Raw genomic sequence first — 56735 nt, forward strand, 5'->3', positions numbered from 1 at the left:
TGGTTTATACAAGTATAAGACACTTCCGAACTCTAGCCGTGACCGTACGAGAGTGAGTCTTACAATCTTTTTACTTTCGGTCATCTGTTCTCTCATTATCCCCACTACCCTGTAGGCGTACGTGACCGTTGCTACGCTTCTGGAACATTTGGTGGAAGGGCCGTTAGGCCATAAATGAATCCTCAGGTACTCCGCCAATATACATTGTCGCCAAGGTCGCCATGTGTTCCTCTCGTCGGTCCATCGGGTTCGAAGTATGCCGACCGGGACACCATCCTGCCCGAGGTGTGTGTGTGTCCTGGTCTCTGATGTGATTTACGTTACAAGTACGTGGGAAACCCGTGATGAATGAGTTTTTAAACCTTTCGAGAATGGAAATTAACCGGCCCTTATCGTTACCAAGTACCTCGGTGTCTACTTCACCGAGATCGATCTCGTTTTCGACGGTCCTATTACAGGCGTTAACTATTTTCGTTTTGCAAATATTGAGACTGTCGCGCGTAATATGTACGTCGAAGCCTTGGCTCAAAATTTCGCGACCAATCATGATATCGTATTTTAAGTGGCTATCGGGGAGGACGTGAAAAGTTATCTCGAGCGCAAAACCGTTGATGCATACGGTGGACAAAATCTGCGACGTACTCTTAACGCATGCATTCCCTATCCCTCGCATTACTACTACGTCGGCCGTTCGTATGCCGGGAAATTTCGGGGCAACGGACTCCTTAATTAACGAGCATTCGGCCCCAGAATCGAAGCAAAATGGGAACGACTCACCCTGGAGGCTTAATTTACCGGTTGGGGCCTCCACCACGCAGGATTCGACTCGACGTTCCTGGCCGTTGCTGTCTCCTCTCTCCTTCCGCAGCGGGTAGTCAGAGGCGATGTGTCCTTCCGCTTGACACTTGAAGCAAACCGGCTTGGACGATGTAGCTTGTCGGCCTCCTTCTGGACGTCGTATCTTCCGTTTCTCGGCCCGCATCTTCTTGCGGCACTCCGTCATTTTATGTCCAAAGGCACCGCAGTAGAGGCACTTGTTCTGGGGGTCGGACAGCTTGTGTCGTTTGGTTTCGGGGCTAGTTGGTGTATTGCTTGTCGCCGGCCTCTTCTCGTGAGCGAAGACTCTTATTTCGCTTAAAAATTGGTCCTCGGTCCGGATATCCTTCTCGAGTGCCACTCGTTCGATACGCCGGTCGACTGACTTCACTCGATAAAAGGCGATAGCATTGAATAATTCCGGCAAGGTTATATGTTGCTTCATCTTTATGAGGGAACGGACGCGAGCGGCGAAAGCCGCCGTGTTTTCGCCCTTCTGTGGTTGTTCGTTAAGTATCTTTATTAGTGTCGAGGTTGCTGTATCCTTGCCACCAAAACGCGTCCGTAAAAAGTTCCGTAAACGCTGGCCAAGTGAGGCCTTCTTCGAACACTCCCTGCGTAAACCAATTTGCTGCGGAACCCTTCAGAGCACTGCTCAAAGCGGTGGCTAGCGAACGGTCTTGTAGGGGGTGGTCCCTTCATAATCAGACCAGCAGTGGTACACCATGCGACTGGATCGGCGCCCGGGATGTCGGGGTTAAAATCCGGTAGCACAGTTTTGGTAGGTTCCGCACTCGGCTTCAAATTCAGCTCCTCCACTAGGCCACGCAAAATGGCCCTCATTCCGTTCACCGTCATAACCGATTCGAATCCCACTTCTGATGTCGGACGCACGTCAGGATTGGGGGTGGGGGTGTTCGGTGAATCTTCGTTGGAATTAGCCATAGGTGCGGTGTAACAATGGTTGAGTTTATTGACACAAATTAGGGAGATTTACAGCGTCGATAGATAATCGCAAGGTTTCGATATTCGCGGCACTATGACAATGGTCTCGCTCCGGCAACGTTTCCGCGGTCAACGGATACTGGACTTTACCCTTCGTTTGCGTCTAAGTTACACTATATGTTAGAGCACGGGGCAATTATTTCGTATACGAAAGACAGGTCGATTACTGATGAGATCGCACTAGAGAGTGACTCTCCGTCGCGGTGACGCTGTCGAAGAAAACTATGATGGGTGTGCCTAAGGGCACGAGATCATCGGATTCGCGGAGAAAAGTCTTCGCTCGAAGGGTGAGGGAAATTGACGTTGCTGTTAATTGGTCAATTTCCATGTTGGTGGTTAGAGAAAGATATTAGCTGTCCTTGGGGAAAGTTGCTAGCGAGAAGCGTCGTTCGTGGAAGGATAGATTTCTCTTATCTTCCCGTAGTCGGGGCACAGGCCATTTGTCTATTTGAGAGACTTTGTGTAATTGAAATTTAATATTCGTAGCGGGTCCTCGCCCAGCTAAACATATACTGTGAAGATGCGTTGGCATCTGGCAATCGTCTTACCCGAAGGACAAAGTCTGCGTGTGGGCGAGCCACGGGACAGAAATCGTTGAAATGTTTACCGTCGTGCCCCGTCCCAAGTATTTCTTTTAAGGAAAGCTATAGAGTTACTTCATGCCTCTGTTAGATAAAACGTTCATCCCTTGACCGCGACTACGTTCGGCGACGGTTGTCACCTCGAGCCCGAGCTCACTATCATAAATTTCGAATAAGTACAGTCGATCGAATTACAACAGTTTCTTAGTGCGGCTATGATGAAATCTGGATTACAGCGCTAAGGGGGTCCTCCCACCGCTCCAAAGGGGAGGCTCCGGTGTTCTTTCATCTCCGACCATATCTATTACATTCCCACCATAAGCAGCGGCCGTGCCAGTGACTTACAAAAGTTTTCGAACTCGCGGACGTTTAATCACGTTCCCTACTCCGAAAGGGTAAGTACAAAGTTGCTCGTCTCAGTACTCTTGTTAGAAGTTTTATCATATTTTTCATTTCGTGGCTACAAGTTTTTCCAGGAAATTCTTATCGTTTTACAAGGGGCTGTGGGGCACAATGACGTCAGCTATCGATCATATACGCGAATTTGTTGTAAATTAATTAGGAGAATATCTGGAGTTCTTTATCGTTGTCAGCTGTAAAATATTAGAATTTTCATTTATAATTGTCATATTTTCGACTCTTCCGTTGCCAAGACCATCTTGAAAGATTTTTGGTATGTTCCATCACCCTTGTTAAAAGTGTGCCCATTGGTTAGATATATTGATTTTAAAAACCAATACGTATATCAAGTTTATTATCTCACAGAAACAAAGAAATTCGTTTTATTAACGAATTTTCGATGTTTCTTCTCAATTTCCTTTAGTATCGAACGAAGAACATTATCTGATCAAACGTTTCATCGTTCAAGTAAGGTTCACCTTCTTTAATGTCAATGATTTTGAGATATGTTATTAAGCTCCAAATTCTAAGCAATCTTCTATATATGTACATATAATTGTGTATTATATATATATGTCGGAGATGAAAGAATACTGGAACCTTCCCTTCGGAACTTTGGGAAGACCCCTAGTATTGTAATTTGGTTTTCACCATAGCCGAATTAAGAAACTGTTGTCATTCGATTCGACTGTACTTATTTGAGATTTATGATAGTGAGCTCGGGCTCGAGGCGACAACCAGTCGCCGAACGTAGTCGCGGTCAAGGGATGAACGTTTTGTCTAACAAAGGCATGAAGTAACCCTATAGCTCTCCTTAAAAGAAATACTTAGGACGGGGCACGACGGTAAGCATTTCAACGATTTCTGTCCCGTGGCTCGCCACACGCAGACTCTATTCTTTGAGTAAGATGATTACCAGATGTCGACGCGTCTCCACAGTACATGTTCAGCTAGCCCGAGGACCTGCTATAAATCTTAAGGTCTGTTTAACTAAAGTCCTTCAAACCGACAAACAGTCCTCGTCCCAACTACGAGAAAATAGGAGAAATCTATTTTTCTCACCAACGACGCTTCCTCTTCTCGAACTTTCTCTTAAGGGCGGCTAGCACCCTTTCCTAACCACCAACATGGAAATTGACCAATTAACAGTAACGCCAATTTCCCTCACTTTCCGAATGAAGGCTTTTCTCCACGAATCCGATGATTTCGTGCCCTTGGGCACACCCATCATAGTTTTCCTCGACAGCGTTACCGTGATGGAGAACCACTCTCCGGTACGATCTCAAAGACGATTCAAGTAACTCTCAGATACGTAGTGATTGCCTCGTGCATTAATATTGAGTACAACTTAGACGCTGAGGAAAAGTAGAGTCCGTCATCCCCTTGACCGCGGATTCGTTAGTGAGCCTAGGATCATTGTCATTAGCTTCTCGAGTACCTAATTATCCGATTACTTGTCCAATTCCATCATAGTCATATTTGCACTAGTAAATATCTCCTTTATTGCATAATGATCACGTCTAGCGCCAATAGGGATTCGTTTCACGCCCTCAACCCTAACTCAAATGTTAACGCCGACCCGACATATATAACATACGTATAATAGCCAAAGTTCAACTCCCAAGTATACGCAAAGCTTTTATTTTCAATTTATGCGATACCACTATGTTTCATGAATTTATTTGTTAACGGTATTGAAACAAATACCAAGCAGAGGACGAACTATCCGTGAACTGTTTTGCCAACGAGTACGCTTCCAATATTTTCTGTTTGAGAAAACACGATCTAAGGGGGGGGGGGGCAAAGCTTGATAATCTCGAAAGAATACAAGCATCAATTTCAAGCGCTTATAGGGAATCAAGCGGGCTTGTTAAGGTCGTAAGTTGGACAATTATCCCGTGTTAGGTTCAGTCAGCTTAGTCCTACACAAAATTGATCCAATCATGTGAAAACAAATGCATTCTGATTTTTGTCGCAGATATTTCTGGTCTACGCACTCCAGTGCCCACACAACAGTTATTTAAACAGCTGATTTTCCCCTATTCTAGAGCGACAACATCCCCTGATCTTTTACAACCATGAAGAACTCGTACTCGAAAATACTTGCAATGCTCATCTGCTTGCAGGTTATTTTTGTCACTTTCTTCCCGTCAGGGGCTGGTAAGTTGATACTGATTAATTATACCATCGAAATTCTATATAATGGCTACAAAAAATATTTGCATCATTACCCTCATTTCCTAACGAAGCGCGTCTTTTTACCAAGTTTTATATTTCATTTCATAGTATCAAATCTCTGTAGTTACACGAAAGTATTAAATGATAGGAAACTTGATATACACGAATTTAATTAATTAATAAGTTAGTCGTTATACAGCCATTATTATTTCATGTGAAATATTACAACGTCAAAAACTTAACGTTCTTGTACGTACAGTATTAATCACAAATTGTAAGAATGTTTACTGATAAGCAAAATATTTAATATGGGAAACGCAGATCTATGGAAAGAGAATTCCTGACATTAGACAGGAATACGCGATTGCACGAAATATTTTATGGTATGTCTAACATGGAGAATATATGAGGCGAAGTACGAAAAATTGTCGAGTGGCAAAGATATTGACGCTGGTAATCGTTTTCAGTGGCTTTAGGAGAAAACTGTATTGATTTCGAAGGAGAAGTTATCTCACATGGACTGATGTATGTGCCGGGACCTTCGGTTTGCAGCCTCTGCGTCTGCTACCATTCGGAGCCAAAATGGTGCCAGGCTATCTTCTGTTCACCTCCTTTTGTAAGTATATGCTCATTCTAAGAGCAACCAGCTTAACACAACCATGAGAAACTAAAGTACACCGTTAACGCTTGCATGCTGGTCGTTAAAACACATGCTGCGCGAATAGGGTACACAGCGATTCATTTAACTCGCCTTGAATTAGTTTTAGAAAAACAAACATGGACAGGGATAATTTTTGTCACGAGCCGTTTAATTTATTCGTTCATTAGAACGAATTAATTTACACCTGCTGAGATCGCGATTGATGCGACAAATTCGAAATCTTGTTCCATATAAATATTTTTAAACAAGCACGTCGTAAGCTTTGTATATTTTTTAATCGCAACGAAACTGTTCAGAGAAATGCTGAAATTATTAATTAGAAAAGGAGATTTCTACGCATCGTTGTAAAAGTGTCAGGGAAAATATTCGTGAAACAGTTACGTTGTTACAAGTTCTACAAGAAGAAATATTGAAAATCACGTTCCACTTATTCAGTTGCACGTGTAAAAGGTATCTTGCGTTCGCGCAAAAAATCTCTGAAGGGTACATGCTTTATAATAATTGGAGTGTCGAAGTTGTTACGCGGATCGGCGTACACGTACCTTTTAATGAAACTAGGTTACTCATTCGTTATTCGTTCCTAATTTTCAGCTTCACGATTTTTACGCAATAAAATTTTATACACCTGTTCGGTTTATAAATGATTCAATTCAAATTTAACAGAATTAAAGTTGAAATAATCATTTGTACTTCGTTAAAAGGTTCTTTCAGCATCTCGTTTTAATATTTTTATTGGTAATATTTTGTTAATCGTTATATTTAAATGGAGTTTTTCAAAGGAGAGACATTTTAAGGTAGGAAATGGACATACATTTATAATAAGAATTCAGAAGAAAGAATATTTCATACAGAAAGAAATATTCCGTATGTATAAATAACTACGCTATGAATTTTATATGTATCGGATATTCCTTCTGGTTAATGTATCTGATGTTTTTTCACACGAGGTAGCGTATATTTGCATCTATATGTCTCTTCGTTTCTCAGTAGTAAAACTTAGCATTCATGCGGCTGATAAGTAGTTACGCACTGACAACGAGAAACATAAAATGAGTAAGAAGCATGAGACATTCTATAAGAAAAATAAAGTTGTTTTTATCTTTCATTGCATATTCGTCAGAATATTGTTAATAAATATTTAAGTTAAGAATTCAGTTGAAATAAATACATAGGATTATACATTTATTTATATATGTATCTATGAACGCATTTGACATAAAATTTTGATAACGACTAAAATTATATATTCTGATATTAAATTAATTTAATGAGAATAAAAAACTAATTTTTTTAAACAAGATTTTGTATAAAGTTATATTTATTAGGAAAAGTTCGTTCATCCCTTTATAACATGATAGGATTAGACTCATAGCTGTGTAAATCATTTCATGGAATAGTATATGTGTGCGTATGTGTTCTAAGTTTTTATTATAACAATGCTAAATGTACTAGGAGACGTTTTTAAAAATTCATAAATTTTTCTTCATCAAACATATCAATCGTTATATTGAAAAGTTAATTATCTTTTATTTGTTTCGAGCTGCACATTGATTGAGACATTCGTGTTGGTTATAATTGCGAATTTAACGCAACGAAGTTGTTTGAATCCCTTGCAAGCATGTAAATATATCGTCGAATTAATAGGTCAATTACTTGAGGTTGGAATTGAAAGAAAGGGAAAGGTGGAGGAGAAGTCTTGCGTTTGAATGCGGGACACTTTTAAAGCCCACAGTTCGCTGAAATTGCCAGAGAATTCAATTAAATGGCAAATTAAACCATTGAACTGAATCTGTTTCCAATCGCGAGATTAGAAGTTCTATCCTTTGAATTTTTATATCAGTCAACTTTCTTTTTGTACGTACGGTAACGAATATAATTCATGAATTAATGAAGTATGTAATTGGATGAAAGTTCTTCCTCCTGGATTCAGTTTAGACTAAGAAAAATTATATAATAACGAAATTATTAACTTAAAATTGATAGAGTGTATAGTTTTTTTTTTTTTTTTTTTTTTTTTTTTGCGTGAGGAGGGGAAAATGCTGTTACGCATACCCAGTGATCCGCATCACTGGGTTATGTGGGACTCGGGCGGATGTTGTTGCCATACCCACTAAAAACCCCTCCTCCTTTTTCCTTTGCTTTGAGGACAGACAACCCCGGTAAAACCTGTCGGCAGTCATCAGGGTTGTCCTTTCATGCCCCGTTGTATCTTCTTCGTCGGGCAGTTATTCTGTATATTCAGTATACTGTATATTCAGTATTGCTCTCGTCATCTTCTCAGCTAGTTCAGAATACTGGGCTGATCTCCTTCTGTGGTTCTTTGTTGTCTTGTATCTCTGCCTTCACTGCTCCGCGTAGTTGTTGTTGCTCTCGTTCTCCTCCTTACCTCCTTCAAGGCCTTCGCTGTCACCCTCCTGTGAGACATGACGGTCTTGCGAAATTGCCTGAATTTATCCCAGCTCTCGTTCTTGGCGGTCACCGTGGCGATCAGATTGTCCACGTCGCCAAGAGCGTTCTCCAGCTCAATCCTTCTGTCCGTTCACTTCGGGCACGTGAAGAGGGCGTGCTCTGCATCGTCGTTAGGGTGTGCACAGTCGAGACAGTTGCTGTCGCTGCTCTTGCCAATCCTCTTCCTATAGAAACCAAAACTCCTGTAGAGGTGAGCGTGTGTGCGTTATATATTTATTGGACGTGCGTGATAGTTGTAGTAGTTGGGCCTGGTCCGCTGTAATTGTCACTGGGAGCTGTAGATGTCGCTGCCGTCGTCCGACAGTATTTAGTGTCGAGTGGTGGTATTTGGCTTGTCGAGTGCCGTCACACTCCCATGCCCGGTTAACAGCTGCACGGTGTGATGATCGATGTCCATCTTCTTTTTGGTAAATAGCAGCGCACTCGGTATTAATTTCCTTGCGCCTCCAGTTCCTCCTTCAGCTCGTTGCCGTCATCCGCGCCGATCCTGGTCTTATGGATCTTGTTCCTCTCGTAAGTCTCTCCGAGCATCTTTATCTTTATGTAGATCGGGAGATTCCCGGTCAACACGCAAAGTGCAGCGTGGGAGACGGTACGGTATGCACAGGGCCGTTCGCTGTGTCCGTTTCAGCTTCTTCCTGTTCTTATCGGTATTCGCTAAGCTAATTCTTCTTTCTGAACCCATACTGCCTCCGATGGAACGGGTCCGTTCCGATGCATCTCTCGATGATCTTGTTAAAGCATTTTTCCCAGATCCTGCTCATGGCTGGGAGTATGCTTTTCGGCCGGTACGCGTTAGGGAGACCGGGATCCTCTCCCGGCTTCCTTAGCAGTATTACTCTGACCGTCTTCCAGCAGTCTGGTTCCAGCTTGCTTCCAGCTCCTGCTTCCAGCAGTCCAGGAGTCTTCCATCGACTCCTGCAGCCTTCTTGGTGTTCATTCTTCCGGCGGCATCGACGACATCGCCTTCGCCGATGACGACGCTGAAGCTGATGTCTTCCTCTTCTTCGGTCTCTGCCTCTTCGCGGCCCTCGTAATGGGAGAGTCCGTGTCCCATGGTGAATAGCCTCTGTAGGACTGCTTCCACCATGTCGATCGGCATGTCGTTGGTTGGTTTCTTGCTTTTGCATCTCTTCATGACTGTGCGATAGGGTTTGCCTTCTTGCTTTTTTGTATGGATGGAAACGCGTTCCAAATGTAAAAGTAACGGAGTAATTAGCGATGCACGATCCCAGGCTGGTGAATATTTTTCCATCGGGAGAAGTCATGTCGAGCGATACAAGATTTATATGCTCGTTCTGCCAGTTATTTCAACGTCTGTTACGCGATAGAAAATGAACATAAATGAATAATAAATGTATTACAGCCATAAAGATTGCTTGATGTACGCCACCGTTTTTCCCCTATTTCTCCGATACAATTTTCCTTTTTTTTTCTTTGCCAAACACTTTACTAATCGGTACGTATTCGAATTATCCTCAATTATTCTCGGTTGTTTCCGTTTCCTTTGGATTTACATAAGTACTCGTTTGATGTACGTGCAGAGAGAGATAATAACTATTAACAGCTATAAAATAAGAAGCGAAGATACGTTGAAACTCGACTTCTAGATTCGCGAGACTTTGCAGAGCTTCGAAACTCTCGTGTTTCAAACCTAATAAAAAGTTGTAGAGGGAGAATTACATTGCGAGATCAGTTAAGGAAAATCGTATCGTTGTAATAGGATTATTTCAGCGAGGGAAATTCCGTGTTGCGAGTAACGCGTTGCAAAGCCATGAGCTTTTTTTCGGGTTAATATACATAATCGCCTTATCGAACTTTCCATCTAAACCGTTGCGCTCACACGTGAATTTTGCATTTCAATCTTCTTACTTGCAGTCCAGTCCAGTTTAGTGCGACTAAGCTAAATGTTTCAGCCCTTCCAAGTAGAATATGTTTTATAGAGAGACGTACAACTCTATGAAGGAGAGATCAATAAATTGGGTTATCTTTAAATCACTGACAATTATTTCATCGACACGATTTCACCGACAGCGAATTCATCGGCAATGTCTATCAAAGTTTATTTACCGATACACCGAGTGAAATCATCCACAATCATTTCACCAATATTCTCCTTTGTCGATAATTATAATGCTTGCCACTACATGTTATCGTTGATTATATGTCTTTATTTACACATTCGTTTACGCGCATAACGAGATAAACGAAGAAACGAAAATGATATGTTGTCATGATGTATTGTTAAATTACTAATTAACACGAGTTATATATCTACCTACATGAAAGCTTCTAAATATCAAATATAATTCATGAAAGCACACAAGCTATTTTGCTATACACAAATAGAATTATAAGGAAATGTTACGTGCTAATGATTTAACGAAATCTATTCCTCTGTACATTCGACATTTCTGTATTATTACTTGTGTACTTTCTGCTCTTGTTTACGTCATGGGAAGTAAAAATACGTTAAGCGAATCAGCTAATCTATTTGAGCGATTCAATGGCTCGGTCTTCTCTTATTCGACTACCAAGTAGAAGATAAGTTCTTGGTTATATAACATTTTATAACATCCAAATTAACTTTTTTTTCATTTTCTTTTTCTTTTTCTTTTTTTTCCTTTCTCTTTTTCTTTTTTTTCCTTTTTCTTTTTTTTCCCATTTTCTTTTTCTTTTTTTATCCTTTCTCTTTTTCTTTTTCTTTCCTTTTTCTTTTTCTTTTTTTTTTTACGTGGGGAAAATTCGCTCGGACACGAAGCCACTTCTTAAGTGGCGTTGTAGTGAACATCCAAATTAACTGTTTTTTTTTCTTTTTCTTTTTTTTCCTTTCTCTTTTTCTTTTTTTTTACGTGGAGGAAATCCGCATGGACACCAAGCCACTTTTGGGAGGGGGGGGGAGTGGCGTTGTAGTGAACATCCAAATCAACTGGGGCACTAATTAACTGAAGCTTCTAGTCAAACCAGGTATCAGTCTTTGTACGCAAAGGCATTCATTACAATCGTTTAAAGTTTGAAGATACACCGTTACAAATTCGTGATATGAGAGAAAGCGATTCAGAACTCGGATTCATTTGTTGGAACGACGCCGTGGGCAAAAGTACATAATGGAAAACTTTTTTCCAAGACCAATTGATATTCCTGGAACTCGATAATTCACTAGGTGATTGCTTTAACCGTGCAGAATACATGCATAAATAATTAATCGCTATTAATATTCCATCGACTTTTGAAAATCCCTGATGTGACCTATTTCACGAGATGAGAATACGTGTAAAGTAAGGTTATTGCTTGATTATCTTTAGCCGAATAAATCGAGTGATTGAAATTATAATGCGGAAGAAAGTCAAAACTATGTATATTATTTTTTTCAATTTTTATGTATCATTTGGCGGAAGGAAATTTGGTAAGTGAGGTTCACCTTCTTTAATGTCAATGATTTTGAGATATGTTATTAAGCTCCAAATTCTAAGCAATCTTCTATATATGTACATATAATTGTGTATTATATATATATAACACACGTATAATAGCCAAAGTTCAACTCCCAAGTATACGCAAAGCTTTTATTTTCAATTTATGCGATACCACTATGTTTCATGAATTTATTTGTTAACGGTATTGTAACAAATAACAAGCAGAGGACGAACTATCCGTGAACTGTTTTGCCAACGAGTACGCTTAAAATATTTTCTGTTTGAGAAAACACGATCTAAGGGGGGGGGGGCAAAGCTTGTTAATCTGGAAAGAATACAAGCATCAATTTCAAGCGCTTATAGGGAATCAAGCGGGCTTGTTAAGGTCGTAAGTTGGACAATTATCCCGTGTTAGGTTCAGTCAGCTTAGTCCTACACAAAATTGATCCAATCATGTGAAAACAAATGTATTCTGATTTTTGTCGCAGATATTTCTGGTCTACGCACTCCAGTGCCCGCACAACTGATATTGAAACGCCTGATTTTCCCATATTCTACAGCGACAACATTACCTGATTTTTTACAACCATGAAGGACTCGAAAATACTTGCAATCCTCATCTGTTTGCAAATTATTTTCGTCACTTTCGTCCCGTCAGGGGCTGGTAAGTTGATACTGATTAATTATACCATCGAAATTCTATATAATGGCTACAAAAAATATTTGCATCATTACCCTCATTTCTTTTTTTTCCCTTTTTCTTTTTCTTTTTTTCCTTTCTCTTTTTCTTTTTTTTTCCTTTTTCTTTTTCTTTTTTTTTTACGTGGGGAAAATTCGCTCGGACACGAAGACACTTCATTAGTGACGTGGTAGTGAACATCCAAATTAATTATTTTTTTTCTTTTTCTTTTTTTATCCTTTCTCTTTTTCTTTTTTTTTCTTTTTCTTTTTCTTTTTTCTTTTTTACGTGGGGAAAATTCGCTCGGACACGAAGCCACTTCTTAAGTGGCGTGGTAGTGAACATCCAAATTAACTGTTTTTTTTCTTTTTCTTTTTTTTCCTTTCTCTTTTTCTATTTTTTTTCCTTTTTCTTTTTCTTCTTTTCCTATCTCTTTTTCTTTTTTTTTCCTTTTCTTTTTCTTGTTTTTTTTACGTGGGGGAAATCCGCTCGGACACGAAGCCACTTCTTAAGTGGCGTGGTAGTGAACATCCAAATTAACTGTTTTTTTTCTTTTTCTTTTTTTTCCTTTCTCTTTTTCTATTTTTTTTTCCTTTTTCTTTTTCTTTTTTTTTCCTTTTTCTTTTTCTTTTTTTTTTACGTGGGGGAAATCCGCTCGGACACGAAGCCACTTCATAAGTGGCGTGGTAGTGAACATCCAAATTAACTGGGGCACTAATTAGCTGAAGCTTCTAGTCAAACCAGGTATCAGTCTTTGTACGCAAAGGCATTCATTACAATCGTTTAAAGTTTGAAGAAACACCGTTACAAATTCGTGATATGAGAGAAAGCGATTCAGAACTCGGATTCATTTGTTGGAACGACGCCGTGGGCAAAAGTACATAATGGAAAACTTTTTTCCAAGACTAATTGATATTCCTGGAACTCGATAATTCACTAGGTGATTGCTTTAACCGTGCAGAATACATGCATAAATAATTAATCGCTATTAATATTCCATCGACTTTTGAAAATCCCTGATGTGACCTATTTCACGTGATGAGAATACGTGTAAAGTAAGGTTATTGCTTGATTATCTTTAGTCGAATAAATCGAGTGATTCAAATTATAATGCGGAAGAAAGTCAAAACTATGTATATTATTTTTTTCAATTTTTATGTATCATTTGGCGGAAGGAAATTTGGTAAGTAAGGTTCACCTTCTTTAAAGTCAATGATTTTGAGATATGTTATTAAGCTCCAAATTCTAAGCAATCTTCTATATATGTACATATAATTGTGTATTATATATATATAACACACGTATAATAGCCAAAGTTCAACTCCCAAGTATACGCAAAGCTTTTATTTTCAATTTATGCGATACCACTATGTTTCATGAATTTATTTGTTAACGGTATTGTAACAAATAACAAGCAGAGGACGAACTATCCGTGAACTGTTTTGCCAACGAGTACGCTTCCAATATTTTCTGTTTGAGAAAACACGATCTAAGGGGGGGGGGGCAAAGCTTGATAATCTCGAAAGAATACAAGCATCAATTTCAAGCGCTTATAGGGAATCAAGCGGGCTTGTTAAGGTCGTAAGTTGGACAATTATCCCGTGTTAGGTTCAGTCAGCTTAGTCCTACACAAAATTGATCCAATCATGTGAAAACAAATGCATTCTGATTTTTGTCGCAGATATTTCTGGTCTACGCACTCCAGTGCCCACACAACAGTTATTTAAACAGCTGATTTTCCCCTATTCTAGAGCGACAACATCCCCTGATCTTTTACAACCATGAAGAACTCGTACTCGAAAATACTTGCAATGCTCATCTGCTTGCAGGTTATTTTTGTCACTTTCTTCCCGTCAGGGGCTGGTAAGTTGATACTGATTAATTATACCATCGAAATTCTATATAATGGCTACAAAAAATATTTGCATCATTACCCTCATTTCTTTTTTTTCCCTTTTTCTTTTTCTTTTTTTTCCTTTCTCTTTTTCTTTTTTTTCCTTTTTCTTTTTCTTTTTTTTTTACGTGGGGAAAATTCGCTCGGACACGAAGACACTTCATTAGTGGCGTGGTAGTGAACATCCAAATTAATTATTTTTTTTCTTTTTCTTTTTTTATCCTTTCTCTTTTTCTTTTTTTTCTTTTTCTTTTTCTTTTTTCTTTTTTACGTGGGGAAAATTCGCTCGGACACGAAGCCACTTCTTAAGTGGCGTGGTAGTGAACATCCAAATTAACTGTTTTTTTTTCTTTTTCTTTTTTTCCTTTCTCTTTTTCTATTTTTTTTCCTTTTTCTTTTTCTTCTTTTCCTATCTCTTTTTCTTTTTTTTTCCTTTTTCTTTTTCTTTTTTTTTTACGTGGAGGAAATCCGCTCGGACACGAAGCCACTTCATAAGTGGCGTGGTAGTGAACATCCAAATTAACTGGGGCACTAATTAGCTGAAGCTTCTAGTCAAACCAGGTATCAGTCTTTGTACGCAAAGGCATTCATTACAATCGTTTAAAGTTTGAAGAAGCACCGTTACAAATTCGTGATATAAGAGAAAGCGATTCAAAACTCGGACTCATTTGTTGGAACGACGCCGTGGGCAAATGTACATAATGGAAAACTTTCTTCCAAGACCAATTGATAGCGCTGACGTAATTAAAATGTGACGATATTGCCAGCGACGTTTCTCCAAATAGACGACTAACTTATTTACGAATCGCCGTTACACGATTGTCGCTGGTAATACGGTTAGTAATCACTTTATTGAATTTTCGCTTTATTACGTGTAATAGATTCTTCTTTTTAAGTTTTAAATTACATTGGTAATTTTCTATAATTTATTACTCGAATATGGTAATTTTTTCTTAAAAAGTTTGCTTTTTCTACAATTATTTTACTACAAAACCCATCAAAAACATGATGTATGTATATATACCCTCAAATATTATCGGTTTATTCTCAAGCTATAGTTCAATTTCGGAAATTGCCAATTAAAATCATAAAAAAAAAACACAGAAAGTTCGTTAAAATATGCGATTTTCCAATCAAGATATAGAATTTATTCGAGTAATATAGATTACAGTAGCGATGGTGGCGGCAACGATGAATGGACTGATTCTTCGTGCGAAAATAAATTGGTAGCGGAGAACGATGCATTGTTTCAGGGAATATCGATTTTCAAGCATGGTTTTGAAGTACGTGTGCGCGTGACTAGGTTTGTTAATTAATGCCGCTCCCAGGTTTTCAATATATAAATGTGACACCTACGTATCTTTAAGCTTAAAACAATTGGACTAACAATTTCATTAAATTTAAATCAATATTTATCTTTTTAAACGCAACAATATTTTTAATGACAACTTCACGTGTAAATCAAGTGCATACATATTCGATCGTTCTTGAAAACCTGATTCTCTGCGAAGAGAAAAATCCTTTGAGGTGGCCGTGTTGTGAGTTATAGTTGTGGTAGATAGTAGGCCTGTTCCGCTGTAAGTGTCACTGGGGGCTGTAGATGTCGCTGCCGGGGTACTGCTGATTTTTCGGCTTGTCGAGTGCCGCCACACCTTGAATAAAGATTTGATCTACGTTTTATACGCTACGTTTTACATCCACCTCTTTTCAGATATACCTCTCTATTTAAAATCATAGATCGTCACAATCTATAGGTATTTCCTTGAAAAGGTTAAAGTCGTTCTGTATAAAAGCCAATTCAAAGGGGAAGGAAATTCTGCGAAAAATTCTTTCAGATTACCCTATGTTTTTTATCGTTATATTACTTCTAAATTTTAAAGGACCAAATCACATGGCTGAAATTTTTAAAGTCTTTCTATATCTTCGAGGAAGTAAGATAAGGTTGATAGATAGTCGTTGTTGGTACTTAACCGAGTATGGTCATATAGTCGATTAAATGAAATTTCTATTCTTTCAGATATATATCGTCAAATATATATTATATATCAATGTTAATTGTTATCTGTGTTGGCGTAGTGAATAAACACATTGATGTTCGGTGTTTCAATTATCAGAATTATAATCGATGTTAAATGTATAGAGTGTCAAAAAATTATTTGTTATAGCTGTGGAAGATGGAGATCTGTTAGAGAAAATGGATCATGAAATTGATCTTGAGTATAATTTTCAGATAAAATTTTTTATTGCATCATAAAGTACTCATCACGAGAAACGAAAGTTTCAGAAAACCCCTGGATCGTAAATGATTCGTTCTTTTGAAAAAAGCTGTTTAAAATTTCTTATACTAATCCCTATACTAATTGTGTATACTAATTGTATTTAGTATATTATGTTATAAATAATGGTTAATATAAGTATCAAAACAAATAGACAACAATTAATTAGATAACATCGTAATAACATAATATAATATAATGGGCGTAATCATATACAGTAAAACTTAGAAAATGTGCTCTGGATGAATTCGGTGATAATTATCCTTTGTTCCGTGGTATGTATAGGCAAAAACGAATGGTAGATCGCAGCATAATAGTTTCCAACCATCCACAATTGTTCTAATTCCTCACTCGACGTCTTTCATGTTCATTCATGTAGGAAAAAGTATGTTATCGTTTAATAATAAGCTTTTAAGCGTTTAATAACATCTCGTCGAGTAGAAATTCCACACGAAGCAGTGAAAAAAATAATATTTGAAGAAGATCTATGTTCTCAGCTTCGTCGTGTGCAAGAACTTTGTAGGATAGATTGTATCATGCGATGAAAATTTTATACTTGTAAGTTAAGAAAATTGGAACGAAAATTCACGTTGTCTCAAAGATATCTTGTTTTTGGATAGAAATAGTTACTTTACTAACAACATTCTCAATATTAAGGATATCAACATCTTAGATTTAATTAAAGCCGCTGGAATACGCCAGATATTTCATATCTGACTTAAACATGTACTGCGACGAGCGAAAAAAGTAAACACATAAATATAAAAAACTAATTTTTCAAGTGATCGGTAAAGATTAGGTAACAGTAACTACAAGTTATTATTAACGAAATGTAATAGTTAATTTTCATTAACATTAATAATGTACAAAACATTTTACAAAAATGGACATCTCAAACCACGTTTACAGTTTTACACATTAATTATACTCGTCGAATCAAGGTTTCAACATAGTATTTCGTCCACTAGTACTACTTCACGTTTATTATATCCAATAGAATTAACTACTATTTAGGTAAATTATTTTGTGGAATGGTCAAATAATGCTCTTTTCTCATTATACCTTCGACATTCGCTTTCTACATAAAATCAACGGGCTGTGTTTACACTTTTGCTTGTCACTGCATATCAAGGAAGATTGAAATATAAAGTAATTCGCACAAAAAAGTAGATATTAGTATTGATGTTATTGTATTCCATATTTGACCTTAAAATATGAATAAAATCAGTCTAAGTATTAATGAAATTGCAAACATTTTTTCTAAAAGAACGGAACTTTCCTTTCTAATGAGCACTATATGATGCAATAGAAAAACAATTTGACACTGAAAATTGTGGTCAAGATCAATTTTGCGCTACACTTATTTAACCAATTTTCATCAAATCGAAGGTGTAGAATGGCTTGAAAAAAAAACCGCGATAAATACTTTTTTGACACTTTGTACAAAGGTGTATATCAATGTGTATATCGATACACATACTCTGTATGTGCATATCCGTGGAACATATATCCGTTTTTCGAAGCAAAATGTCATCTACCTGTTCAAAAGAGCAAAGCAAAAACTCTACATAGAGGGTTTGTTACTGTTCACACTCTGTATTTCCGTGCGTAAAGTATCCAACCAGATATCCAGGAACAGCTTTCAGGGAACGAGATTGAATATTTGATCGAATATATTTAATATGGCAATGTTACGTATAACAATATACGTATGGAATTTTAAAAGTCACGAGGGTTGCAGCGGACTCAATTTTAATGTACATTAAACATTTTGCTCATTGATGACCTTACCTTAATTTTTTTCTCCTTCCTCACTTTCTTCTCCTATGCGAGTGACACAGCAAGATTGATAGTAACAAGCGATTTCATTAAAACACAATCTCCTTTTCCATTTGATGAACACGATACGAGACGAGGGAATGATTTAGGAACACGACTTTCGAGCGGTTTCAACAACTATTAAGTTTCATTTATAGCAACGAACACTGCCAAAGACGTAATCAATAAGATTCGCGTAGGTGCCGTAGATGACGTAGATGAAAAAACGTAGATCAAACGTAAATGACGAAATTATACATTAATTTATTTTAACGCGTTAAAATTACGCTAATGACAGTTGCTCCATTCTATTTGTTCACATATTTGAGCCCTATATGGAACAAAGTGAACGGAGCATCTGCAAGCGTGTTAACCGGACAACGACGAATTTTCACATCTACTCCACGAAGCTTCACATATATCAATGACCACTGCCGTAGTCATGGTCAAGCGTAGATGGCGAAGTTATGTATTGATTCACTTTAACACGTTAAGATTACGCTAGTGAGACTTGCGCAGTACTATTTGTTCATATATTTAAGCCCTATATGCAACAAAGTGAACGTAGCATCAGCAAGCGTGTTAATTGGACAACCACGAATTTTCACATATATTGCACGAAGATTCGTATATAACAATGATCACTGCCATAATCATGGTCAAACGTAGATGACGAGATTATGCATTAATTCACTTTAAAAATTACGCTAGTGACAGTTGCGCCGTTCTATTTGTTCATATATTTAAGCCCTATATGCAACAAAGCGAACGTAGCATCTGCAAGCGTGTTAGTTGGACAACGACGAATTTCGTTTCGCAAACACGGACACGTGAAACATTTTGAAGTTACGTGGACGCGAGAGTAATTCGTTCCCTTAAATTGCTCAATTTCCATTTCTTTCGCCATGTATATTCGAGTATTGCATTTGAATTGCAGAGCAGTCGGAAGTAACGGCGCACGTCGTTGATATATCGACAGGAACATGAATTCTTTTTTCATAGGATGAATACTTTTTTCATCGAATTATTAAACCGAATCAAGTTTTCAAATCCAATCATTTAATTTCATCGTTTTACATCGAACGTTTCAATCTTTTTTCTTTTAAATACCTTACCTATATTTCATCTCGTTGAATATTCCATATTTTTAATGCTACTACCACTTATTGGTAATTTCAAATATGTAATTATCGTTCTGAAGTTAGAAATTCGAAATAGCATTCGTCAGTATATGATTCTACGTTTTATATAGAGTAATAAAAATGATACAATGAGTTTCGGTAAATAACCAATAAAAATTTTTGTTCCTTTTTCTTTTTCTTTTTTTTTTTTTTTTTGTTTTATGTATCCCAGGTCGAGAATAAACTATGTGCACGTTTTCTCTCGTTTCTTGTATTTTTATGAGGAATTCAGTCTTTTTACGCCACAAGAGTCTCAACGTTTTCGTTTTCACGCCTACGTTACGCTCGTTAAACACGTTCCAACAAGACCATGAATAAGGATAACAGCTTTAATGTTTTCACATGTGTTTATTTATTATTTTAGACCTTAAATATTTTATTTATAATATCTTTATTTAAACAAGTTACCATTGTCGCTACAATAAATCAATGAATGAAATCAGTTTAAATTTAAAATATCATTTCATAATTTCTCGTCACTTGTATCTAAAAACAACAAAAAAAAACGGTGTACCCACATCGTGCGTAGACGGGAAATTAAAACAGTGGAGCTTAATTGAAACACTGATCATATTCCGCGATTGTAAAACAATAATAGAAAATCGTGTTTCTTTTGAAGGGTATGAAATTGTCAGGAGATTATGCCATAAATGAAATTGGAAACTGGCTGGTCAAAGGGATTAAATTCAATTAAACCGAACTGTGTTATATTGTACAAAGGCTAGAGAACTGCTACCAAATATCTGCTAGTTTAAAGGTGTCCCTTATAAATTATAATTATATTTCAAATTCAATCTCCTAGTAATAAGTAAATTAATATTTTACCTAAAATCTGTGATATAGATAACAAAAATAAATTCTTTACATTATTCGTTAGTTTGCAATATAATTAGAATATTATCTTTATTTTCTGGTGTCTTTGTTATTCTTAAAAGATAAACTGCTTATTTACAAATTTAACACTGCATATGCTATTAATAAATCATTTTATATTTAATTTTGCAACCTTCAGTCATTGTTAAAACTTGTTGACAATACTGTCGGTTAATAGAAATTTCTAAAATCCCCTTATTTCTACTCGATTAAAGGGTATATTGCAGAAACTATGTTAGCTACAGTGTTAGCTACAAATCACCTGTGTCACTCCATTAAAGTTATACACAATAGTATTGATTCTTGTTTTAATTTAAAATAAAATATGTTATTGTAGGAATGAAGCAGAATGTTCAAATAATTGAAACAACTTTTTGTCCTATAATATGTGCCTTTCATTTTAAAAATTAAAAAATTTTTAATCAACGATATTTGGAAGTTTCGATCTAAAATGACCAGGAATTGAAATAGAAAATATTTTTATGCCAATAAATACGTATTCTTCACACATAAAACAAATATGAAAACAAAAATCGATGTATATTAATGAATTTTGAAATGGGGAGGAATTATATGATTATACCCATTCTCTGTTGCGTTTAATTGTTTCAATTGATGTCTCATGAGAATTTTCATCGAATTTTTTAGAGATTTTTTTTTTATTAGAATATTTACGATCAATTCTCGTTGAGAATTTTCAGTAATTAATTTAATTTGGCGTGATACAATGACATGGATCATAATAGTTTTATATTGTTGGTTCTAGTAGAAACTAAGGATTTAATCTAGAGGGTATTTTCTTTTTAGTCTGCGGATCTGGTCCGTCGTGTCCAGTAGTTGGGTGACTAGTGGGTTGTGGTGGTTGTTGACTCTTGTGTTATATCTGCTTCTGGACTTGTGTATTTCATCTTTGACTGTAGGTATCTTGAGGTCACGGTGGATTGTTTCGTTGGTAAGATACCAGGGTGCATTTGATAGGGATCTTAGCGTTTTCGATTGGAAGCGTTGGAGTATTTCAATGTTGGAATTACTTGCTGTTCCCCATAGTTGGATTCCGTAGGTCCAGACAGGTTTTATTACGGCCTTGTAGAGGGTTATTTTGTTCTGTATGTTTAGCTTGGAGCGTCGGCCCGTGAGCCAATAGAATTTTCTTAGTTTTTCCTTTAGTTGCTTTGTTTTTTCTGAGATATGTTTTTTCCAAGTTAGCCTCCTGTCCAGGGTCATGCCCAGGTATCTTACGGAGTCCTTGCTTGGGATTATTGTGTTGTTAATGGTGACCTGGGGGCAGGTTTGTTTTCGGAGCGTGAAGGTTACATGAGAGGATTTTTTTCGTTTATTTTGAAGCCTCATTTTTCGAACCACTTTTCCATGGAGTCGAGACTTCGCTGGAGAGTGGATGAGGCAATTGCCGGGTCTGCGTGAGTAGCTAATAGTGCTGTGTCGTCGGCAAATGTTGCTATTGTTACCTCGTTTGATATAGGTAAGTCGGCAGTGTAGATGGAGAACAGTAGGGGTCCGAGGACACTACCTTGGGGTATGTCGGATTCTATTGGGAATGTTGCGGAAGTGGCGCCTAGGCATTTAACTATGAATTGTCTGTTGGTTAGGTAGGATTTTAATATGGTGTAGTATGGGTGGGGTAGGATCTTTTTAAGCTTGTAGAGCAGCCCTTCATGCCATACTTTGTCGAATGCCTGTTGGATGTCTAGGAATACCGCTGAGCAGTGTTTTTTCTTTTCAAGGGTTTGGCTGATCATGTGGGTTATGCGGTGGATTTGCTCTACTGTTGAGTGTTGTTTTCGGAAGCCGAATTGGTGATCTGGGAGTGTTTTCAATTCTTCTAGGAGTGGAAGGAGACGATTCGTGAGCATCCTCTCGAATAGTTTAGACAGTGTAGGTAAAAGACTGATTGGGCGATAGGAGCTGGTTTCATATATTGGTTTACCGGGTTTAGGGATGAGGGTGATCAGTGAGATTTTCCACGCCTGAGGAAAGTATTCAAGGCGGAAGATAGCGTTAAAGATTGATGCTATGAGTGCAATCCCTTTTATGGGAAGTTCCTTGATTGCTTTATTGTCTATTAGGTCGTGACCTGCTGCTTTCTTGGGGTTTAGGCGACTGATTGCTTCTATGATCTCTGAAGAAGTGAAGGGTTCAATAGGAGGGGACATTTGGAAGGGAGTGTGCAGATATTCGGTAACGTCCGCTGCAGCTATGGAGGAATGGGGTTGGAATACTTCAGTCAAGTGTTTGGCAAATAGGTTGGCTTTTTCTATAGGGCTACGCGCCCATCCACCCTGCGGACGGCAGATTGGAGGTATTATTTGTGGGAGGCGCGTGAGTTTCCTGGAGGCCTTCCATAGTGAGTAGTTGGAGTCGGCTGTGGGGGACAAGCTGACGAGATATTTGTGAAAACGGTCATAATTGTAGATTTTTATAGTTTTGGATAATTTTCTAGTTGCGTTGTTTAGTTTGCGTTTGTCCTCCGGTGTTCTATGGGTCTGCCATATCCTTCTTAGTCTACGTTTTTCTGCTATTTTTTTTAATATGTACTGGGGGTATTCGTGATTGCCGATGGACGTTTTTGCCGGTGTGGAGAAGCGGATAGCGTTTATTATGCTCGTGTTTAAGTATTCCGTGGCTGCTTCGATTTCTTCATTGGTTTTTAGTGAAGTTGAGACTGAAGTTGTCTGTGTAAAGACTTCTCTAAAGAGCTGCCAGTTGGTGTGTTGGTTATGTATGGAGCCATTAGGTGTATTCTCGATGATAGTTGAACTGACTGTTACTATCACGGGGGAATGATCAGAGGAGAGATCAGCCGAGGAATTGATTTGGACGTGTCTTGACGAGATATTTTTAGTTATGAGGAAATCAAGGAGATCGGGTATTTTGTTTGTGTCGGTGGGCCAGTGTGTAGGTTCGTATGTGGTAAGGTAGTTGAGGTTGTTGGTTATTACGCTGTTGAGGAGGTTTTTGCTTCTTACTGTAACCAGTCTGCTGCCCCATTGGGTGTGTTTGGCGTTGTAGTCTCCTCCAGCTATGAATCTATTGCCCAGGGTGTCCAGGAAGTCGTCAAAGTCTTCTTTGGCGATGGAGCGTCTGGGAGGGCAGTATACAGCTGAAGTGGTGATTGTACCATGACAGTCTTCTATTGCTACGTTTGTTGCTTGGAGGTAGTCTTTCTGGAATGGTGGAAGTTCGTAGTGCTTAATGTTTGATTCGATTATGATTCCGGTGTCGCCGTGGGCCTTTCCGCTGGGGTGTTGGGTGTGGTAGAAGTTGTAGCCGTGTATTTTGAGGTAGTTTTTATCGGTGAAGTGGGTTTCGGATATGAGCATCACATCGATTTGCTGTTGTTTTAAGAATAGTTCTAGTTCAAATTTGTGCTGAGCTAGACCGTTGGCGTTCCGCAGAGCTATTCGCATTGGTTTTATTTTGCTTCTGTGCGTATGAATTTGTCCATGAAGAGTGTGAGTAGTGACAGCAAGTTGTTAATTTGCTCTGATTGTTTCTCTATTAGCTTTTCAAGCCTAGAGACGTTGTCTGTATCAGGTGATTTGGGGGCACTATTTTGAGGAGGATCCCTGTGGCTATTTGGTATATTTTGAGTGCCTTGTACCGCTTGGGCATAGGAGGTTGAGGGAGTGGTGAATTTGGTAGGGCTGGGTGTTTGATTGGTTGGGGAGATTGGGGTAAAGATGAATTTCGGTGAGCTGGGTATTTGGTAGGTTACCTCTTTTGTTCTAAGTTTGGGGTACTTGTTTGAGTACAGTGTTTTGTAGGCTGAGCAGCCTTTGTAGTTGGCAGGATGGTCACCTTGACAGTGGATGCACTTCGCTGGGATTTCCGGTGATTTACTGCACTGGTCGGTGGGGTGTGTACCTGCACATTTGACGCAGCGGAAGATATGGTTGCAGTATTTCTGCGTGTGCCCGTATCTTTGGCACCTCTTGCATTGCACTATCTCCTTTTTGATTTGCGGTGGTTCGAATTTTACTATAGCGTTCATTAGGCGACTGATGTTGTAGATTTCCTTATTGTTGGGTTTCTGTTTTAAATCGATAAAAAATAGGGATAACGGTTTTTTCGAGACTCTATGCCTTATGTTGCTGACATTGATGACTTCGTGGCCGAGTTTCGATAGTTCTAGGGCGGCTAGCACCCTTCCCTAACCACCAACATGGAAATTGACCAATTAACAGTAACGCCAATTTCCCTCACTTTCCGAACGAAGGCTTTTTTCCACGAATCCGATGATTTCGGGCCCTTAGGCACACCCATCATAGTTTTCCTCGACAGCGTTACCATGAACAGTTTGCTGGTGAGTGCCGAGGCGTGCAAACGTGTGTCCAGTGCCCTGCGAAGTCCACAAAACAGCACGTGACCATCCAGTTGCTGCTGAGTGCCGAGACGTGTGTCCAGTGCCCTGTGAAATTCACAAAACTCCACGTGACGCTCATCTGTCGAAAGCAAATCCAACAAACCTAGCTAAGGGTTAACAGCCTCTCGACTAGTTCTTTCACACTGAATTAACTAGCTCGATGATGGCTCTATCATTCCAAACAGGCTCTCCGGAGCTAAATTATAACACCGCCGTTTTTCCTCCCCCGTGGCAAGGGGGCAACACATCTATCCTGGTAAACGACCATCACTCGAAAAAACGCAAGCTGGAACCAAGCAAGACAAATGTGAATAAGAGTCAAACTAAACCACCAGCCAGCCAGGTGACCACCTTCAATAGATTCTCAATACTGGAGTCTACGGAAAACTCCATGAATACAACCGAGAAGGTAAATAATCTCCATACTCAAAGAATTCCCCCTCCTCCACCAATATTCATTGACGACGTAATCGACATACAGTCAATGATAAGGACCATTGAAAAAGACATCAGCAAAGAGGACTACAAGTTAAAAATTAACAACAACCACGTGAAAATTCTGCTGACCCACCCAGACGCCTGTAGAAAGTTAACTAAGTTGCTAAAAACGTTAAACGCTAAATTCCACACATATCAGCTCAAAGAAAAAAGACCTTTTCGTGTGGTGCTACGCAACATCCACCACTCAGTCGACCTAGATGAACTAAAGTACAAACTTCAAAATCTTGGCCATGAGGTAACAAACATAAGCAACATTAAACATAGAATCTCAAGATACCCACTATCACTATTCTTCATAGATTTAAAACAAAAAGGGAACAACAAAGAAATTTACAACGTCAACCGGCTGATGAACTCCATAGTTAAGTTCGAACCACCTCTTGTAAAGAAAGAAATAGTACAATGTAAAAGGTGCCAAAGGTACGGCCACACGCAGAAATACTGCAACCATAACTTCCGGTGCGTAAAATGTGCAAGTAATCACCCCACTGACCAATACACTAAATCCCCCGAAACCCCCGCTAAGTGCATCCACTGTCAAGGAGAGCATCCTGCGAACTACAAAGTATGCTCAGCATATAAAACACTACATAATATTAAGTATCCAAAACTGAGACCCAAGGACATAACCATACAAGAACCTAGACCCCAAAGCTCACCTCACCATCAGTATCCCACGCGCAGGCAACACAAGGAAACGTAAACAACTCGAAAACCCACAGTGTACACACAGAAAATAGAATTCCCACCCCACAAAACACAAACAACTTCACCAGACTCGAAAAACTTATCGAGAAGCAAACTGAGCAAATTAACAACTTGCTGTCACTACTCACACTCTTCATGGACAAATTCATACGCACAGAAGCAAAATAAAACCAAGACGCATAGCTTTGCGGAACGCCAACGGTCTAGCTCAGCACAAATTTGAACTAGAACTATTCTTAAAACAACAGCAAATCGATGTGATGCTCATATCCGAAACCCACTTCACCGATAAAAACTACCTCAAAATACACGGCTACAACTTCTACCACACCCAACACCCCAGCGGAAAGGCCCACGGCGGCACCGGAATCATAATCGAATCAAACATTAAGCACTACGAACTTCCACCATTCCAGAAAGACTACCTCCAAGCAACAAACGTAGCAATAGAAGACTGTCATGGTACAATCACCACTTCAGCTGTATACTGCCCTCCCAGACACTCCATCGCCAAAGAAGACTTTGACGACTTCCTGGACACCCTGGGCAATAGATTCATAGCTGGAGGAGACTACAACGCCAAACACACCCAATGGGGCAGCAGATTGGTTACAGTAAGAGGCAAAAACCTCCTCAACAGCGTAATAACCAACAACCTCAACTACCTTACCACATACGAACCTACACACTGGCCCACCGACACAAACAAAATACCCGATCTCCTTGATTTCCTCATAACTAAAAATATCTCGTCAAGACACGTCCAAATCAATTCCTCGGCTGATCTCTCCTCTGATCATTCCCCCGTGATAGTAACAGTCAGTTCAACTATCATTGAGAATACACCTAATGGCTCCATACATAACCAACACACCAACTGGCAGCTCTTTAGAGAAGTCTTTACACACACAACTTCAGCCTCAACTTCACTAAAAACCAATGAAGAAATCGAAGCAGCCACGGAATACTTAAACACGAGCATAATAAACGCTATCCGCTTCTCCACACCGGCAAAAACGTCCATCGGCAATCACGAATACCCCCAGTACATATTAAAAAAATAGCAGAAAAACGTAGACTAAGAAGGATATGGCAGACCCATAGAACACCGGAGGACAAACGCAAACTAAACAACGCAACTAGAAAATTATCCAAAACTATAAAAATCTACAATAATGACCGTTTTCACAAATATCTCGTCAGCTCGTCCCCCACAGCCGACTCCAACTACTCACTATGGAAGGCCTCCAGGAAACTCACGCGCCTCCCACAAATAATACCTCCAATCCGCCGTCCGCAGGGTGGATGGGCGCGTAGCCCTATAGAAAAAGCCAACCTATTTGCCAAACACTTGACTGAAGTATTCCAACCCCATTCCTCCATAGCTGCAGCGGACGTTACCGAATATCTGCACACTCCCTTCCAAATGTCCCCTCCTATTGAACCCTTCACTTCTTCAGAGATCATAGAAGCAATCAGTCGCCTAAACCCCAAGAAAGCAGCAGGTCACGACCTAATAGACAATAAAGCAATCAAGGAACTTCCCATAAAAGGGATTGCACTCATCGCATCAATCTTTAACGCTATCTTCCGCCTTGAATACTTTCCTCAGGCGTGGAAAATCTCACTGATCACCCTCATCCCTAAACCCGGTAAACCAATATATGAAACCAGCTCCTATCGCCCAATCAGTCTTTTACCTACACTGTCTAAACTATTCGAGAGGATGCTCACGAATCGTCTCCTTCCACTCCTAGAAGAATTGAAAACACTCCCAGATCACCAATTCGGCTTCCGAAAACAACACTCAACAGTAGAGCAAATCCACCGCATAACCCACATGATCAGCCAAACCCTTGAAAAGAAAAAATACTGCTCAGCGGTATTCCTAGACATCCAACAGGCATTCGACAAAGTATGGCATGAAGGGCTACTCTACAAGCTTAAAAAGATCCTACCCCACCCATACTACACCATCTTAAAATCCTACCTAACCAACAGACAATTCATAGTTAAATGCCTAGGCGCCACTTCCGCAACATTCCCAATAGAATCCGACATACCCCAAGGTAGTGTCCTCGGACCCCTACTGTTCTCCATCTACACTGCCGACTTACCTATATCAAACGAGGTAACAATAGCAACATTTGCCGACGACACAGCACTATTAGCTACCCACGCAGACCCGGCAATTGCCTCATCCACTCTCCAGCGAAGTCTCGACTCCATGGAAAAGTGGTTCGAAAAATGAGGCTTCAAAATAAACGAAAAAAATCCTCTCATGTAACCTTCACGCTCCGAAAACAAACCTGCCCCCAGGTCACCATTAACAACACAATAATCCCAAGCAAGGACTCCGTAAGATACCTGGGCATGACCCTGGACAGGAGGCTAACTTGGAAAAAACATATCTCAGAAAAAACAAAGCAACTAAAGGAAAAACTAAGAAAATTCTATTGGCTCACGGGCCGACGCTCCAAGCTAAACATACAGAACAAAATAACCCTCTACAAGGCCGTAATAAAACCTGTCTGGACCTACGGAATCCAACTATGGGGAACAGCAAGTAATTCCAACATTGAAATACTCCAACGCTTCCAATCGAAAACGCTAAGATCCCTATCAAATGCACCCTGGTATCTTACCAACGAAACAATCCACCGTGACCTCAAGATACCTACAGTCAAAGATGAAATACACAAGTCCAGAAGCAGATATGACACAAGAGTCAACAACCACCACAACCCACTAGTCACCCAACTACTGGACACGACGGACCGATCTACATTTATCATATTTTATATAAAATTAGAAGGGACCTTTAAAAAATTGCATGCAACAACACACTTACAGGTACTCTTGAATTAGTTTTTCTACATGTCTGATTATGTCTTTATATGTGTATGTCAATTCAAATTTATTTTCTTAAAAGTCCCTTAATGAAAAACTAACACTTCATACTAACTTAGAACTTTTGAGTTCTTAGAATATTCTGATTTAGTCACTGGCTGTACCATAAATTCATTTACAGATATTATATTTCCACCAAGAGCTAGGTTTATTATGAGCCTTCCTGCATCATCATCGAATCCTTCTATTTGACCATAATTATTACCTTGTTTTCCAGCTATAATTTTCACAAATGTTCCTTTCTCGATTTTAACTTCTTCCTCTTCTTTTTTGGAATCTGTATTTTTCTTCTGCAATGCTACTTTGTCTGCTCCAAGACCCATACCTTTTGGTCGTAATTCTGGTATGACAGCTGCTACTAATCTGTAATAGTTAGAATAAACGATTGTGAAATAAAAAATGATGTTCTCTGTTTACTTTCCAATAAGTGATGTATTAAACACATATAATTAATTTAATCTAGAATAAAATTCATACTTTTCATTTCAACCAATTCCCTTTCATGGTTGCCATCCCATTCCCTGTAACATTGCTACACCAAAAGCATCAATAGGAATTTTTTCATAATCTTGTAACGTAGACTGAAGAATAAAAAACAATATTTATAATATGCAAATGTAATACATCTGTGCATTGCACATCAATATGTTGATAACGTACCTGTTCTTTGCCTCTTAATGATTCATCTTCTACTAAAGGTAAAGTTAAATCATTTGTTTTAGTTTCATGTTCATTCTTTGACTTAAGTTCCTCAATGATTTCTTCCGCCGCTTGCTCTTCTAAAGTAACAACTTTATTTTCACTATCTTCAACTGGCTCTTTCTTTATTGATATTATTGGCGATGTTTTTCCATTAGATAGCTTTGATTTTGCCTCGTTAACACTAGCGTCTCCTACCTTTTCCTTATCTGCCTTCGGAAGGAAAATGTCTGCATCTATTTTATTAACAATTCTATCATGCCAGGTTTTTGAACCTAGTAATGGAATAATTAGAGATTCATCTTTTCTTTCTTCCTCATTGAAATAAAAAATTGTTTTCAAATATATATATTCCGCTATTGGTGATTTTTATAGGTTAGGTTGAGGTTATATGTTTCTTGATTATAAATTTTACTTTTTGAACTCACCCTATTACTTTAATACCTTTTTCATTAAGGCATTCAATGTAATCAACTTTCTTTTTTTCTTGTGGAATAGCATTTTTTCTTAATAGATTTCTTAATAGATTTTGCAAAACCGAAGGAAATCTTCTTTCCTTCTTCTGCTGGTTTGTTTGTTATTTTAACACTGACTTATAGATCAATACACATGTATATACTAGACATAAAGATTGATGTCACTTGAAACTATGTGCATGAATCTAATATCTTATTATACTTTATTAATCTACTCACAATTACTTGCACATTACTAAAATTTCATTCCGACAATATATCAAGCGCCTGAATAAGTGACATTAAAGTAAACATATATGAGAGAGGAAATAAGAAGAACTGACGCCTATGGTTTTCTATGTTACAGAGCTAGTGCTGCACCATACGGCCAAATGCCGAAAGTGGCTAGGATATCCCAGAGAGAGTAGTGCTGCACCATGCAGTCAAATGCCGAAGGTGGCTTATGCTAGTATATATCTGTCTATACGTTTCAATCAGAAAATCGATATTATGTGTTCATGTGAAAGTTCACATTTCCTTAGGAGCTGTATTTTGATAGATTTAAGCTTCTAATGGAGCATTTTAAACGTATAGAGTATACTATGAAGTAGAGTGCGGATCATTTTATATTCATAGAAAATTTGAATGTATGGAAATGTACCAAATGCTCATGATATGCAAAAATATGCAAAATATTCAAAGTAAACCAATCATCAAAAAGTTTAAAAGGTGAAACAAATTTCTTTAATAACACCTAGATTAATTTTTATTTGTTAACGATCTACATTCTACTACGCTTTTAATTCTACCCTAGTTTATGCACCATAGCGCATGACAGCGCTATTATGTCCTTTACAATTTATTCAAGATCATTCTATTTTCAGATCAGACTCTCTATTTTTCTTTTTGCATCCTGCAAATTACCGTATAGTGATGTAAAACGAAAGCTATTGCTCGTTAAAATTTGACGTACTTTTGTTTTCATGAAAATATGCATATGTTGAATTAAATAAACTAAACTATTGATAATCACATTGAAAGTATATATATTTATATATAACTTAGATTTCACAGATTTGGATTCGATATTGAAGTACTTCTTATGTATTAACGAAGAAGATAAAACATACTAATACAAGCATAATTCAACTGAGCGATTATGATAATGTTAATGCGCATCTCCGAACGTGCAGAGGATAAATGAGCAGGTAAGTTGCTCCCATCACTTTCTCCTTTGTTTCATGCAACTGTAACTCTTAGAATGTAATGTATAAATGTATATAACTATCCTTAACCGCATTGACGAAATGATGATAGACACAATTACTTGTTTGTCAGTTGAAGATCTTTTCTTTCCTCTTACTACATATTTATGTACTCTTAACTTGTCTTTTTAGCAATACTATCGCTCGTTTGTTCTACAGTTTTCAGAATTCTACCTTTTAGCGTTCTACACACGATCGGAGCGTAAATGTGCCCGTAGTCTGCCTGTTCCTATAAGCTACTTTAAACGATCATCTTTGATTGTGTTGGCTCGTAGATCATAGAGGAAGCCATTTACCTATCTTTCGGAACAAGAACTACAGTTAAAAACAGCGACCAATTGAGAACGGTAGTTAAGTCCGCGAGTAGAGGGGTGAGCGTGTTTTAGCGGCGACAACAGCACACGGTATGCAGATACGAAGCCGGGGTAAACCGGCAAGCCGTAGTTCACGGACCGTAGTAAGCGTGGTAACTCTGAACAGTCAACGACATTTGAAAGCCGGCCGCGCTCTGGAATTCAGGTAAATTTACCTCTTTTTCGTCTTAAATTTTCATTGACATTTCTCTGCTTATAGATTATTATACGGTTAGAAATGACATATTTTTGGAGATATCGAGGAATGGTACTTTTAAGTAATTTTGATTTTCATCACTCATAAATTGAACCGAGGAAATTCCATCAATTTATTTACCGGCTGTTAAAAAGTTTTAATGAAATGGGACAAATGGTAATTAGTTGCGAAAATAAGGACAGTTGTGCCAGAGTTACAGTGTTTGCCTTTAATTTCAATTAACTGTACAGCCTGAACGTGGAGATTTTGTTCCTATGTAAATGATGAGATATACGACACACTGGACTGGTTTCTCGATAGTTAACATCTAAATGGTTAAATTAGGGAATGCTTTAACAAAGTTGATTCAAACATTTGATGAAAAACCCATAATTTACCTTTCTTAGAAATAGTCTTATACTCTTACATATCTTTTATACATTTTTCTTATATATAGAAATCTAACATTTATCAAATATGTGACAATTTCTGCTGCAATCAAACATCTTATTTACTCTACGTAATGAAGCTAAGTTTAATTAACTTTCCTCAGTATCTTACATCACCAGTCACGCTCTCGATCCCGCTAGCTAGGCAATAAATCATCAAAAGTCGAGTTACAATTACGTTCTTATCCTACTTCAGAGCCCCTCACCTATCCGTTATCCAATTTCCTCTTCGAAATCCCATCGTGAAACCGACAATTAACTACTGTTCATCAGCATACGTACAGTTGACGGAATCGACATAATGAGACAGCGGAGTTAAATGTTAAAAAGTTTGCATATTTTATAATTTGAATGGCGTAAGGGAAAATAAGATGTTTGATTCGCCTAAGATCGTTTCATCCTGTATGGCACCAACATTTCATAAAATATTATATAACACAATTTGGAAAACAGGGTTGAGAATCATAGTGGTGTAAGTTAGGCCATTGCCAGTTTTCATCAAATAATCTTCTGTGTTTATTACCGTAAAAATAGATTACATCTGTTCAAACCGTGGAAACAGAAATGGTAGAGAATAAAGTTACGACTTAATCGGTTCTGAAACCAAAGGGAAGATATGTTTTAGAGTAAAAATGAATTCAAACATTCGGAATTACGACTTAAACCACTACGACATTGAATTTGTCGTATGAAACCTACGCGTTGGGGAACGTGTTGAGGATGTCCCGAAACGTAGTTACAAATTAAGACAGGTCCGCGAGGCTAACTGTAAAAGAGCGAGCGTAACTGTGCGGAGTCGATGTTAACGGAGAAGATCTTCCTGCCGAAGATTTGTTCCGCTATGTCTAGACGTTCTATCCTTTGTTTCCTCGTTGCATTTTTTTACTTTCATTTTATCGCCACGAACAATGTTGCTCGTCGTGCTCTTAACCGTGCAACAGTCGGACAAAAACCCGTTCTACCTCGTATATAGCGTTCTGTTCGACACGGCCCACGAACTTACGGACAGATTTTTCGCGATTAAAAGAACAAGATAAGACAATTTCACGGTGATCTCATTGTTGTATATGTATACGGAAGTCCCATGGTTGTCGAAGTTTGTGCAGTAATTCTTCTTTCTCTTTCTCTTTTAATTATCGTTTTTTGCAGAAGAATGACCGTGGTGTAGAACATGATTGATGTTGATGGTGTAGTAATGGGCGGTGATGCTTCAAACGTATATAATACACTTGAGTTGTATCAAGCATGTTTTTACAACTTTGAGTCGGTTTTACGTGTTCTCATGTTATTGTAACGATTAAGTTACCATAAATATAGCAGTTTTCCCAATGGATCCACGCGTCGAGAGAAGCCATATCACGTAAAACATACATTTCCGTATAATGTTGTACAAATAACAGTCTAAGAAGAGTAAACACTCTTTATTACGATCATACATGTATATTGAAAATATAGCGATCGTTGCAACGTTATGAAAAATTATTGCAATGAAAAATTTTGACGGTGGATACGTATCGTTAGCAGATGATTCACAAGTTTCGAATCGTCTGACGGTACTGGTGCGTTGAACTTTCAGTGGTTGCGCGCGTACGCGTGTCGAGTCGAATTCTAGTTCGATTTCGCTATGGTAAATGTAATCGAGTGAACAATCGCGCTACCGGGTCTACGCGTATTCCGGAACTCGGCGCATAATGCCGCGGAAACGGGCATTACAGGTCATTCAGAAGTTACGTCTCATAAATTAAAATACATAGAAGAATGGCAATTACATTCTCCTTTTTATTATTTATATTCTATTATTAGAACACGTATCATTTTTCAAAATTTTCCTTGCAATCTACAATTGTTTATGTTATCTTCCTATTGATCATCGACTTTGTCATTTGCATGTCTCATTTTCCTCGTGTTCGGCATTTCAATATCAGGGAACGAATTTGTATCTTCTACATGAAATCATCTCTTTAATTTCAGATAGACGAATATGCGGCTGCTTCTGTTCCAAATATCTCCGTTACTGTGCCTGTTGACGGAAATCGGCGCGGCTGGGATCGGTAAAGCATGGCAGATCCTGCCATACGCGACCGATTCCTGGAATCACCCATCATGGCCACGGCTCGACTCTTCCGCGTTCGAAGTTCGCAGCGTGAGCGGGATTGGTCATCTCAATCCCTTGTTTAATTGTTGATTTTTTTAAATCTTTGTTTATTAATTCCAGATTTTTTACATATTTTTTTTTTACATGATTTTCTTCCAGAATAAACGCTGAATTCTGATTGTAGGGTGGTACAGGCAAAAGTACCGATACGCGACGGTACGACATAGCCATGCATTATTACATTTTTTTTCTTTTTTTTTTTTTTAAGATTATTATTGTAACTTAAATTTAAGCCGCTGTTACGCTGTGCTTATGTGCGATATTTTAATTTATGTCCTGAAAGCCTGGACGCAAAAACAGGACAGTTCGTTAGCGTAGGAGGGAACTTCTTCGTTAGACTGAACTCTGTTGATTGACTATTGAAAGCGCAAAGCGTAATAAGTTATAGTAATTCTTTTGCACGAGATTAAATAATTCAAGAGCGTTATTTTTTAGTATTGATTATTTATTTTAAACATTGAAATTTACAATAAACATTTAGAATTTACAACAGAATTTGGCTAATAATTCAGTTGTATGAGAAAAATTTCAAGACAATTATCGATACATAATCCGACATCGCATTTTCTGCATTCTCTTATTTTTCTCACAAACAACACATTTTCTTCTCGATAATTAGATGCGACTGTCCTCGAAACAGGTAGACAATTATAACGAGACATTATTGGCATTTGCTTACTGCCGTTACTAAGGAATACATTCATATTTATCTCACATAAATGTAATAGTATTACTTCTACTTGATCGGAAAAATCGACAAACGCGTATATCTGTCCTTAGGCCATGCGGAATACTTGCAAAAAACGCATATATGTGTTCTGAGTCTACACCCATAGCTTTCGCCCGGCGCATATACGCGCCCATACATGCGTTAATAAGATAAGAGGAAATAAAAGACAGATTATCGATAAAATACACTAACACATATGTAATACGTGGATATATTACCACTCAGATTACACATATTATATATTATAAGGGAATACGTATACCACGTATACATATATGTAGAACGAACATTTCAAACTTGTTTATAGCGCGTGCGCACACATACATGCACGCACACGAACAATTTTTCGAACGATAATTATATTAATGATATATATTATGATAACCATTTATATTTTTTAAAATATGTTCTTATGGCATACATATTTATTCCGCGCTTTATATCTATCCACATCCGTGACTGTAGGTGACATTGTTTTTAACAATTTTGCTATTATTTCATAATTCTTTAATTCATATTTCAAAGTCGTAACAGATGTTTCTTTTTTTTCAAGTTTTTCCCACATTGGACTTATTTCTAGCAGCCATGCTTGCTTACAAAGCAATTTTATATCCGCGCAAGAATATTTTTCAGTAGATTTTATTATGTGGTTTACAATATCCATATTCTCTAATAACTGGTTGCTAAGGTATAATTTGAACATATCGAGTCGAGTAACTTCATTTGGTAATGATACGTATATTTTCTTTTCGAGGCGTCTGTGTAAAGCTGCATCAATGTCCCTAATAATATATTTACAATAAATATTATTGTTCTGTTATATTAATAATAACGAAGGAATATTCCGAACAACACAATAATTAAGATTAAGATAATGAATAATTATGATATTAAGATATTTTCTACTTAGAAAACATTGAAATAGCGTGATATACATACCAAGGGCAATTAGTTGCAGCCAAAAGAACTACATTAGAATTTTCGTTAGATACTAATCCATCCAATCTAGAAAGAAGTTCTGATCTGAATCTCTTTGCAGGTTCAGACAATGTACAGTTTACTCCTTTATTTGTGCCTATCCAGTCAATCTCGTCGATAAAAATAATTGTAGGCGAATAATTATAGGCAAGTTCAAATAAAACCTGTTCAGTTTAACAAATGTATTTATTATTTATTAAATATTATATTCAAAATTCCTTAAATTCATTGTTTCATCACGAACGTAATATCATTTCGTTTTCCAAACAACTATTCTATTTATATATGAATGACGACAAATAAAAACAAATCTTTTTAAACCTAGAATATCTTCTTCATAGACAAAGGAAATCAACTTACACGGATATACTTCTCGGAATCGCCTCTCCATTTGCTCACCAATGAGCTGGCCGTTATGTTAAAAAAGGTGCATTGGCATTCTGTTGCGACTGCCTTCGCCAACATCGTCTTCCCTATTTCGTAATTGATTGTAAACATGTACGGGAATGAAAGAAATACGAGTATCTTACCTGTACCAGGTGGTCCGTATAGCAGAATACCTTTCCAGGGAGAAAATGGGCCATTAAAAAAGATAGGGTACTTAAGGGGATACACAATGGCCTCCTTAATAGCAGATTTACATTCCTCTAGGCCTACAATGTTGTCCCAATATACATTTAATTTTGTCAGTATGATTTCCTGCGACAATACAAAGATGAAATGGCGCATAATCTCCGTATTAATTTCCGTAAGTGTTATGTAATTCGTTATTTAAAGCTTTACTGAAATCCCTGCGTCATTGATATACAGTGGATTGTTTATCGATAGGTATTTTATTTCTAAAAAGCTTTACAATACGTATATTAATCGAAAATAACTTACGCATGAAATGTCTTCAGCAATCTTCCGCAATTCCGGATTGTCTATATAAAGCTTCCGAGCCCGTTGCGATATCTTTGATTGCGTGGATTGTTCCATTGAGACGTTAAATAGCTCTTCTGATGAAGCTCCATCGCTTTCATTGGCGAAAATTGGTGTCACTGTCATTGCGAGATTAATATCATCCGTAGCGTCACCCGTCATCTTCTGTTGTACATTCCTCCCTTTCACAGACTCACTTCTCGTTTCTTTGCTAACAGATTTGACACGTTTTACTACTTCTTCGAAGATTGAATGATATTGTAATCGATACGTTGAATACGTTGAGAACGTTGAATAGTGTTAAATAATTTAAATTCTTACACTTTGTTCGCATTTGTCATTTCCCTCGTCTTTATTTCCTTTTCAGTTATTTTCTTGCACAATATAGGATATTTTTGGAATTTCATCTTGTAATAATTTTCATATTCTGTAAGAATAATTTCCAAATCGACGTTGTCGCAGACTCGATATTTCCGAGGTAGACGAGCTTCCCGGATTAATACATCGCTAATGTCTACATATCTAAAAAATATAATTTTTAATTCATTGAACAAATTTTATGCTATGAGTACACACTATACGATAATCATCAATTAACTGTTTTATTTCTAGGTAAGACAGACAAAAAGAATGTACTGTCTATTTATTATTATATAAATCCTCGGCGATAATATTTTGCCTTCTGCTTTTTAATTTCCAATTTTTAAAGTTTGAATTTATATATATTTTCATTTATAACTAGTTAATCTACGTTATCGATTGAGTTATTCTATAACTACTGAGTTACCGATGTCGATTTTCAAATTTTGGTTCCTTCCCCTCTTTCCGCACTAATTTCTATTTCGATTGGTCACCGATATTATTCGAAAAAATTGCAACTAAGAAGATATCTAAATTGCAATGTACTCACCCATTGCGTCCCAAATAATCACATATAAGGTACAATATGTTCCGATTACGTTCCGAAGTACGACTCTCCTCCTAATGCGACATTTATTTTTTTTATTATTAACAATAATTATTAATAATATAAAGATTTTCATGCAATTTTCTGTTACATTGCGAGTTTAATCAATTTGTTACACATAATTTTGTTATCTACCATCTTGATACGTGCAAAGATAAATCTTAATGATATATGATACAGCGTAAATGGTTATAAATAATTAATTATTGACAATAATTATAAGAATTATCGAAAGAAAAAATCATAGATACTATGTGCGAGTGTAAAATATCACAAAAAATGAACAACAATTGTGAAAAACGCAATATGGCAAATCAATGACAAAACACACTCATGACTGTCATGGAAGTTCCAAAGTCTAAAATCTAGAATATTCCTTACCTCTTTTCGCAAATTATAAGATATCTTATTTGTGGTACCTTGCAGCGATAAATCACCGTTCATTGTGATAGTTTTAAATGTGATAATGATATCCTTGTATTGACTATCGTTTTTCGATAGTTACGAGAATTTTCGTTTATTACTTTGAGACAATCCGTCACTTCCTTTCTCTTATAAAGTTTCCCTTCAACTCCGTTGAAAACTGAGCATCAAACAGGAGACGAACGATTTGTTGTCATGGCGATGTTGGTTCACGCATAAGCAGGGTGCGAATATAATGATGGAATAGTCGAGTCCTGTCTACTGTATAGTAAGATGGATGCGACATGGAAATAGAAAGAGAAGGCTGTATATAGGCATTTCCTGTCCTTGTTTAATCAGGCATGCACACTAGTGGACACTGACGGCGCTCGTTTACCGTTGTTACATATTTCCGGTACAAGTACGCGGGCATTAGAGAAGGACGGAACAGTCTCTCTCTTTAGCCCTATATCGCGTTTTTAGTTCGCTCACGCGCTCTGTACTTATATCTGTCGGACGCACGTCAGGATTGGGGGTGGGGGTGTTCGGTGAATCTTCGTTGGAATTAGCCATAGGTGCGGTGTAACAATGGTTGAGTTTATTGACACAAATTAAGGAGATTTACAGCGTCGATAGATAATCGCAAGGTTTCGATATTCGCGGCACTATGACAATGGTCTCGGCTCCGGCAACGTTTCCGCGGTCAACGGATACTGGACTTTACCCTTCGTTTGCGTCTAAGTTACACTATATGTTAGAGCACGGGGGCAATTATTTCGTATACGAAAGACAGGTCGATTACTGATGAGATCGCACTAGAGAGTGACTCTCCGTCGCGGTGACGCTGTCGAAGAAAACTATGATGGGTGTGCCTAAGGGCACGAGATCATCGGATTCGCGGAGAAAAGTCTTCGCTCGAAGGGTGAGGGAAATTGACGTTGCTGTTAATTGGTCAATTTCCATGTTGGTGGTTAGAGAAAGATATTAGCTGTCCTTGGGGAAAGTTGCTAGCGAGAAGCGTCGTTCGTGGAAGGATAGATTTCTCTTATCTTCCCGTAGTCGGGGCACAGGCCATTTGTCTATTTGAGAGACTTTGTGTAATTGAAATTTAATATTCGTAGCGGGTCCTCGCCCAGCTAAACATATACTGTGAAGATGCGTTGGCATCTGGCAATCGTCTTACCCGAAGGACAAAGTCTGCGTGTGGCGAGCCACGGGACAGAAATCGTTGAAATGTTTACCGTCGTGCCCCGTCCCAAGTATTTCTTTTAAGGAAAGCTATAGAGTTACTTCATGCCTCTGTTAGATAAAACGTTCATCCCTTGACCGCGACTACGTTCGGCGACCGGTTGTCACCTCGAGCCCGAGCTCACTATCATAAATTTCGAATAAGTACAGTCGGATCGAATTACAACAGTTTCTTAGTGCGGCTATGATGAAATCTGGATTACAGCGCTAAGGGGGTCCTCCCACCGCTCCAAAGGGGAGGCTCCGGTGTTCTTTCATCTCCGACATATCTATTACATTCCCACCATAAGCAGCGGCCGTGCCAGTGACTTACAAAAGTTTCGAACTCGCGGACGTTTAATCACGTTCCCTACTCCGAAAGGGTAAGTACAAAGTTGCTCGTCTCAGTACTCTTGTTAGAAGTTTTATCATATTTTTCATTTCGTGGCTACAAGTTTTTCCAGGAAATTCTTATCGTTTTACAAGGGCTGTGGGGCACAATGACGTCAGCTATCGATCATATACGCGAATTTGTTGTAAATTAATTAGGAGAATATCTGGAGTTCTTTATCGTTGTCAGCTGTAAAATATTAGAATTTTTCATTTATAATTGTCATATTTTCGACTCTTCCGTTGCCAAGACCATCTTGAAAGATTTTTGGTATGTTCCATCACCCTTGTTAAAAGTGTGCCCATTGGTTAGATATATTGATTTTAAAAACCAATACGTATATCAAGTTTATTATCTCACAGAAACAAAGAAATTCGTTTTATTAACGAATTTTCGATGTTTCTTCTCAATTTCCTTTAGTATCGAACGAAGAACATTATTTGATCAAACGTTTCATCGTTCAAGTAAGGTTCACCTTCTTTAATGTCAATGATTTTGAGATATGTTATTAAGCTCCAAATTCTAAGCAATCTTCTATATATGTACATATAATTGTGTATTATATATATATATAACATACGTATAATAGCCAAAGTTCAACTCCCAAGTATACGCAAAGCTTTTATTTTCAATTTATGCGATACCACTATGTTTCATGAATTTATTTGTTAACGGTATTGAAACAAATACCAAGCAGAGGACGAACTATCCGTGAACTGTTTTGCCAACGAGTACGCTTCCAATATTTTCTGTTTGAGAAAACACGATCTAAGGGGGGGGGGGGCAAAGCTTGATAATCTCGAAAGAATACAAGCATCAATTTCAAGCGCTTATAGGGAATCAAGCGGGCTTGTTAAGGTCGTAAGTTGGACAATTATCCCGTGTTAGGTTCAGTCAGCTTAGTCCTACACAAAATTGATCCAATCATGTGAAAACAAATGCATTCTGATTTTTGTCGCAGATATTTCTGGTCTACGCACTCCAGTGCCCACACAACAGTTATTTAAACAGCTGATTTTCCCCTATTCCAGAGCGACAACATCCCCTGATCTTTTACAACCATGAAGAACTCGTACTCGAAAATACTTGCAATGCTCATCTGCTTGCAGGTTATTTTTGTCACTTTCTTCCCGTCAGGGGCTGGTAAGTTGATACTGATTAATTATACCATCGAAATTCTATATAATGGCTACAAAAAATATTTGCATCATTACCCTCATTTCCTAACGAAGCGCGTCTTTTTACCAAGTTTTATATTTCATTTCATAGTATCAAATCTCTGTAGTTACACGAAAGTATTAAATGATAGGAAACTTGATATACACGAATTTAATTAATTAATAAGTTAGTCGTTATACAGCCATTATTATTTCATGTGAAATATTACAACGTCAAAAACTTAACGTTCTTGTACGTACAGTATTAATCACAAATTGTAAGAATGTTTACTGATAAGCAAAATATTTAATATGGGAAACGCAGATCTATGGAAAGAGAATTCCTGACATTAGACAGGAATACGCGATTGCACGAAATATTTTATGGTATGTCTAACATGGAGAATATATGAGGCGAAGTACGAAAAATTGTCGAGTGGCAAAGATATTGACGCTGGTAATCGTTTTCAGTGGCTTTAGGAGAAAACTGTATTGATTTCGAAGGAGAAGTTATCTCACATGGACTGATGTATGTGCCGGGACCTTCGGTTTGCAGCCTCTGCGTCTGCTACCATTCGGAGCCAAAATGGTGCCAGGCTATCTTCTGTTCACCTCCTTTTGTAAGTATATGCTCATTCTAAGAGCAACCAGCTTAACACAACCATGAGAAACTAAAGTACACCGTTAACGCTTGCATGCTGGTCGTTAAAACACATGCTGCGCGAATAGGGTACACAGCGATTCATTTAACTCGCCTTGAATTAGTTTTAGAAAAACAAACATGGACAGGGATAATTTTTGTCACGAGCCGTTTAATTTATTCGTTCATTAGAACGAATTAATTTACACCTGCTGAGATCGCGATTGATGCGACAAATTCGAAATCTTGTTCCATATAAATATTTTTAAACAAGCACGTCGTAAGCTTTGTATATTTTTTAATCGCAACGAAACTGTTCAGAGAAATGCTGAAATTATTAATTAGAAAAGGAGATTTCTACGCATCGTTGTAAAAGTGTCAGGGAAAATATTCGTGAAACAGTTACGTTGTTACAAGTTCTACAAGAAGAAATATTGAAAATCACGTTCCACTTATTCAGTTGCACGTGTAAAAGGTATCTTGCGTTCGCGCAAAAAATCTCTGAAGGGTACATGCTTTATAATAATTGGAGTGTCGAAGTTGTTACGCGGATCGGCGTACACGTACCTTTTAATGAAACTAGGTTACTCATTCGTTATTCGTTCCTAATTTTCAGCTTCACGATTTTTACGCAATAAAATTTTATACACCTGTTCGGTTTATAAATGATTCAATTCAAATTTAACAGAATTAAAGTTGAAATAATCATTTGTACTTCGTTAAAAGGTTCTTTCAGCATCTCGTTTTAATATTTTTATTGGTAATATTTTGTTAATCGTTATATTTAAATGGAGTTTTTCAAAGGAGAGACATTTTAAGGTAGGAAATGGACATACATTTATAATAAGAATTCAGAAGAAAGAATATTTCATACAGAAAGAAATATTCCGTATGTATAAATAACTACGCTATGAATTTTATATGTATCGGATATTCCTTCTGGTTAATGTATCTGATGTTTTTTCACACGAGGTAGCGTATATTTGCATCTATATGTCTCTTCGTTTCTCAGTAGTAAAACTTAGCATTCATGCGGCTGATAAGTAGTTACGCACTGACAACGAGAAACATAAAATGAGTAAGAAGCATGAGACATTCTATAAGAAAAATAAAGTTGTTTTTATCTTTCATTGCATATTCGTCAGAATATTGTTAATAAATATTTAAGTTAAGAATTCAGTTGAAATAAATACATAGGATTATACATTTATTTATATATGTATCTATGAACGCATTTGACATAAAATTTTGATAACGACTAAAATTATATATTCTGATATTAAATTAATTTAATGAGAATAAAAAACTAATTTTTTTAAACAAGATTTTGTATAAAGTTATATTTATTAGGAAAAGTTCGTTCATCCCTTTATAACATGATAGGATTAGACTCATAGCTGTGTAAATCATTTCATGGAATAGTATATGTGTGCGTATGTGTTCTAAGTTTTTATTATAACAATGCTAAATGTACTAGGAGACGTTTTTAAAAATTCATAAATTTTTCTTCATCAAACATATCAATCGTTATATTGAAAAGTTAATTATCTTTTATTTGTTTCGAGCTGCACATTGATTGAGACATTCGTGTTGGTTATAATTGCGAATTTAACGCAACGAAGTTGTTTGAATCCCTTGCAAGCATGTAAATATATCGTCGAATTAATAGGTCAATTACTTGAGGTTGGAATTGAAAGAAAGGGAAAGGTGGAGGAGAAGTCTTGCGTTTGAATGCGGGACACTTTTAAAGCCCACAGTTCGTTGAAATTGCCAGAGAATTCAATTAAATGGCAAATTAAACCATTGAACTGAATCTGTTTCCAATCGCGAGCTTAGAAGTTCTATCCTTTGAATTTTTATATCAGTCAACTTTCTTTTTGTACGTACGGTAACGAATATAATTCATGAATTAATGAAGTATGTAATTGGATGAAAGTTCTTCCTCCTGGATTCAGTTTAGACTAAGAAAAATTATATAATAACGAAATTATTAACTTAAAATTGATAGAGTGTATAGTTTTTTTTTTTTTTTTTTTTTTTTTTTGCGTGAGGAGGGGAAAATGCTGTTACGCATACCCAGTGATCCGCATCACTGGGTTATGTGGGACTCGGGCGGATGTTGTTGCCATACCCACTAAAAACCCCTCCTCCTTTTTCCTTTGCTTTGAGGACAGACAACCCCGGTAAAACCTGTCGGCAGTCATCAGGGTTGTCCTTTCATGCCCCGTTGTATCTTCTTCGTCGGGCAGTTATTCTGTATATTCAGTATTGCTCTCGTCATCTTCTCAGCTAGTTCAGAATACTGGGCTGATCTCCTTCTGTGGTTCTTTGTTGTCTTGTATCTCTGCCTTCACTGCTCCGCGTAGTTGTTGTTGCTCTCGTTCTCCTCCTTACCTCCTTCAAGGCCTTCGCTGTCACCCTCCTGTGAGACATGACGGTCTTGCGAAATTGCCTGAATTTATCCCAGCTCTCGTTCTTGGCGGCCACCGTGGCGATCAGATTGTCCACGTCGCCAAGAGCGTTCTCCAGCTCAATCCTTCTGTCCGTTCACTTCGGGCACGTGAAGAGGGCGTGCTCTGCATCGTCGTTAGGGTGTGCACAGTCGAGACAGTTGCTGTCGCTGCTCTTGCCAATCCTCTTCCTATAGAAACCAAAACTCCTGTAGAGGTGAGCGTGTGTGCGTTATATATTTATTGGACGTGCGTGATAGTTGTAGTAGTTGGGCCTGGTCCGCTGTAATTGTCACTGGGAGCTGTAGATGTCGCTGCCGTCGTCCGACAGTATTTAGTGTCGAGTGGTGGTATTTGGCTTGTCGAGTGCCGTCACACTCCCATGCCCGGTTAACAGCTGCACGGTGTGATGATCGATGTCCATCTTCTTTTTGGTAAATAGCAGCGCACTCGGTATTAATTTCCTTGCGCCTCCAGTTCCTCCTTCAGCTCGTTGCCGTCATCCGCGCCGATCCTGGTCTTATGGATCTTGTTCCTCTCGTAAGTCTCTCCGAGCATCTTTATCTTTATGTAGATCGGGAGATTCCCGGTCAACACGCAAAGTGCAGCGTGGGAGACGGTACGGTATGCACAGGGCCGTTCGCTGTGTCCGTTTCAGCTTCTTCCTGTTCTTATCGGTATTCGCTAAGCTAATTCTTCTTTCTGAACCCATACTGCCTCCGATGGAACGGGTCCGTTCCGATGCATCTCTCGATGATCTTGTTAAAGCATTTTTCCCAGATCTTGCTCATGGCTGGGAGTATGCTTATCGGCCGGTACGCGTTAGGGAGACCGGGATCCTCTCCCGGCTTCCTTAGCAGTATTACTCTGACCGTCTTCCAGCAGTCTGGTTCCAGCTTGCTTCCAGCTCCTGCTTCCAGCAGTCCAGGAGTCTTCCATCGACTCCTGCAGCCTTCTTGGTGTTCATTCTTCCGGCGGCATCGACGACATCGCCTTCGCCGATGACGACGCTGAAGCTGATGTCTTCCTCTTCTTCGGTCTCTGCCTCTTCGCGGCCCTCGTAATGGGAGAGTCCGTGTCCCATGGTGAATAGCCTCTGTAGGACTGCTTCCACCATGTCGATCGGCATGTCGTTGGTTGGTTTCTTGCTTTTGCATCTCTTCATGACTGTGCGATAGGGTTTGCCTTCTTGCTTTTTTGTATGGATGGAAACGCGTTCTAAATGTAAAAGTAACGGAGTAATTAGCGATGCACGATCCCAGGCTGGTGAATATTTTTCCATCGGGAGAAGTCATGTCGAGCGATACAAGATTTATATGCTCGTTCTGCCAGTTATTTCAACGTCTGTTACGCGATAGAAAATGAACATAAATGAATAATAAATGTATTACAGCCATAAAGATTGCTTGATGTACGCCACCGTTTTTCCCCTATTTCTCCGATACAATTTTCCTTTTTTTTTCTTTGCCAAACACTTTACTAATCGGTACGTATTCGAATTATCCTCAATTATTCTCGGTTGTTTCCGTTTCCTTTGGATTTACATAAGTACTCGTTTGATGTACGTGCAGAGAGAGATAATAACTATTAACAGCTATAAAATAAGAAGCGAAGATACGTTGAAACTCGACTTCTAGATTCGCGAGACTTTGCAGAGCTTCGAAACTCTCGTGTTTCAAACCTAATAAAAAGTTGTAGAGGGAGAATTACATTGCGAGATCAGTTAAGGAAAATCGTATCGTTGTAATAGGATTATTTCAGCGAGGGAAATTCCGTGTTGCGTGTAACGCGTTGCAAAGCCATGAGCTTTTTTTCGGGTTAATATACATAATCGCCTTATCGAACTTTCCATCTAAACCGTTGCGCTCACACGTGAATTTTGCATTTCAATCTTCTTACTTGCAGTCCAGTCCAGTTTAGTGCGACTAAGCTAAATGTTTCAGCCCTTCCAGGTAGAATATGTTTTATAGAGAGACGTACAACTCTATGAAGGAGAGATCAATAAATTGGGTTATCTTTAAATCACTGACAATTATTTCATCGACACGATTTCACCGACAGCGAATTCATCGGCAATGTCTATCAAAGTTTATTTACCGATACACCGAGTGAAATCATCCACAATCATTTCACCAATATGCTTGCCACTACATGTTATCGTTGATTATATGTCTTTATTTACACATTCGTTTACGCGCATAACGAGATAAACGAAGAAACGAAAATGATATGTTGTCATGATGTATTGTTAAATTACTAATTAACACGAGTTATATATCTACCTACATGAAAGCTTCTAAATATCAAATATAATTCATGAAAGCACACAAGCTATTTTGCTATACACAAATAGAATTATAAGGAAATGTTACGTGCTAATGATTTAACGAAATCTATTCCTCTGTACATTCGACATTTCTGTATTATTACTTGTGTACTTTCTGCTCTTGTTTACGTCATGGGAAGTAAAAATACGTTAAGCGAATCAGCTAATCTATTTGAGCGATTCAATGGCTCGGTCTTCTCTTATTCGACTACCAAGTAGAAGATAAGTTCTTGGTTATATAACATTTTATAACATCCAAATTAACTTTTTTTTCATTTTCTTTTTCTTCCTTTTTCTTTTCTTCCTTTTCTTTCTTTTTTTTCCTTTCTCTTTTTCTTTTTTTTCCTTTTTCTTTTTTTTCCCATTTTCTTTTTCTTTTTTTATCCTTTCTCTTTTTCTTTTTCTTTCCTTTTTCTTTTTCTTTTTTTTTTTACGTGGGGAAAATTCGCTCGGACACGAAGCCACTTCTTAAGTGGCGTTGTAGTGAACATCCAAATTAACTGTTTTTTTTTCTTTTTCTTTTTTTTCCTTTCTCTTTTTCTTTTTTTTTACGTGGAGGAAATCCGCATGGACACCAAGCCACTTTTGGGAGGGGGGGGGGGGGAGTGGCGTTGTAGTGAACATCCAAATCAACTGGGGCACTAATTAACTGAAGCTTCTAGTCAAACCAGGTATCAGTCTTTGTACGCAAAGGCATTCATTACAATCGTTTAAAGTTTGAAGATACACCGTTACAAATTCGTGATATGAGAGAAAGCGATTCAGAACTCGGATTCATTTGTTGGAACGACGCCGTGGGCAAAAGTACATAATGGAAAACTTTTTTCCAAGACCAATTGATATTCCTGGAACTCGATAATTCACTAGGTGATTGCTTTAACCGTGCAGAATACATGCATAAATAATTAATCGCTATTAATATTCCATCGACTTTTGAAAATCCCTGATGTGACCTATTTCACGAGATGAGAATACGTGTAAAGTAAGGTTATTGCTTGATTATCTTTAGCCGAATAAATCGAGTGATTGAAATTATAATGCGGAAGAAAGTCAAAACTATGTATATTATTTTTTTCAATTTTTATGTATCATTTGGCGGAAGGAAATTTGGTAAGTGAGGTTCACCTTCTTTAATGTCAATGATTTTGAGATATGTTATTAAGCTCCAAATTCTAAGCAATCTTCTATATATGTACATATAATTGTGTATTATATATATATAACACACGTATAATAGCCAAAGTTCAACTCCCAAGTATACGCAAAGCTTTTATTTTCAATTTATGCGATACCACTATGTTTCATGAATTTATTTGTTAACGGTATTGTAACAAATAACAAGCAGAGGACGAACTATCCGTGAACTGTTTTGCCAACGAGTACGCTTCCAATATTTTCTGTTTGAGAAAACACGATCTAAGGGGGGGGGGGCAAAGCTTGTTAATCTGGAAAGAATACAAGCATCAATTTCAAGCGCTTATAGGGAATCAAGCGGGCTTGTTAAGGTCGTAAGTTGGACAATTATCCCGTGTTGCATGCTCGATGATGGCGGCAAGCAGAACGGACACGTGCACGTCGCTCCGTAGGCATAACCGAAATATCTGGGTAAATTAAAGAACTCGGGCGGAAAAGTGCACGAAAGTGAAGTTTCTAGTGCTCCGGAATGAGTGGGAATACAAGAAATAGGGGAGCTCGCTGGTATAAAAGCGAGAGAAACGATTGAAAGTGCTGTGTGTGGAAAGTGAGGTTAGGGGCAGAGCGAAGGCCATCTTGGGTCGCGAGACCGAAGCGCCACCGTGCGGGCTACCTGGGTAACCAAGGAGTGGGAGAGCGCCCCCGTGGAGGGCCAGTCTAAACTCCCCGCGTCGAACAGTGATAGGGACACTGCGAGTTTAAGTATCCGGTCATCAGACAGACGACTGGCGACCTTACGACGACATCGGCAAGTTATTTAGGACACGAATCGCATACACGCGGAAGGATACACCTCAAACATACATATATATATATGTATATTAAAGTCATAAACACAATATGGACAAGTACTACAAGGTAAGTAAACTTACGGCTCAGGGGGTTTCGGAGCTTCCAGGCCCCGTCGGGGATTCGAGTAGCGTCCCAGGCTCGACCCGACGGTCACCCAACGACTGGACGAACGGCGAGGGGAAGGTCGATCCCAGGGCCTCCCCTCGTTCGGTAAACACGACCGGGGACCAAGAAACACCCGCAGATGTCACAGAGGAAAAGATGTGCAAAAAAAGCACAAGAAGATACCTCGAATTTGATGAAGACATCGCGGGATTCATCGAGGATGTCGAGATGCCAATGCAGGCACTCAAGGATAAGACACCACCCACCGAAAAGGCGACCCGATTCGCCAAGGAAAAAATCCCGAAAGGTGACAAGATCACCAGATATTTGAGAAAGTCCCCAGTGGAGGGGAGCGCGTGCAAGACAACGAGAAGCCTGGCCAGGAGCCAGCCGATGGCAACGAAGGACGAAGCGGCCAGCACCTCGGAGCTAGACACACCGGCGGAAATGTCGGACAGCGGCAGCGAAGCGGCGGCACCAAGAGAATGTCTCAGGAGGAAGGCCATGGCGAACAGAGCAACGGCCGAGACCGAAAGCAATGACGAGGACAGTATCGTCATCAAAATGAGCGAATGGAAGGCGATGACGGAAATCATCACAGAAGTCTTCCGCGAAATCCAATACATAGGTAGCAGACTCTACCTCATGAGCAAAAAGGATACCGACATCAAGAAAAGGAGGGACGCTATCAGTAAAAAAGCGTCCAAGCTCCACTCGATGTTGAACGAGATGAGGCTCAAGAGGAACGCTAGGACAGTCACGGCCACCAGGATGACCACCCCTTCGGGGAGGAGTGAGGAGAAGGAAGGAAAAAGGAAGGAGAGATCGCCCGTCGAGGGGAAGGGCGACACCAAGAGAAAGAGACCAACGACCATGGAGGCCTCCTACGCAGGAGCCTGTGCCGGCAACAGCTCGGCAAAAGCGACTACTGACTACACGGACAGCGATGTAAAGGATGACTGGATCCCTGTCCGCGGAAGGAGAGGAAAAAGAACGGACACCCCGACGGTGGTCAGTAAGGCGAACGCAGGAAGGGCGGCATTGGACAAGCCAAAGAGGCCGGAGGGACCGAAGAGGATACGTAACAGACCCGAAGCCATCCTCGTCAAAGTAGGGCAAGACAAGGAGTGGATCCAGGTCTACAAAGACTTGATGGGGGCAAAGGAGACCCTAAAAGAGAGCTGTGGAATTAGGAGGACCAGAACAGGTGACATTCTGATCGAGCTGAAAGCAGGTAGCAACGCTAAAAAGACCGCGGCGGATATGAACACGGCGCTAAGAGGCAAGGTGAGAGCGCTACCAATGCGCGACAAGACCTCCGTAGAGATCAGGGATATAGACCCGCTCGTAGGCAAGGAAGAACTAGCCAGGGTGATAGGAATGCATCTGGGCATAAGCGACATCACTGAGGTCGAAGTAAAGACCCTAAAAATGGCGCCGTGGGGCACCCAATCGGCAATAGTGACGATGCCGAAAGCCTACCTGGCCAAAGAGGGGGCGAGCCGGAAGATCAGAACCGGCTTGACGATAGCCTCGATAAAGGCACTACACAATGTAGTAAAGTGCTACAGATGTCACATGTTCGGTCATATCGCGAACAAATGCACGGCGATAAGCCCTGGAAAGGAGATTTGCAGGAAGTGCGGAGCCAAAGACCACACGATAGCTGCCTGCGCCAACGCACCCTGCTGCTCCATCTGCAGCAAGGAGAAAGGTGTGAAATTTGACCACGTAACCGGATCCCTGGCTTGTCCAGAGTATAGAAGGCGGTTGAAAGCGAATAAATGAGGATACTGCAGATAAACCTCAACAGATGCAAGCTGGCGCAGGACATGATGCACCAATGCGCGATCGAACTTAGGCCGGATATAATAATAATTTCCGAGCCGAACAGGCAGCTACCGCACTGGTTTAATGACACCAAAGGAGACGCCTCGATATGGGTCACACTCCTCAACGGCAAACTGCCTGATGAAACAACAGAGGTCAAGAGCGATGGGATAGTGGGCGTCCGCGTCGGCGACGTCTTCTGCTTCAGCGGATACTGTTCGCCCAACATAAATATGCTAGCATACTCCGAATACATAGACACGCTGTCGACTATGACGAAGAGCGCTGCTAGAAGACACGACAAGGTCGTCGTGGCCGGAGACTTCAACGCAAAGTCAACCTGTTGGGGAGGATCGACCACAGACAAGAGATGGAGAGTCTTAATGGAGGCACTAAGCAGCCACCGGGTGTTTCCACTGAGGCTCAAGGAAAAGTATACCTTCTTCATGAACGGGAAGACGAGCTTCCCCGACATAATAAGCGTATCCAATAAGGTCAGCGAGATACACGCCGGAAGCGCGGTCTTGGACAAATACTCGGCCTCGGACCATCTGTACGTGCTCCACAGGTTTAAGGCGAGGAAGACCCGAACCGTATCGAAGTTCTACAGGTACGTGACCAAGGACATATCGCCGGAGGAGTTCCTGAGCAGATTCGACGACACACTGAAGAAGGAAGACCTCAACGCGGCTATCGGAGAGGATGGGGCCGAGCCCCTGCAAAAGAGCATCGAAGGTACGTGCGAAGGGATGCTAAGGAAGTCGAACTGTGCGGGGACCCGCAAGTACGCGAACTACTGGTGGAACCCGATGATCGCGGAACTGAGAGCGCAGGCGCACAAAGCGCTCAGGAAGGTGACGAGAGAAAGGAAGAAGAACGCCGGCAACACCGAGCCCCTCGTCAACGCCTACAAGGAGATCCGAAGGCAATTAAAAAAGGAGATCGCCCGCAGCAAAAAAACAGCCTGGGCAGAATACTGCAAGATACTGGAGAGCGACCCTTGGGGCAAACCCTATCGCACGGTCATGAAGATGTGTAAAAGCAAGGGACCAACCAACGACATGCCGATCGACATGGTGAAGGCAGTCCTACAGAGGCTATTCAACTTGGGACACGGACCCCCCCATTATGAGGGCCGCGAAGAGGCAGAGACCGAAGAAGAAGGAGATATTAGCCTCAGCGTCGCCATCGGCGAAGGCGATGTCGTCGATGCCGCCGGAAGAATGAACACCAAGAAGGCTGCAGGAGTCGATGGCGTGCCGGGCGAGATCGCGAAGCTGGTAGCGAGTCGCAGGAGCGAGCTCGTGACAAGGGCGTTCAACGGCATCACTGAATCAGGAAGGATCCCAGTCTGCTGGAAGACGGCCAGAGTAATACTGCTAAGGAAACCGGGTAAGGATCCCAGTCTCCCTAACGCGTACCGGCCGATAAGCATACTCCCAACCATGAGCAAGATCTGGGAAAAATACTTTAAGAAGATCATCGAGAGATGCATCGGAATGGACCCGTTCCATCGGAAGCAATATGGCTTCAGAAAGAAGAGGAGTACGGTAGACGCCATCACGCAGGTGATGAAGTTTGCCAACATCTGCAGACAGAAGAAGGTAGTATGCGTGATGATCACCCTAGATATTAGCAATGCCTTCAATTCGCTCAGCTGGAAGAGCATATACGAGGAATTTGACAAGAGGAAGCTGCCATGGAAGGTCAAAAGGCTAATCGGCAGTTACCTATCCGGAAGGAGGATCATCGTGAGCAACCAGCACGGCACGGTGGAGCACGAGGTGGCGGCGGGAGTCCCGCAGGGATCCATCCTCGGACCATTCCTGTAGAACTTGGTATACGACCGGTTGCTCGAGAGACTCGACAACATGCCAATGGTCAGAGCAACCGCCTTCGCGGATGATCTGGCCATCACATGCTCCGTCGGGAGGAACGAAGAGGCCTCCGCTAAGGTCAACACGATGCTAAGGATCGCCAACGACTGGTGCACGAGTGTCGGGCTCACCCTGGCGAGAGAAAAGACGGAGGTCATGTTCATCACAAGCTTGCGAGTGCCGAGAGTGGTGAAACTCAGGTTGGGCTCCTCGGACATCGAAACGGTCGATCGCATCAGGTATCTCGGAGTCGTCATTGACTCCAGTCGGAGGTTCGGTGCGCATATCGAGATGGTGTGTAACAGAGCCGACAAGTTAATAGGAGCACTTAGGGGAATTCTACCCAACATCAACGGGCCGCCCAGCTTGGCTCGTAGGCTCTACTACAATGTGTGGGAGTCCATCGTAACTTACGGAGCACCGGTGTGGGCTAGAGCAGCGAATACCGATAAGAACAGGAAAAAGCTGAAACGTGCACAACGAACGGCCCTGTGCATAACAACGACGGCATACCGTACCGTCTCCCACGCGGCACTTTGCGTGTTGACCGGGAATCTCCCGATTTACATAAAGATAAAGATGCTCGGAGAGACCTACGAGAGGAACAAGATCCATGGGTCCAGGAGTGGCACGGATGACGACTGCAAGCTGAAGGAGGAACTGGAGGCGATTCGCAAGAAGGCCCAAGAGGACTGGCAGAAGGAGTGGAACAACTACAAAAAAGAAAATATCACAAAGAAGCTAATACCGAGTGCGCTGCTATTTACCAAAAAGAAGATGGACATCGATCACCACACCATGCAGCTGCTAACCGGGCATGGGAGCTTCGGTGTCTATAGGAAAAGGATTGGCAGGGACAGCGACAGCAACTGTCTCGACTGTGGAGACCCGAACGACGATGCGGAGCACGCCCTCTTCGCGTGCCCGAAGTGGACGGACAGAAGGATCGAGCTGGAGAACGCTCTGGGCGGGAAGATAGACGTGGGCAATCTGATCGCCACGGCGACCGCCAAGGACGAGAGCTCGAATAAATTCAGGCAATTCTGCAAGACCGTCATGTGTCACAGGAGGGTGACAGCGAGGGCCTGGGAGGAAGCAAGGAGGAGAACGAGCGAAACAACAACTACGCGGGGCAATGAGGGCAAGAACATGAAACAACGAAAAACCGCAGAAGGAGACCAGCCCAGTATTCTGAACTGGCTGAGAGGACGACATGAGCAGTAACTGCCCGAAGAAGCAGATACTACGGGGCACGAAAGGACAACCCTGATGACTGCCGACAGGTTTTACCGGGGTTGTCTGCCCCCCAAGCGGAGGAAGAAGGAGGAGGGGTTTTTACTGGGTATGGCAACGACATCCGACGGACTCCCACATAACCCAGTGATGCGGGTCACTGGGCATGCGTAATAGCATTTTCCCCTCCCCACGCAAAAAAAAAAAAAAATTATCCCGTGTTAGGTTCAGTCAGCTTAGTCCTACACAAAATTGATCCAATCATGTGAAAACAAATGTATTCTGATTTTTGTCGCAGATATTTCTGGTCTACGCACTCCAGTGCCCGCACAACTGATATTGAAACGCCTGATTTTCCCATATTCTACAGCGACAACATTACCTGATTTTTTACAACCATGAAGGACTCGAAAATACTTGCAATCCTCATCTGTGTGCAAACTATTTTCGTCACTATCGTCCCGTCAGGGGCTGGTAAGTTGATACTGATTAATTATACCATCGAAATTCTATATAATGGCTACAAAAAATATTTGCATCATTACCCTCATTTCTTTTTTTTCCCTTTTTCTTTTTCTTTTTTTTCCTTTCTCTTCTTCTTTTTTTTCTTTTTCTTTTTCTTTTTTCTTTTTTACGTGGGGAAAATTCGCTCGGACACGAAGCCACTTCTTAAGTGGCGTGGTAGTGAACATCCAAATTAACTGTTTTTTTTCTTTTTCTTTTTTTTCCTTTCTCTTTTTCTATTTTTTTTCCTTTTTCTTTTTCTTTTTTTTCCTTTCTCTTTTTCTTTTTTTTTCCTTTTTCTTTTTCTTTTTTTTTTACGTGGGGAAAATTCGCTCGGACACGAAGACACTTCATTAGTGGCGTGGTAGTGAACATCCAAATTAATTATTTTTTTTCTTTTTCTTTTGTTATCCTTTCTCTTTTTCTTTTTTTTCTTTTTCTTTTTCTTTTTTCTTTTTTACGTGGGGAGAATTCGCTCGGACACGAAGCCACTTCTTAAGTGGCGTGGTAGTGAACATCCAAATTAACTGTTTTTTTTCTTTTTCTCTTTTTTCCTTTTTCTTTTTCTATTTTTTTTCCTTTTTCTTTTTCTTTTTTTTCCTTTCTCTTTTTCTTTTTTTTCCTTTTCTTTTTCTTGTTTTTTTTACGTGGGGGAAATCCGCTCGGACACGAAGCCACTTCTTAAGTGGCGTGGTAGTGAGCATCCAAATTAACTGTTTTTTTTCTTTTTCTTTTTTTTCCTTTCTCTTTTTCTATTTTTTTTCCTTTTTCTTTTTCTTTTTTTCCTATCTCTTTTTCTTTTTTTTCTTTTTTCTTTTTCTTTTTTTTTTACGTGGGGGAAATCCGCTCGGACACGAAGCCACTTCATAAGTGGCGTGGTAGTGAACATCCAAATTAACTGGGGCACTAATTAGCTGAAGCTTCTAGTCAAACCAGGTATCAGTCTTTGTACGCAAAGGCATTCATTACAATCGTTTAAAGTTTGAAGAAACACCGTTACAAATTCGTGATATGAGAGAAAGCGATTCAGAACTCGGATTCATTTGTTGGAACGACGCCGTGGGCAAAAGTACATAAGGGAAAACTTTTTTCCAAGACTAATTGATATTCCTGGAACTCGATAATTCACTAGGTGATTGCTTTAACCGTGCAGAATACATGCATAAATAATTAATCGCTATTAATATTCCATCGACTTTTGAAAATCCCTGATGTGACCTATTTCACGTGATGAGAATACGTGTAAAGTAAGGTTATTGCTTGATTATCTTTAGTCGAATAAATCGAGTGATTCAAATTATAATGCGGAAGAAACTATGTATATTATTTTTTTCAATTTTTATGTATCATTTGGCGGTAGGAAATTTGGTAAGTAAGGTTCACCTTCTTTAATGTCAATGATTTTGAGATATGTTATTAAGCTCCAAATTCTAAGCAATCTTCTATATATGTACATATAATTGTGTATTATATATATATATAACATACGTATAATAGCCAAAATTCAACTCCCAAGTATACGCAAAGCTTTTATTTTCAATTTATGCGATACCACTATGTTTCATGAATTTATTTGTTAACGGTATTGAAACAAATACCAAGCAGAGGACGAACTATCCGTGAACTGTTTTGCCAACGAGTACGCTTCCAATATTTTCTGTTTGAGAAAACACGATCTAAGGGGGGGGGGGCAAAGCTTGATAATCTCGAAAGAATACAAGCATCAATTTCAAGCGCTTATAGGGAATCAAGCGGGCTTGTTAAGGTCGTAAGTTGGACAATTATCCCGTGTTAGGTTCAGTCAGCTTAGTCCTACACAAAATTGATCCAATCATGTGAAAACAAATGTATTCTGATTTTTGTCGCACATATTTCTGGTCTACGCACTCCAGTGCCCGCACAACTGATATTGAAACGCCTGATTTTCCCATATTCTACAGCGACAACATTACCTGATTTTTTACAACCATGAAGGACTCGAAAATACTTGCAATGCTCATCTGCTTGCAGGTTATTTTTGTCACTTTCTTCCCGTCAGGGGCTGGTAAGTTGATACTGATTAATTATACCATCGAAATTCTATATAATGGCTACAAAAAATATTTGCATCATTACCCTCATTTCTTTTTTTTCCCTTTTTCTTTTTCTTTTTTTTCCTTTCTCTTTTTCTTTTTTTTTCCTTTTTCTTTTTCTTTTTTTTTTGCGTGGGGAAAATTCGCTCGGACACGAAGACACTTCATTAGTGGCGTGGTAGTGAACATCCAAATTAATTATTTTTTTTCTTTTTCTTTTTTTATCCTTTCTCTTTTTCTTTTTTTTCTTTTTCTTTTTCTTTTTTCCTATCTCTTTTTCTTTTTTTTCCTTTTTCTTTTTCTTTTTTTTTTACGTGGAGGAAATCCGCTCGGACACGAAGCCACTTCATAAGTGGCGTGGTAGTGAACATCCAAATTAACTGGGGCACTAATTAGCTGAAGCTTCTAGTCAAACCAGGTATCAGTCTTTGTACGCAAAGGCATTCATTACAATCGTTTAAAGTTTGAAGAAGCACCGTTACAAATTCGTGATATAAGAGAAAGCGATTCAAAACTCGGACTCATTTGTTGGAACGACGCCGTGGGCAAAAGTACATAATGGAAAACTTTCTTCCAAGACCAATTGATAGCGCTGACGTAATTAAAATGTGACGATATTGC

The 56735-nt window shown here is 39.3% G+C and overlaps 1 protein-coding gene and 4 long non-coding RNA genes across 8 annotated transcripts; 1 reads left to right on the forward strand and 4 right to left on the reverse strand.

The window, feature by feature from the left end:
* Positions 1-9610: 9610 nt before the first annotated feature.
* Positions 9611-18656, reverse strand: LOC126928234 (uncharacterized). 2 transcript variants are annotated; one of them, XR_007716465.1, is made up of 3 exons: positions 18166-18656; positions 12746-15750; positions 9611-10909 (listed from the first exon to the last, which is right to left on the reverse strand). It is a non-coding gene; the product is annotated as an uncharacterized LOC126928234 (long non-coding RNA). The 2 variants fall into 2 exon arrangements; XR_007716464.1 differs by lacking the exon at positions 9611-10909 and having other exon boundaries at positions 12415-15750.
* A 10027-nt stretch (positions 18657-28683) lies between these two features.
* Positions 28684-30305, reverse strand: LOC126928235 (uncharacterized). Its single transcript, XR_007716466.1, has 4 exons — positions 30141-30305; positions 29861-30063; positions 29224-29752; positions 28684-29109 (listed from the first exon to the last, which is right to left on the reverse strand). It is a non-coding gene; the product is annotated as an uncharacterized LOC126928235 (long non-coding RNA).
* Positions 30306-30986: 681 nt separating this feature from the next.
* LOC126928233 (uncharacterized) lies at positions 30987-35802 on the forward strand. 3 transcript variants are annotated; one of them, XR_007716462.1, is made up of 4 exons: positions 30987-31108; positions 31325-31684; positions 31739-31891; positions 34135-35802. It is a non-coding gene; the product is annotated as an uncharacterized LOC126928233 (long non-coding RNA). The 3 variants fall into 3 exon arrangements; XR_007716463.1 differs by lacking the exon at positions 31739-31891; XR_007716461.1 differs by lacking the exon at positions 34135-35802 and having other exon boundaries at positions 31739-32679.
* Positions 35244-37411, reverse strand: LOC126928232 (katanin p60 ATPase-containing subunit A-like 2). Its single transcript, XM_050744062.1, has 6 exons — positions 37269-37411; positions 36909-37158; positions 36557-36725; positions 36387-36499; positions 35988-36190; positions 35244-35830 (listed from the first exon to the last, which is right to left on the reverse strand). The coding sequence occupies exons 1-6, from the start codon at positions 37352-37354 to the stop codon at positions 35446-35448; spliced, it is 1206 nt and encodes a 401-aa protein (XP_050600019.1). The 5' UTR covers positions 37355-37411; the 3' UTR covers positions 35244-35445.
* A 9119-nt stretch (positions 37412-46530) lies between these two features.
* Positions 46531-47087, reverse strand: LOC126928237 (uncharacterized). The gene is made up of 2 exons (XR_007716467.1): positions 47009-47087; positions 46531-46786 (listed from the first exon to the last, which is right to left on the reverse strand). It is a non-coding gene; the product is annotated as an uncharacterized LOC126928237 (long non-coding RNA).
* Positions 47088-56735: the final 9648 nt, after the last annotated feature.

This window comes from Bombus affinis, unplaced genomic scaffold (assembly GCF_024516045.1).
Source record: "Bombus affinis isolate iyBomAffi1 unplaced genomic scaffold, iyBomAffi1.2 ctg00000702.1, whole genome shotgun sequence".
Lineage (NCBI taxonomy): Eukaryota > Metazoa > Arthropoda > Insecta > Hymenoptera > Apidae > Bombus > Bombus affinis.

What these genes read in the sequence shown, in the direction of transcription:
- LOC126928232 (XM_050744062.1), bottom strand. Translation starts at nt 37,354, where the DNA reads ATGAAATTCCAAAAATATCCTATATTGTGCAAGAAAATAACTGAAAAG. An exon ending in ATGACAAATGCGAACAAAGT is followed by an intron (nt 37,159 to 37,268) that starts GTAAGAATTTAA and finishes CAAATCTGTTAG; the next exon opens with CAAAGAAACGAGAAGTGAGT. An exon ending in GCTGCAACTAATTGCCCTTG is followed by an intron (nt 35,831 to 35,987) that starts GTATGTATATCA and finishes ATATATTATTAG; the next exon opens with GGACATTGATGCAGCTTTAC.